Source organism: Notamacropus eugenii, chromosome 4 (genome assembly GCF_028372415.1).
Source record: "Notamacropus eugenii isolate mMacEug1 chromosome 4, mMacEug1.pri_v2, whole genome shotgun sequence".
Taxonomy (NCBI): Eukaryota; Metazoa; Chordata; class Mammalia; order Diprotodontia; family Macropodidae; genus Notamacropus; species Notamacropus eugenii.
The window spans coordinates 318,680,594-318,752,682 of record NC_092875.1 but is presented as its reverse complement, the minus strand read 5'-3'; the positions used below and the strand labels follow the sequence as shown (position 1 = coordinate 318,752,682).

At 37.7% G+C, this 72,089-nt stretch overlaps 1 protein-coding gene across 1 annotated transcript; it reads left to right on the top strand.

Annotated features, from left to right (window-relative positions):
• The first annotated feature begins 39,536 nt into the window (after positions 1–39,536).
• SERPINB2 (serpin family B member 2) lies at positions 39,537–69,136 on the top strand. Its single transcript, XM_072605033.1, has 8 exons — positions 39,537–39,623; positions 51,987–52,163; positions 55,625–55,747; positions 59,966–60,094; positions 61,674–61,791; positions 64,930–65,072; positions 67,650–67,814; positions 68,166–69,136. Exons 2-8 carry the CDS (start codon positions 51,996–51,998, stop codon positions 68,568–68,570), a joined length of 1,251 nt encoding a protein of 416 aa, XP_072461134.1. The 5' UTR covers positions 39,537–39,623; positions 51,987–51,995; the 3' UTR covers positions 68,571–69,136.
• The last annotated feature ends 2,953 nt before the right edge of the window (positions 69,137–72,089 follow it).

The window sequence follows — 72,089 nt, the reverse complement described above, 5'->3', positions numbered from 1 at the left end:
GTCACAGGGTCAAAAGAAGGTAGTACCTATGCATGAAGCACCATTTCCTTTCTTCTCCAATGCTATCTGTCACTAGCTTCTATGATGTCATTGCCTTCTCTGCCATGCCAGGTTGTGTCTCTGCTGCCCTCTGCTGGGTGGCACTGCCCATCTCTGCTGTCCCCTACTATTTCCTCTCTTGCTTGGGCTGCTGCCACCTACCGGACACTAAATGTAATCTTCAACTGTGGTGTTACCTCTTTGTAAGACAACAGAATTGACTTAGATACCCCTTCTTTTTGAATAAAGTTTTTTTCCCAAAGGCTAAACTTCAGCTCACACTTTTCAAGTAAAAAACAAACCCTGGCACATATCCAGTCATCAGATTAGGTAAAAGCAGCTTTTTGCGGTAAGGAGTCTATCAGCTTTCAGAAGTCTTAACCCTAAGGGTTAAATGCTTTTGGAACATAGATGAGTCAACTAGATAATTAGAGTCTGTGGTTATTTAGTCTGTCTTTTGAATTGTTTTCCTTTTGCTGGTAGGATTGAAGTCCCTATCCCACGCTTCTTCTTCCCTGTGGTAGAAATTTGAAGTCATGTGTTTTACTACTGGCTCCTTGCTTGGATTTTATCTCCTGTGAACTTCTGCATGTTTCAGCTGTTATTCTGCTTTCTTTATTGTAGTTAGTATGATGATATTTGCAAGGCACAGGGCAAATATGTTTTTATCAGGCTTTGAAGTACACTTCTTCTCATTCTTATATTTTATAAGTCCTGATCCTGAAGTCCAAATACCTTCCCAGTCCCCATATTTTAAATAAAACAGCGCTACATGAATACTCTAACATTATAAAAAAGCTAACATTATCAATTATTTATAAATATTTATAAACACAAATTTTTAATAAATAAATCCCTAATCAAACCTACTTCCCTTTAACCTTGAAACAATTTTCCTGTTTCAATGAGCTTTATTTTCTTATTCTATTTACATTTTCTTATTTATCTTGTTTTGTCTTATTTCTTAACTCTCTATCCATTTCCCAAATCAATTGTTTCTTTTCTGCATTCAGTTCAGTGCCTTCAATAAACAACAGGGAGCAAAGTTCGAGTGAAGTGCCAAGATTTTTTGGTTTCTTTCCTATGACTTCATAAATACTGATAACATTATTTTGTGTTTGTCCTACCATTTTCATTTCTGCCTATGCGAATCACAGAAATGGGTAGTTACCATTCTTTTTCCTAAATCTTGAGGGAGGTTCTCTGCTGTCTTTGATATATACCCAAGGAAGATAACAGACCTCTCTGTTGTTGTCTTATGTTTACAAATAGATGTCTTATTGCCCCCAAATAGGGAACCACCAGCTATAATTGCTTGTCTTTTAACCTTTCTTGGGTCATCTCTTACCTGATAGCTTCTACGGATCTACTACGTCAATCTTGGGGGACTCCTTTCTTCTCAAGAGCATCCAGCTCCCTCCTCTCCAGGAAGAGCCTCAACTCTTTGAATTTTAATTTTACAATGGTCCTTTCTCTTCCTTTTCTCTTCTGTGCAGCATTCTTCTACTCTCCAGCATTCTAATAAAGATTGTCTTTAATTTTCTCTTCACAGGTTCCCCGTGCTGAAACTTTATTTCTTTTTTCCTTTAGGAACACTTCATTCAATTGGGTAGCACCTGAACAAGTTGTGGTATGTGATCATGATGGAATACTACTGTACTATAAGAAACAATGAACGCATTGATTTTAGAAAAACACGGGTAGACTTGCACAAAATAATGAAAAGTGAGATGAAAATAACCAAGAGAAGTTGTACATAGTAACAGCAATAGTGTTTGAAGAACAACTTTCATCAATTGAGGCATTTAAATATCCAGATTAACTAAAAAGGACCTATGAAGGAAGACACAATCCACATCCAGAAAAAAAACCCGATAAATAGAAGTATGCATAGAATAATTTCTACACACACACACACACACACACACACACACACACACACACACACACACACACACACACACATACAGGTCTAATGGTAGCCATCCCTAGGGTAGTGGGTGGGGAAGGGAAGGAAAAAAAGGAAAAAAAAGAGAAATTCACATGATAACTTATCTATTTAAAAGCAATAGCAAGTTGTACATAACAAATCTGCAATTTCTTGTGCAATCACTTTTTTAAAAAAATCTACATTATAGAAATGTTTGTTTTATACTCCAGAAATTAAAAAAAATATGTATATACATGTATATATGTATATATATATACATATATACACACATACATACATACACACATATATATGGGGCAGTTAGGTGGTGCAGTGGATAGAGCACCAGTGCAGGAGTCAGGAGGACCTGAGTTCAAATCTCACCTCAGGCACTTGACACTCATTAGCTGTGTGACCTTGGCCAAGTCACTTAACCCCAATTGCCTCATCCTGGGTCATCTCCAGTCATCCTAATGAATATCTGGTCACTGGATTCAGATGGCTCTGGAGGAGAAGTGAGGCTGGTGACCTGCACAGCCCTCCTTCACTCAAAACAAAGTCAAGAGCAAGTCATATCGTTATTTCTCTGATGGCGTGGTCTTCTTTGGCAACGAAGGATGAACACACATATATATATGTATATATATTTACTGAAAGGAACACTTCATTTACCCTAACAACATATAGTATGAAGAGGGATTCTTTGAGTCCCTTTACCTTCTGCTCTAGGAAGTACATCAGCTCACACTCACAACACTGATAACAGTCACTGGACAAAGGCAGAAATACAAATATACCATACTATCTTCTATTCACTATGAAGGTCTTGTGAACACACCTTACTTGGTTTTGTTACCAATGTCAAACTTCCTTCCTCGATAGTTCCAAGGCTACATCTGTCTCCTTTTGACCTTGCAACAACCTTCTGTTTCAATCTGCTTTACTCTCTCATTGCTCCATTTACCTTTTCTTATTTACCTTATTTTTTCCTATGCTATCTTCTTCCCTTCCCTCTTGAGTTTCCTGAGGGGTTCAATTTCTGAATCATTTAAGATCCTCCTTAATCTTCCCTATTCCCTTTACGTCCTCTTTCGTTGAGCTTGATCCAATTCCTCTTTCCACCCTGAAGTAGAGTCTGGACTAGCATCTAGGCCTGGAGATCATCCTCCTTCAAATGTTTCTCAATTTCTTCTCCTCAAATTCAAATTCAGACCTATTGTGGAGTCTAAACTCCTTTAAGGTCATTTACCTGATTTTCTTCTCCTCAAAAGCCTACACACACACACACACACACACACACACACACACACACACACACACACACAAAACCTGGATGTGAGCAGAAAAGGGAGAGTAATTCATTCATTCTCTCAACAATAGTGAAAGTGTATAACATAATAGGATGGAAACAGTAGAAATGAAGGACTCTTAAGCTGCAGTTAAAAAGACCAGTAACAGGAATCCAGTCTTACCTTTGACAAGGAAACAAAAGGGACCTTTGAAACATATGCATGTGGTGATGGGAGAAAGGGCTGCCCAGCAGACGGAGCGACAAGTTCATATTAGCTTTGGTGTGGGGGCATAAGGACTTTAGGAAATGGTTTTTAGACTGTTATGTTTTCCAGAACCAAATTCCACCCTAGAAGAGAGGGTAAATAAACCCCTTTGATGGGATCAGTAGCATGAGTAGAGATTCAGAGGTAGGAAATAATGAAATTAGGATGGGTGAGTAGAAATGATAAAGGGAGGGATTCACACGGAAAGCACTTCATCACAATAGATTGCCTTTTTCATGAATTGATATTTCTTTGAGAGACGAACAATAAAAAAGTCATAGCACCAAGGGCTAAAAAATAGGAGGGAAGGACATGATTTGAGATCTACAAATGTAGTAATACAGGAATGAGATAGAGCAGGTAGCTCAACTATTGTCTTCTCAAAGCACTCCCTATCTTTTTATGAGGTGTGCTAACGGAAGAAACATGTAATCCTGCTACCCATGAATAGGAAGATAGACTTCAGAAGAGGTTAGATTTGTTTTGTTGAAACTTGTTATTAAAGTCTTGTAGGTGGAGATTAAAATAAGGAAGCAGACTATGTAAATGAATACTTCTCAGAAAAGAGTGCCAAAAACAAATGTTATTCTAATTGAAGCTGAACAATCGAAGGGGACAAAGAAGATTTTGAATTGCATTCTTATAGGGAGAGGGAAGAAGATGTAAAAAAGTACAATAAATAAGTAAATGAAAAGAAAGAGAAGCCACAATTTAAACAATTTTGGGAAGTTGGAATATATAGCAGTTAAACAGGAATCAATGACAGGAGTATAGGTGAGAACATGTGGGGATAGCTTAGGTTTAATTAGTGCAAACAAAAGTAATCACAGGGATGAAATATTCACTCATAAAAGAATGAAAAGTAGGAGTACAAAACAAGTAAGTGGCTAAAAAAGTATTCATAACACTTCCTTCCCCTGCCAACACTCCTTACCTAGACCATTAAATGACTTTCCAATCCATCTTTCACACAGCTGCTAAAATGATTTTTCTTTGGCAAATATTTGTCCACGGCACTTCCCTAATCAATAAACTCTGATGAATTCCTATTTCCTCTAAGATTAAATACAAATTCCTCTGATTTTTAAAGCCCTCTACACCTGATCCTAGTCTATATTTAGAGCTCTTTATACTTTTTCTCCTTTCCACAGAATGGTCAAGTTAAATTCATCTTCTGTCCATTTCTTAAACTCAACACATCTCCCATCTCTATCCATTTGCACTGGCTGTCCCCCAGCTCTGAAAGGGAAGCTATAGTGGGTACAATGAATAGGGTGTTAGACCTGGAGTCAGGAAAACTCATGTTCGTGATGTTAGAGACATGCTTGACACACAAAAAGGAATCAAGGAAAATTTAGTAAAGTAGAGTTCAGTTTAGCCAAAGCTGACTCCACCCCTCTTCAAGAGGAGGGAGTGCCTTCTATGTTCATTCCCCTTGAATGAACAGGGAACTTCCAAGTAGGGCTACTGGAAGACTACAATTTGTTCAGAACAATGGAAGCTTCTTACACTGTTCCAAATTTTGGACCTCCCGTTACACCGTCCATTGCCACATGACTTCATGTTCTCTTCTCTAATAGGCTTACCCTCAAACATTTCATCAAGCCTGTGCACAAGTTTCTGACCTCTAACCTGACCGTGCTAGGTCACAACTTTGATCACCCAAAGCTGTGGAAACAGAGCTTCTTCCTTGTTTCCCACAATGAGTTCAAATCTGAGCTCCGACTCTTACTAGCTATGTGACCTGGGAAGAGTCACTTAACCCTGTTTGCCTCCGTTTCTTCATCTGTAAAATGAGCTGGAGAAGGAAATGAAAAACCACTTCATTATCTTTGCCAAGAAAACCCCAAATGGGGTCACAAGGAGTCAGACATGACTGAAAATGACAGAGCAACCACAGCAAGATGAAGCCCAAACCCTATCTTTTATATAAAGCCTTTCCTCATCCCCCAACTACTAATGCCTTTCTTTCCTAACTATTATGTATGTACACATACACAGACACAGACACACAGACACAGACACAGACAGACAGACAGACAGACACACACACACACTTATTTCCTGTTAGACTATAAACTCCTTGATAGGGATTATCTCATGTTTTTGTCTTTGTATTACCAGTACCTACCATGTGCAACATCCTTGATCAGGGGTGGGGAGACTGCAGCGTAGAGGTCCCGTGTGACCTTCTCAGTCCTTGGGTGCAGCCTTTTGACTGAATTCTTTTATTAAGGGGATTTGTTCTGTGAAGTTTGGATTCAGTTGAAGGGCTGCACTTGAGGACCTACAGGACCACATGTGACCTTGAGGTCACAGGCTTCCCACCCTTGCCTTTGATAAATGTTAATTGATTGATTAAAGGTACCATAGACCATGAAACAAGTTGTTATCAAATGTAGATGTACCTAATAGCACAGCGTCTAGATTCTTAAAGGAAGGTTAACTGAATTGTAACTAGCATTGCTATTGATAGTATTGTTTCAATGTTTCTCTCTCAAAGTGGGATAAATATACCAGAAAAGTAGACTAAAACGAAAATATAGAACTGAAAAGAACAGCTAGGTGGTGCAGTGGATAGAGCACAGGCCCTGGCGTCAGAAGGACCTGAACTCACATCTGGGAGCAGACAGTTACTGCTGAGTGACCCTGGGCAAGTCACTGAACCCTGATTGCCTCAAAAAAAAAAAAAAAGACTTACAGTCTTCTGAATGAGAATGTTAAAAATTATATACTGTATTTCTAAACGCCTCCTATTCCATAAAGATACACTGTATTCTAGATTGCAAAGGAATTAAAATTGATGTAAAACAGATATGTTAATCCCATCTTTTACAAACCATAGCACAACAAAAATTAAAAACAGTGGAGAACAGTGTTAGAAGCCATGCATTTGAAAATGGAGAAGATGAATTCAAATTCATCCTCTGTTACTCTACCTGTGTGACCTCAGGTAAATTATTTAATCATTTAGGGCTTCAGTTATCTCATATGCAAAATGAGAGCCTTGTCCTCCACCTATGAGGAAATTACATGGCCTCTAACATTTCACTCTACATCTAGGATCTTATCAACATATAGGGAACAGAAACAAAATGTACAGAAAGAAATGGATGCTAAGTAAAGATGTCTTTAAAAAAATAGAGTGAATTCACAAAAACAAAGACATACAAAGATTTCTCAGAAACCAACATATGACATTGTATATATATTGTATATGACAGTTATCAAAAGTGGTAACTGAAAAGGAAATGATTACCTAATATGTGTTTTATATATATATATATATATATATATATATATATATATATATATATATATATATATATATATATATATATATATATAATACCCAAATTAGTAAAATTGAAAGTAAAATTCTTCATCTAATCCTCAAAAGAAAAATTGGCACTGGGGAGATATGATTTCGTTGGCATAGGGCAGACATTCTCGAACTTTTAGATCTCAGGATCCCCTTACACTCTTAAAAATTATTGAAGACCCCAAATAGTTTTGGTTTACGTGAGGTATAGGTATTAACATTGGCCATACTAAAAATTTAAAATGAATAAATTTTAAAATATTATTAATTCATTTAAAGTAACAATACTAAATCTATTACATATTATTATGTGAGTATATTTTTATCCAAAAAATTTCTGAAATTAGTCAGGAAAGTGATGTTATTTTACATATTTTTGCAAATTCTTTGATGTCTAGTTCAATAGAAAACAGCTGAATTTTCTCATTTGCTCTGTATTCAATCTGTTGAGATATGTTGTTTTAGTTGAAGTATACAAAGTAAATCTGGCCTCACACAGATAAATACTTGGAAAAGGAAGGAGTGCTTTAATAAGCAAATAAGGTTTTGATTTTATTATGAAAATAATTTTGACTCTGTGCACTCCTCAAAAGAATCTTGGGGACCCCCAGCAGTCTGAAGACAATACTTTTAAGAACATTTCCAGTTGAGGAAACTGTACTCTACCAGTGCAGGGTAACACTTCTTTACAGCTTATGGTATTAATTGTTTAGCACACCAGGAAGTGAAATGACTTGCCCAAAGTCATAGGTACTATATGTCACAGGCCAGAAGTGAACCTTGGTCTTCTGGGTTTCGAGATATTGTAAGTATTATCTCTTCACTTTATAATTTTGCAACACTTACGTCAAAAATTATTTCAGTGATCTCATGACTTTAGGATCAGAGACCTAGAACTGGCAAAGAACCCAGAGGCAATCTAGTGCTATCTCCTCAATTGTACAGATGAGGAAACTGAGATCCAAGGAGCAAATTGTTCAAGGTCATACAGGTGGTAAATATCCAGAGACAGTTCCTTTTCCCAACACTTAGCAGCATGTAGTAGGCATTTAATAATTACTTATTGACTTTTACATTGTCTCATTTCTCAGCCTCTGGAAGTTTTTCTGTCTCTCCTTAAATTATTCCTTGAGGCTGCTGTAGACCTAACATACAGGAAATATTTGTCTAGATATTTTACCAAAAATAATCCATAAAGATGTTAAGAATTAGGTTTATTCATTATTATAGAAGATTGAAATATAGTGGAATAGATAAATGTCTCAAATATAGCCTAGTTTCTTGAAAAATGTAGTCACTAGAACTTGCAATTGGATTCCTTTTTTCTGTAATATTTATTTTTGGCCAGAATATATTTAGTTTCTTAATGTCTGATTATTTTTTATAAAGAATACGTATCAATCAATATTAAACTAAACCAGCTGAAAATTATTGTAATAGATGAATGTTGCCAGAGGGTGTCACTACATCATCAAGAAAAAAGGAAAAACACTACAATGTATTAAATACCAACCTCATTTTTTACCTAGCCTGAATCACTGGATGGGTACTGCCTCAGTCAAACAGAGACCTGGGAAAGACTTTAGTTAAAAAGGTCAAGGTCTCCCACTGCATCCAGTGCCATTTCCAGTCATCCTGCCACTGGACCCAGATGGCTCTGGATGAGAAAGTGAGGCTGGTGACTTTGCACTTCCCTCCCTCACTTGCAAGTCATGACATCACCTTCCTGATGTCATGGTCCTTCTTGAGAACAAAACAACAAATACCATCATTTTTTAATTCTCTTCCCTCATGATTTGAACAACGATAAATATCTAACTCAAAAGGCAGAGAGTAAAAAATGCTTATCATTGGAATATCATTTGGAATACTCATTTTATTTTCATTTAATTGTGCAATAATATGTGAGACCTACATAATACTTTAAGTAAAATAATCCAGTCTCCTTGCAAAGGCCCAACACTGTAGGCACTGAAAAGTTTGCTAAATTTTCTATCAGGGGCTGATGGCTTCACTTCTCAGAAATGCACTTGGAGCTCTTCAAACCTCATAACTCCTTGGTTTCTACTGGGTTATGAGCTAAGTTCTAATGAAAAATCAGTAAGACTGCAGTGAGGATCTGGATGAAGTTAGAAGTCATTCATCTATAGTAAACCCAGACAATAAGGTTACTTGATTTCTTTCAAAAATTATGGAAAATAGAGGAAATGGTGCAAAGACTTCCACTAAGTGTGAAGTGTTTGTATTTTGGTCATAGTGAACTGACTGTGATCTGTGTTCCTTAGAACTTCACTGATCTTCAGCGAGGAGAAGGTGAAGGAATTTGAAGACTGCTTCTCCACAGGGCAGATTGTTGAGCAAAATGAAGAGTTGGAAACAAAAGTAATGATTCAACAGGAAATAAAAAAGGATTTGAGGTAGCTCGGGGGAGATTTGACCTCTGCCAGGGTAATGGAGAATGGAAAAGTGTTACACAGTGGAGAAAAGGAAAGGAAAATGACCAGCATACAACTGGATCTTAAAAAACAGATGTGAATCTCTTCAGTAAATGCATGTTCTGAGGAGGAAGAAACTGCTTGTCCTTCCAAGAACAGCATAATAGAGACACAAAAGTGAGAAATCATTTAATAAGGGTCTGAGGCAGAATGGAAGAATATTAATATATTGTTGATTCCCTCTTTGAGGATACGGAGGCAGTTAATTGTCAGGTTGAGAACAATCTGTTGTCTTTTGGGGCATAACAGAAAGACATAACAGAATCTCCTAAAACTTATCCACACTGATCAATGGATGAAAGAAAGAATGAATAAATGGCTAATTATGAGAAAATTAATTGAATAACCACAGAATGGAGAGAGGGGAAAATTTGTCTAAGGTTTTTAGAAGAATTTACCAAAGCCCATAATTTCTGGCAAAAATAAGTGACTACAAATTATATTCTTATAGACGGAGCTCCCATGTGTGCCTCAGGGCCATGTATTGAGAGGACTGTCCCTCATATGTAACATGGAGGTGTGTGTATCATAGTGTAGTTTAAAAGGAGGCAGAACGCATCTCTAGTTGCTTTACCCTCCCCCTTCTCCAGGTGAGACTTTAATTCCTGACAGAAGGGTCAATAGGGGGACTGGGGCCAGAGGAGGGAAAGGGGGCACAGGCTAGAATGATAATTATATGGTCCCTTAAATATTGTTAGTCTAGGGGATGTGATTTTGAGGTTCAATCAAAGTTTGGATCAATGTCCCTTATTCGGGGAAAGCAGGACCTCAAATTCTATGTCCAAAGCTTGACCCCTTTCCCACCAAATACCAGTTTCACAATGAACACATAACACTTGGCCAAGAAACCCATTTATCCAAATTAGTAGCAAAACAGAAATCAGAGAAATTATATATATATACATATATATATACATATATATACAGAAAAACCTAGGTTTACGAGTAAACTGGTTTACATATGCTTTGCTGGACAAGGAAAAATTTTTCATAAAATTTGTCCTGCAGGATGAACCAGAAATTCACAGTACAAACACCAAAATTTTGTTGAAAAGCATCACCCAAATAAGACTGTGGCACTGAGAGTCACAAATATTTTTAATGACAAGGCAATGTCACATTTCCATGACATTCTGAAAAAAACATAAAAAATAAGATAGATTCTTAGAAGTGAAAATAAAGAAAAAAATCAATGAGTCAAAACATGAAAGTGATTCTAAAAAATGAAAAATAAGAGAAGGCAGTAGTGTTGGTCTTACTTTTAGTGAAAGTAGCATAAGAAAGAATACCCCCAATGTTGAAATCCCCAATGTTCTCATAGGAGATTCTCCTTCCAAGCAATAACCCTTCCTTCTCCTCCTCCTTCCTCTCCTCTCCCTCACACCAGCTACAACTGTTCTCGAAGACAAAATGCAGGTTAATTTATTTTATTTTCAGTTTATATTGTGTGCTAATCATTGCTATTACATTTCAGGCACATTAGGGACAAAAAAACTTACTTAAAATTATAAATAATTATTTTTACATGAGTATGTTTGGGGATCTGGTACTGATCATCCGACTTTAAGTTACTTCCTATGGGAAAATTCGCTTTGCAATACCAACAAATTGCATGAGGAACAGAATCTCAGAACGAATTAAGTACGTAAACTGAGGTTCTATTGTACATATATGATATCTGAGTGAGGTAACTTAGTTTACCCAAGAGAGAGTATACTAGATCTCACAGAAAGGGGAGTTCCCTAAAGTGACTAATATAGCAAGCTGTGATGCAATGGGATCTGCCCATCCTCTCATGTCTTTCTGAAGTTCCTTCAGCTACCTGAAGTTGGGTTGGCGTCTTTAATCTTTTCTCTGGAAGGTGGAAGTGACCAAAGTCCAACAAGACTCAATGACTTGAAGACAGCTCAAAGAAGTGTGAAGAGCTCCAGCTCTCACGAACTCCACTTTGCTCCTCGTAGAGGCAGAGGACAATGACCACCACCAATAAGGATGAGCTTTGGAAGGGGTGATGTGTATCTCCAAAGTTAGATACTATGGAGAGTAGCCACAAAGAAAAATGCAAAAGAATATGATCTGAGACATAGCAATTCAGAAAAGACAAAATGTAGGAAAGGAGTTGGTAGTAAAACTTATGACCTCAAGTATCTATATATAATTTCCCAATAAATTAAAGTAAACAGGAGTCCCAATACATGAAAAAAACCTCTACCTCTTTGGTATCATTGAACCTTGGTGGGATGACACCCATGACTAGGGTCTGTGTGCATGTGTGCATATACATCCATAGATACATACGTACTCCCACACGTGTGTGTATATATACACATATATTCACATATTTGCATGCACATATATGTATATACATATACATGTCTATATCTTTAACACTACTTCATCTTATCTTTACCACCTTTTACTTATCCTGTTTATCTTGAATAAGGAGTTTATGTGTGTATACACAAATAAACATATGTATATATACACATACACACATATGTATATATACATATATGTGTATTGCAGTATATTCATATGTGTGTATATACATATAGGATGAAGTAGCATTGTATCTTAGGAAGTTGTGCTTATGTGAGAAAATACAGGAGCCAGAGGAGGGAAACATGATAGGGACAACTCTGGTGAAGGTCAAAAGAGGGAGAAACAGAAATATTTTTTGTCACTGAATAGAACACCTCAGCAAAAAGAAGAAATATGCGAAGAGTTTAGGGGAAAGATCATAGCCCCGGCACAGAGGTGTGATATAGGAGTGATGAGGGCTTCAATTATCCTGACATTTTCTGGAGCTCTTGAGCTGCCATAAGCAGAATAACAAATAACTTCTTGACTTGCTTTATTAATATTTTCATTCTTCAAAAAATGGAGGCGATAACAAGGGAGTCAGGGGTACGCCTGAGGAACTGAAGATATCCTTCTCTAATACCACTGATTCAAGTCCCTATTCTGGTCTCTCAAAGACTGCTTTTCTACCTCCTCAGCAGGAAGGAAGAGGAAGACACTTCCACCTCTGCCTCCTCTTCCCACTGATGAATTCCTCCCTATATAACCTTTATTTGAGAAGGTACCTGTGTCAGTCATACACATTCTTAAACCAGTTCAGCTCCTAAATCCCATGACTACTTTTCCACCTTGTCCCATTGCTGCACCCTACCTCTTTCAGCTTGATTTTATGTAGCATCTTGCTAATTAGAATGTAAACTCCTTGAGGGTGAGCTCCAATTTATTTGTATCCCCAGTGCTAAATACATTGCCTAACATATATTAAGTAATTAATGAATGCCTTATCTAATCTCTAATTTTCTCCCTAATATTTACCACCAGTTACAGTTATTATCCACCCACTTTCTCATATCATTCAACCAATTCACTGTGATCAGATTTTACAAAGGGCTATATTGAGAAAACATAGCAAGTACAGAACAGAAAAACTACCTTCTTCAAATACAAAGGCACACTATACTACCTTTCCCTCTTGGTAGTATGGGTTCAAATATAGAACAATTTTTACCAATTCTACCCATCGCTTGAGCCACCAATTTCACTTTCAAATGTGGTATAGCTGATGAATGAGTATAACCAGCACCTTGGTGTCAGTCAATGCCCTGATATGCTGGAACCCAGTTGCTCCATAGGGTTGTGCTGGCAGATTTTATCTAGATTGGAGTGTAGATTCTGCTCACTTTTCCAACCCTCCATAACTCACATCGTTGTTGTCTAGACCAATATCTCATCACCTAAGAGCGTGAACAAACATGAAGAAAGACAAAAACACAAACATGGCCAAGAGCTCACAGGACAAATGTGGGAGATAAAAGCTCCCAGAGCGAGTCTTATGGCAACCTTTGTTTCTTCATTAGAATGCAGCCAGGCAGGAAAGAGAAAACACCCTGGCCATTTGAATGAATTCTCAGTTCCAGTTTGGCAAGCCCTCAAAGGGCTTTTCTTCTTCACATGGACAACCAACAAAGACAATCACCTGCATATGTTATGAAGAACATGTAAGTGGTGATCAATGGATTTTTTTTCTATTTCTACTATCCCTGGGGATTGCCTCAACAAAAAACACACCATGCACAGTCATCAAGTCTGTGTTCATTGGCTACTCTCCTATTACAAATTATACAGAGACGAGGCAGAGTTCCTCAATTACAATTTTGACTTTCTTTTACCTGCAATAGAAAATGACTTTTACCCAGGAAATGACAGAACAAAAATATCTAACAGGGAGTTGGGATTCAAGCAACTAAACATTAACAGAACATCTAGCTATTCTTATTTTTTAAAAAAAATTTACTTTATCTTTTTATTTTAGACTCAAAGTCCAGAAGACAAACACAGAAATAGAGAAAAGAATCAAAATCATATCATGAACTTAAGTATTGGAACTGAAATACAAAGTAAGAAAGAAAAAGAAAGCATGTCATGTGCATGGAAGAACATAAGAGAGGATTCAAATTATGTAAGAATAAATTTTCATTTCAAGAAAGCCTGTATGATAAATATAACACCTCATGTTGAGAATTGTCCATCTTTTCTTTGCTTCCTTGTAAAGTTTTCTTTTCTTCTCTACTGTGCACTTTTTTTACTTTGTTCTTTTTCTCCTCTTCCTTCCTCCCCCTAGAAGGCTACAATTAAGTCTGGATATTTTTCTCTAAAGCTATAGATATATACATACGTATATACATATGTACAGACGTATACTTTTCCAAACAAATTCTTCTCCTGGTCTTTGTTTTTATGTTTGTGCATATCTCTTGTTTCCTATCCCTCCTGCCTCCTCTAGTTTACTTCTACCTGATACCTTGCCCTCCTATTACTTGCCTACCCCACTCCAAAGATCGCTCCCCATCCTCCCATTCCCACAAATCTAAACATCTTCTATACCCGCCTTTTACTTATTGCCTCACTCTCCCCTTTAACAATCCCTCCTTTGCCTCTCCTCCCTCCCTATGCCCCTACAATTTAACTTCTTCTGAATTTAGAAGACTTCTATCTCTTCTAAATTTGTATGTATTATATATATATATATATTATATATATTTATATGTATGTTTGGTTCCCTCTTAAACCTATTCCTAATGAAAGTAGGTTACCAGAAGTACCAGTCCTCCTCCCCCATCTAATGCTTCCGTATCTATTCTACCTCTTGCACTTCATTTGTACAAAACAATTACTCTTTTTAGCTCTTCCTAAATGATTTTACTATTTAAATTCATATCATACTCAGGTTTAACCCCAATCTTTCTTATAAGCTAGTCAATTATTAACAAGAATCTTAGACATATATTTTACATATGTAAAAAGTAAGTAGTCAGGTCTTATGAATCCCTTATAATCAGTTGCTGGTATGCGCCTTATATTTCTCTTGGCTCTTATACGTCGTCTTCTATTAAGTTCAGGTTTTGTTTCTTTAACAAAATCTTGAAAGTCCGAAAGTTGATCAAATGTTCATTTTTTTCATTCAGGATAATGCTTAACGTTGCAGGGTATGATATTTTCGGCCATAGCCCTAGTTCTTTTGTTCTTCTGTAGATCATGTTCCAAGATTTGTGGTCTTTTAATGTCTCTGCTGTTAGGTCTTATGTGATTCTAATTGTGGCGCCATCATATTTAAATTGCTTCAATCTTGATGCTTTCAAAATTTTATCCTTGAGCTGGGGGTTTCAGGATTTCACTGATATTCCTGTGAGTTTTCCTCATAGGATCAATTTTAAATGGTGATCAATGGATTTTTTTTTTCTATTTCTACTTTCCCCTCTTGTTCTAATGCTTCAGGACAATTTTCTTTAATAATTTTTTATATTATTGTATCAAGATTCTTTTTTATCATAACTTTCAGTTAGTCTGATTATTTTTATGTTTTTTCTTCATAATCTTTTCTGCAAATCTGTTGTTTTTTACTTTCTCTTCTATTTTTTTTCATTATTCATGTTTTGTTTAATTATTTCTTGATCTCTTATAATTTCACTGACTTCACTTTGCCCAATTCTAATTTTCAAGGTGTCATTTTCTTCCTTAAGATTCTGGATCTCCTTTTGTATTTGGTTGACTTTCCCTTCATAGTCTTCTTGTTTTTCTTGGATTATTGTTATTTTTCTTCCTCCATCTCTGTCATTTGATTTTTAAAGTCTTTTTAAAGATCCTCTATGAATTTTTTTGGGGCAAGTGACCATTTTGTGTTACTCTTTGGGGGCTTCTTTGCTTCAATATCCTCCTTTGAAGATGAACCCTGGTCTTCTGTATTCCCATAAAAGTTTTCTACGTTTGGATTCTTTCTCCTTTGCCTGTGCACTTTTTGTGGTAATAGTTTAATTTCTGTAATCACCTCTATCTCTGGGGCATGGGGGATGGTGCCTTTTGCCCCAGATCTTCAGTTCTCCTCTCTAGCCTGGAACCAAAGTTAAACCTCCAACCTCCTGTAAGTGCCCACAGCCAGGGACTTTCTGTCCCCCTGCTTCTGCACTCATCAGGCCAGTGGTGTTCCTTCTCGCCCTGCCTCTCTTCACAACAGAGCTGGGTCTGGCGTTCCTTATCAGCAGAGGTTCCATCGATTCCCGAGCTCAGATGCCCAAGTCCCCTCACAATCCCTGGATAAAAATTCCTGTGACTGGGGCCCAGGTAGCCTCTCAGATCAACTAACCCCAGGATTTGTCACTTGTTGTTTAAGCTGTTTGCTAGTTGATGTTAAAACAGACACTAGCCTGGAGGTGTTTACCCCTTCACAGGGACCAAATCTCATCCTGGGATTTTTCTTCTAATCTCAAATAGTCTCTGGAAGACCCTGCTTGTGCTCCTGTTTTTATTTATTTTTACCAGCTGACCTGCACAGCCTTCCTTCACTCAAAACAAAGGCAAGTGCAAGTTATATCGTTATTTCTCTGTTGGCATGGTCTTCTTCAGCAATGAAGGATGAACACACACATTTTTACCAGCACCTTGTTCCCTCTAAGGGGCTATTTTAACTCTTTTGGGGGGCAAAGTCTTGAGAGCTTGGAATTTTCTGACCTACTCCTCCATCTTCCCGTCATCCTCCCACACCTAACTACTCTTGGGGAATTTAAGTCCCTTGGATTAGATGAAGTGTATCCTCTTTGGATGCTGAAAGTATGGGAAGATGCAGTTGTAGAAGCATGATCAAGGATATTTGAAAGGTCATGAAAAGTGTGGGAGTTAACTCACGAGATTGAGGTAGGACAAATATTGCCACATCTTAAAAAAAAGAAACAATGGCATCTACTAATTTTAGACAGCTCTTCTTGACTTGGATTGGTGGGAAAATTTTAGGATGGATTATATTAGAGAGCTGATTAGTTAAGCATCTAGAAAAAAATAGTGATTACAAAGAGCCACCATGGCTTTATCAAGAATAGTTTAGTTTAGTTTAGTTTCATTTTCTTTCCTCTTTTTGGGAAAAGGGCAAGGCAATTTGAGTTAAGTGACTTGCCCAAGGTCACATAGCTAGTAAGTGTCAAGCATCTGACTGGATTTGAACTCAGGTCCTCCTGATTCTAGGGCCAGTGCTGTATTCACTGCACTACCTAGTAGTTTTTCAATAAGGTTAGTAAATTAGTAGATGAGAAGAATGTTATCATTAAGGTTTACATGTACGTTAGCAAAATTTTTGATGAAGTATCTCATATTATTCTGGTGAGAAGGTGAAAAGATTTAGATTAGATGATAATACAGTCAAATAGATTCAGAACTGCTTGAATGACTAGATTCAAAGGGTAATTGTTAATGTTTTAATGTCAGCATGGCAAGAATTCTCAAGTCTGGGGCTATTTAACATTTTTGGATACGAACTTGGATAAAAGGATAGATGGAATGCTCATAAAATTTGCAGATGACACAAAATAGATAGAGAGTACAGCCTGGAGTTAGGAAGACTCATCATTTTGTGTTCAAATCTGACCTCAAACATTTACTAGCTATGTGACCCTATACAAGTCATTTAACCCTGTTTGCCTTAATTTTTTCATCTGTAAAGTGAGCTGGAGAAGGAAAGGTAAACCACTCCACTATCTTTGTCAAGAAAATTCCAGATAGGGTCATGAATAGTTGGACATGACTGAAAAATGACTTAAAATAGTTTGAATGTTCATCAAAATTTGTAGATGACAGTGTTTGGAAGGAACAGTTGACAAGGTAGATGGCAAAGTTGTTATCCAAAAGGTTATTGAGTTAAATCTAATCATATGAAATTCAGTGGGTATAAGGGTTGGCCCTGGCACTTAAAAGGGCCATCTCTTTAACAGAGATTGAAGTAAAGGTGAAGAGATGCAGGATAATGGCAAGGGGTCTTGAGATGCAGAGTAGGGGAGAAGAGGGAGTTCATAGTGAATGGTCCATAAATTCTCAGTAAAGTCCTCCACTAAGTAGAAAGGTGGAGATATAGAATGCTTGACAAGAAAGAAAATAAAAGAGTGTGATAAATAGGCACGTAGGGAAGAGGAAAAATATTTCCTTGTAGTCATAATGGTCTATTTGAGATAATATTACATAAATTTGTAATGGGAACATTTAATATAATTGGGTAATTTCCTTTAGCTGTGTTCAGTAGCACGTGAGTGGGAGTGGAGGAAATGGATGATGGGAGTAACCTAGGGTTGGTATTTTGTAAGACATGAATGGTCAAGGAAGTGATTACACGGTAAAGGAAGTTCATATGCATTCTAAATAATTATAGAGTCAAAAATAGGAAGGGAGAAGAGTGAAACTAGAAGAGGGCTGATGACCTTAGAAAACACTGATAAATGGGAAGAACAGGAGGTCTTGCTAAGGATAAAGAATAGGTTTAGGAGGAATAGAGCACAGTGATATTGAGAGGATTATAATTTATAATCAGAGGAACTGCAGAATTCTTGATGATGGAAGTGGAATAATTTCAAGTGATGGTGAGGTCAATGATGTTGTAATCCCTATGTGTGGTTGAGATAAGAGTTAAGGCAGAGGTCATGGAAGTTGAAAAAGTCAGTGAACTAGGAAGTGAAGGGTTTAGGGGAAAATCATTATGTTTTCTGAAAATTTATGCAAATTTAAGAGAATAAAAAAATGAGTAAAAAAAGAAATGGTATGTAATTAAATCAGTTCCAATATGATCAAGTTAAGTAATTGGTGGTGAAAATTGGAAATAAATGGAGCAATAGATATTGACACTGATTTTTAATAATCCCAAATGGAATTTTAATGTATATAAATCAGTTGACAGTCAAATCTGCCTTAAAAAGCAAACATCTTACCCACTTGTCTAGTAGAGAAATATATCAAATTAGGGTAACACACTTAGAATACAAGCTTATTTCTAAAATCTTATGGTGAAGAATGATGGCAGAATATTAGGGATATTTTCTCATGAAATAGTAAGATTAAAAGAAGATTGGCAAGAAACACCTAAGAAACTATACAAAGTCATCCTGAGAGCATTTAAGGATACTACTACTACTAATAATGTTGATAATAATAATGATGATAATTAACGTTACATAGCATGTTATATGCCAGGTATTTTGTTAAGTACTTGATAAATAGTATCTAATTTGATCCATCTTTTGAGTAAGGTACTATTATTATCGCATTTTACAACTGAAGAAACTGAGTCAACAGAAGATGTGTCTTGTTCAGGGTCACACTAGTAAATGTCTGAGGCTAGATTTGAACTCAAGTCTTCCTGGTTGCTGGTCCAGCTCTCTAGATGGACTGTGCCACCTAGCTGTCGTGAATGAAACTAGAAGGTGAATAATAACAGGTGAGAGATAAAAAAGATGAAATTTGCAAATATTCTCATAAAAACTCTTTTCAACATCAAGAACAGTATTGCTTTACATTAATATTCTTATATCATAATATTAACTATTCTTATAGAAGGAGAGAGAAAACAAACATACAAAAAGTAGCCTGACTAGATAAAGCATGCATAGAGGAGTGATAAAACATTTGAGGGCACTGAGGAGGGATAGATAATTAAGGATTATCTGAAGGAGATATAATGATAATAAAGGAATGAGTAAACCAATCTTGGACTCTAACATTAATAGTAACAGATAACACTGACATAGCACTTATTAGTCTAAAGGACACGAATAAGTGCCTTCTTATATGCCTCCTCTTCTATATGTACAAAATCTTAATGAGAGTCATCTGTAATGAAACAAGGATGCCCTTGATGAGGATAAAAGGAAATAGGCAGACACTAACAAGCAATATTCAATAAATGACCACATTTACCCTTTCACATTTGCTTGAAATATGTGGAGAATATACGATCTGATTGTCCTTATTGTTTGGTGATTATTGAAAATCATTCAATATATTGAAGAAAATACTGTCTTACAGGATCTTTTACAAGGTACCTCCTATTGCTACATCAGCATTAGTAATGATTCCTTAGAAGATATAATAACAGAATTAGTCCTGTTCATTAACTTTCTGATAATCAGAATCAGGAGAAGCAGAAAACAGTGAGAAAAATGGTCCACAGAGGTCTTACCTCTAGGACAGAGGATAAATGGCACAGATTCCTGGGCAAAAAGGAATTTTCTGTAGATAGAGCTCTTCAGGAGTTCCTATTTATGGATTACATTGTGCTCATTACATCAAGCCCATTGTAAAGCCTCCAGAAAAAATATAAATTCTTCAAGGGAGTTTGACCTGTCCATCCACAATGAAAGACCAAGCGGATGAAGAATTTCTATTACTCCAATTTTAACATGCATTTGGATTTAAATCTTCTAAGTTTGTCCATTAGGATGTTTAACTGGGACAGATGGATAATGAATTGTGGACAGAGATGAACAGGAAAAAAGCAGACTGGATTACCTTAAGGAAACTTCAAAGTTCCTTTAATCACGTTCACCTTCTTATGAAAGCAATTTAACCATCTATTAAATTCTAACATTATACTATTGTTGACATGTAGAATGCAATTGTGTCTGTAGAATTTAAAAACTAGTAACCTACAGAAAGCAACAGAAAGACTTACAGTGGAGGTGAACAGGATACAGCATGTAACTCAAAAGGAAAAGAAATAAAGGATGCCATCAAGGAATTGCATGATGGGAAGACTGAGGTATGACAGATGGGACAGCTGTAGTACTCTATGGGAACCTTTCAGCACCAGGAAAAAGCAAGGAATGTGTCCAGATCATTGGACAAACCTTATGGGCTCAACTTATGGGAGAATCTAGACCAGGGCAGAGTTGTGCTGGTGCTAGTTGGTATGGGCTTGAAAGAGCTTACAGTTCAGTTTTCATTGTAAGCATTTATACCTGAGAAATTGTCAAATGCTACAAATCAGGGCTTGATTTATTATTTTGTTGACTGTCTAGGATCAGAAGGTGATGGAAAAAATATTAATAATGTAGATTTAACTTAAAAGCATATTGTATATTATCAAAAGAGTCAGTTATTAAACATTTACCAATACAGCCTTGAACAAAGGTACCATGAAATGGACAGGCAGTGATAGATTACAATCTATATTGCTGGAAGAAACTTCTGATGCATCTAAACATTTTATTAAATACAAGGTAATTTCAGGGATAGACACTAGTAGCTGCAGGAATCAGGAAAGATTTCATGTAAGAAGTGGAGCTGAATTTTGAAAGAAACTAGGTATTTCTGGAGGCAAAGGTGAGTAAGTCAGACACTATAGTTGTTAGATGGAAGACAGAATGTTTTATGTAAAGAATAGCAAGAAGACCACTTTGAAAGGACCATAATGTTCATTAAGACAAGTGATGTATAACAAGACTGGAAAGATAGGGTTGTAAGAAGATTGTGATGGGTTTAAAGGCCAAATATTTGAAAAAAAAATCTCTCATTTGATCCTAGAGGCAATAGGGAGTCCCCAGAGGCTATTAAATTGGAGAAGCAACATGGTCATAAGAATATCATGAGAGGTCAAGTAAGATAAAGATGGAGAAAAGATCATTAAAAGAGACATTGTAGAGGGAAAGAAACTTAAGCTAGGGGGGAATAACAATTAGAATACCAGTGAAAAATAATCTAGGTAAGAAGTATCAAGGTCTGAATGAAGGAGGCAGTTCTGTGAGTGTAGAGAAAGTCATAAATGAGAGAGGTTTTGGGCAGGTAAAATTAGTAAGCTTGGACAGATGAATGAAAGTAAAAAGTGAGGTAGAGTCGAGTCTTAAAGATGACCTGGAAGTTGTAAACCTGGGTGACCTGAAACATAGTAGTAATAGAGGTACAGTATGGTATGACAGAGAATATGTGGCATTTGGAGTCAAAGGCTCTGGGTTTGAGTTCTAGCTTTGCCACTTACTAGATACGTTACCTTGGGCAAGTCATTAACTTCTCTGAGCCTTAATTTTCTCATCTGTAAAAGAATAATCATACCTATAGCTCTTTCCTGAAGATTAATGTGACATATGAAAAATTATTATTGTATGATGGGAAGACTGAAAATACTAAATGTTTGCTATTTCTAGGTCTATGATCCTATAACCTATGACTTCTGATTAAAATGCTTCTGATTCTGGCATCAAACTGTGTGGAACATGGATTGATTGAAATGACTGAGGAAATAAAGGTTTGAACTCTCAAGGTGGTGATTTATTAGGCAATATAAGCTAATTGAATAAGAAATCAGAACCTTAGCTTGACACTGGACCCTGAATATGGGGAGAGACATATTTTTAAGCATTAAAATATAACAACAGACGGGATACAAAACAGGATGTATAATTAGGTAATTGGATTTCTAATTAGAGGCAAGATAGGGGCTTTCCAAGTTGGGAGGAGGAGAACAAACTTACTAATTCCCTGAAATCAGAAAAAAGAAGTGTTCCCCCTCCACCTCCTACCCCTCCAATTTACCCCCTCCCCACATGTCTGTATTCAATTACATTCAATCAAAGGAACATGGACATAGTAACTGATTAACCAGTTCTAGGTCAGTTTTCAAATATGGGTTGCTTGAGATGTACAGTTGTGAGAAAACTGCTTGCACCCATCTTTATCTCTGACTGGATTTCTGGTCAGCATAACTTAGGTCCTTTGTTAAGGGTCTCTAAGAAATAGGTGGAGGTGGTCCAGCTTCCCAGCCATCCAGGAGTAGATTCAAACAATACAGTAAGTTTTCTTACAATTTCCATAACTGAAAAAAGTTTTCTCACAAGATAGAAATCGGACTAGAGCCATGATTGAATAGAAAGGGAGTTAACCTAGATCCAGAATTGAATCACAAGATAGAGTCAGGGTGGGTCACTCAATTCCCACAACTGTTCCAGGGGATTGTGGAGCTACATCTGTAGGTGATCTGAGAGGCTGTTGAGTTCAACAATTTCATTTTATAGGAAAAAAAGAAAAGATCTATTAGTTAAGTAGGGTATAAGCCCTAGAAGGGAAAGGATTGCTTTTATTTCACCAGCATAGTTCCTTGAACAGAATTGGTGATTAATAAATGCTTATTGAACTGAATTGAACCATTATTTAATGAATGCTAAATATGGTCATTATATGCACAGTTATTGCTTCAGCTGGGATTGGAAATCCCTTAGATATCCATATCTAGTTTTAAACTTAGCACATACTAGTATGAGTAATGCCCCCACACCTTTTTAAAAGTATATATATACATGACTATAGATAACCAAAAAATTCAGCGTAAGGTTTTCATCATTCTTTGTCTTCTTGCCTCATCCTGGATACATGACTTTCCTACAGTTTGGAAGATGATTAACCATTAGTGGCCAGCTTATAGGAAGTGCACTTCCTGACCTTCTCACGCAAGCAGCCATTCTTCAGCATGCCATTTAAACTTTAAATTTTACCTCTTTTCATTTGTCAAAGAGCAAGCTTTAGTAACTCTCAGACTTTCAGGATTTATGTTTCATCATTCATTGAACTTTTATTGTTGAATATTAAATCAATAGTTTATTGACCATTTATTGGTATAAAAATAATATAACATGTTATCAGAATAACAATAACAAAATTAATAAATATCAATAGAGATTGCCTATCAGAACCTTCTTGTTTTACAGATGAGGAAACTGAGACCAAAGAGAGGAAGTAACTTGCCCTAGAAAGTAGAAAAGTCAGGATTTGTATCTCAGGCTCTTGATTTTAAATCCATTGTCCTTATACCAACCTCCCTGTTCCACAGCAATACATGTGCTTTTCAATACCTAGGCTAGGTATTGAGGGGAAGGCACGAGTAAAAGATCCATCACTATGCATAATGGATGGACTACAAATTCATGTTATCAGATTTCAACTAGGCCTCACAACCTTATGAAAATTCTTTTATTCTTTTCTGATTGACTCTAAGACAAGGTCTCCATAATTTCATTTGATATTTAGAATATTCAACATATTCTTACCTTTCCTCAAGACTCCTGTCTGATTTGCCAAGTCTTGTTAATTCTACCTACATAAAATCTCTTTGATCAGCCCCGTCTTCTCTTATGAGTATCTAGGTGACACAGTGAATAGAGCACTGGGCATGGAGTCAGGAGGACCTGAATTTAAATCTGGCACTCTGTATATGTGTGACCCTGGACAAGTCACTTAACCTGTTTGCTTTAGTTTCCTCAACAGAACCTGTCTCATAGAGTTGTGACGATTAAATTTGTGAAGTGCTTAGCGCAATGCCTGCCATTCAGTAGGTGCTATATAAATCCTTATTCCTCTTCCTTTCGCCGCCCTTCCTTTACTAGCTCTGTTTCTAGATCACCACTGTAGTCCTCATTGCATCTCTCCTGGATTATTGCAACAGTTTACTAATTAATCCTCTGCCTTTCAGTATTTACATTCCCCATTCCATCCTCCACATAAACTACCCAAATAATTTTCCTAAAGCACATTTGAAAAAAAATCACCCTTCTAAGCAAGAAACTATGGTAATTATATATGTATGTATATATGTATGTATGTGGATAATTTCTATATGTATGAATTTATCATTACTTTTTGAAAATATGGACCATTTGCTATCTATAATCATCTGAAAAAATGCTCTAAATCACTACTGATTAGAGAGATACAAATCAAAACAACTCTGATGTGCTATATCTCACCTATCAGATTGGCTAACATGAAAAGATGGGAAAATGATGAATGTTGGAGAAAATGTGGCAAAGTTGGAACATTGATGCATTGTTGGTGGAGCTATGAGCTGATCCAACCATTCAGGAGAGCAATTTGGAACTAAGCCCAAAGGGCTATAAAAATATGCATACCCTTTGACCCAGTAATACTGCTTTTAGGGCTGTATCCCAAAGAGATCATAAAAATGGGAAAAGGACTCACATGTACAAAAATATTTATAGCAGCTTTCTTTGTGGTGACCAAGAACTGAAAATTGAGGCGTTACCTATCAATTGGGGAATGGCTGAACAAGTTGTGATATATGAATGTAATGGAATACTATTTTGCAATGAGAAATGATAAACAGGAAGGCTTCAGAAAATCCTGGAAAGACTTATATGAACTGATGCTGAGTGAAGGGAGCAGAACCAGAAAAACATTGTACACAATAATAGCCAGGCTGTGATGTTGGATTTTGATAGACCTAGCCCTTCTCAGCAATGCAAGGACCTAAAACAACCCAAAGGACTCATGATGGAAAATGCCATCCACATCCAGAAAAAGAACTATGGAGTCTGAATGTAGAGCAAAGCAAACTATTTTCTTTTCTCTTTGTTTTGTTTTTCTTTCTCATGCTTTTTCCCATTCATTATAATTTTTCTATACAACATGACTAAAGTGAAAATATGTTTAATAGGAATGTATATGTAGAGCTTATATCAGATTGTAGGCCATCTTGGAGAGGGAGGGAGAAAAAATTTAAAACTTATGGAAGTGAATACTGAAAGCTAAAAAGAAATGAACTAAAAAAAAAAGAAAAGAAAAGAAAATATGGACCACTTGCCTTTCTCCAGTCCTACAGCACCTTTACTGCAGGACATGATCTGTATTCTTTTAAAAATCACCAATGATGGCTCAGCAAACATACCATTAGTTCCTTTAGACCCTTGGATATGCTAAATTGATTTCTCCAAGGTCAGATAGATGCTCATATCTCCTCTCAGGGTTTCAAGTCCCTGATAACTTCTTTTTAATATCATTTCAAGTGATAAAATCATATCCATTTTGATGTTCATCCATGAGATAGTGCCAAGGATTTTGGTGGCAAGAGCCTTTTGAACCACTGAATTTTCAGGAGCTATGGGTATAGCACCTTCAGAAGCAGTTGCCAGGCTGTAGGGATGGCTTCCCAGATTGATGGTCTGGAAGTATTGCTATTCCAAAGGCTTTTGGATCCAAATTCCTGGGCTGTCTCCATGAAGGTCTGTGGGGACATGATAGTCAGGGGGGTAGTAGTTAGTTTGATTTGTTTGCACATATCTGTGAGGCCTTCTATCTCTCTCCCAGGGTGCTTTGCTGATTCAGCTAAGCTGGTTTGCCTCATCCGTGTGTAGTAAGTTGGTTGGCAATTGGTGGGGATGGCTGGACTCTTCTTCCCAGGAGTTGTTTCCCTGGATAATGGCTGGGGAGGAGGGGGTAGCCTGGAAGCAGTACTGAAATGTTGCAAAGATGATTACTCTGCTGACTTGCCACATGTTGCAAGAAGTCACGTACTGATGGACATGAATGGTCTTTGTAAATATCTGGCAAATAGAAAAGCCAAGGCTGAAGGAATATGTCTTCCTCTCTTTCCTTAGAAGCAGATAGGGGTCCTGAGGAGGCATGACTATGTGTTTTGGGGTGGCAGTGTAATGTCGAAACCACTAGGCTAAGGGCATCCAAGTATATTTCATGAAGGGAGGGGTGGACATAGGCATGACATGCTCAGAAATGCATATATATATACATATGTATGTACTATGTATGTAAATGTATGTATATATACATATATATGAACTGCACAATTTAAAAATTTATAATATTAGTAAAACCATTCTTTATTCAAATATTGAAGCATTTATGTTAGCAACATGAATGTATGAAAAAGATTAATGAATGCTTATGTTCCATAAACTGTGCCAAGTGATACAAAATGGTAATAGTAATACAAAAGCCATCTAAAAAAATTTCGTCTTTGTTCCTTCAAAAGTACAATGTCAGAGGCCTAGTGCTTGCTATTGATAAACGTGGATCATCAATGCGAATGTCATCATTTTATAGACTAAATTATTCTTGAGAACAGTATATCCGGTCAAGATCCACATTTATTCTGACTCCAGGTTTACCTTACCAATGGAGGCACTCAGCTTTAATTTCAGTGGTTTCAAGGAAAAGAATATTCTTTCACAGAATCAGTTAGATTCAAACATTGTCTAGTTTGGCCACCATACGTGCAAATTAGAGTCATTTAGGACCTTTGTGGTATGCTACCAAACTTCATCAAACTTTCTTTTGGGGGAGTAGTACGAAAAGTATGAAGTGAATTGTACCCTAATGGCCCAGCAGGATACACTGGCCCCATTAGCTGCATGTTGCTGAACCAGCATAGCTGGACTATAGCTGTTCAGTTTCTCTAACATGTCAGAAAAACAGGGATAATTATTGTTTGCTCTTCTTTTCAAGGGAGTGGGACCTGGGATGACCTAGTTATTCCTTCTCTGGAGGTAGAGGAATATGGGACTCCTCTGGAAGTCCTAAAAGGCAGGATCTGAGGGAATTCTGGGGCTGCTAGGTGGCATAACACTGGGCCTTCCTAGAGTCAGAAAGTCCCAAGTTCAAATTGGACTTCAGACACTTACTAGCTATGTGACCCTGGACAAGTCACTTAATTCTGTTTGCCTTGGTTCCTCATCTATAAAATGAACTGGAGAAAGATATGGCAAACCGCTGCAGAATCTTTGCCAAGAAAACTCCAAATGGGGCCACAAAGAGTCAGAGACAACTGAAACTGAACAAGAGGGAATTCAGGGGATAAATATAGGAACAAGCAGAGTCAGACATGAATCTGTGACATGGTAGGGAAGACATGGGGATGAGATATTGAATATTATTTTGTCATTTCCTTGATATTGATGAGCACAGAGGAAGTACTCACTTAATACTTGTTGTCTGATTATCCCAGTGACCATGAGAATGTTGTTTTTATAGCTGCAGGCTTGGGATGGAAGGCCAAGGACAATGGGGCAAGACGGAGGGGTGAAGACCATGGGAATAGGACAGGAAAGTGTTAAAAGCTAATTTATTTAACATAAAATTTTAAAGCTAAAAATGACTTTAGAAATCTTTTAGTCCAGGGATTCTTAACTAGTGTGTGTGTGTGTGTGTGTGTGTGTGTGTGTGTGTGTGTGTGTGTGTGTTTGAGTGTGTGTGTGTGTGTGACAGACTTGTTTGGCAGTTTGGTGAAGTCTATATAGTTTTCAGAACAGTGTTTTTAAATAATTGAATGAAATGCTAAATTTGATCTAGAGGACAGTAAAAATAGAGATGTAACTTTTTCATGTCAGTTTCACAGAACTCATAAAACCTATCCACAGACCCATGTGAACCCCAGTTTAAGAATCTCTGCTGTAGTCTAACCTAAGTCAAAATGAAGAATTACAGCACCTGAGACAGATTCCTTCTGTTGGGTAGTGGGGAAGGCAAGCTTGAGGTATGTACGCCTGTGTCTACTCACAGGTGGTGACCTGAAGATAGAGGCCATGGAATTGAAGAAGCTGAGAAGCCAGGAGAAAGGGGTGTTCAAAGGTAGTAGCAGTTGGGATAAAAAAAGACTGTGAGACTGAATCAAGTATTTAACTTATTGGAGAACATGGACAGCAGACCCGGAGGTTCCCATATGAAAACAATAGCATCTAGAAGGTAAATAAATTCTTGATGAGTTGAATTGAATTGGACAGGATAGACTGAATTTTAAAGGAACTAGAAGTGGCTAGTGAGGGATGCTATCAGAAGCAGAGTCTGACAGTGGCAATGGGAAGCAAGGAATATGGCAATCCCTTTCTTGGCCTTATATGTCAGGGGTTGAGAAGTAGCCAGCCTTGGAGAGGGTACTGAGAGCTGTGGCATCTCAAAGCAGAATGGCAGATTTCAGCGAGAATCAGAAGATGGAAGGAGTATGAAAGGAAAAGATATAAGACAAAGAGCAGTTTAACAGAAGAGGGAGTATTTCCAAAGGACTCAATGGAACAATAGAAACAGACGGCAAAGTTGCCTTAGTGACAGCGCTCTGAGAGCATGTGAACAGCAGAACTGTGGGAAGGGAAAGGCGGCAAGTGGTGGGGCCAGAAGGAGACTGCAGGGTGGTGCAACACACACCACTCTATTCATCCCTGTACTGAGAATGATGTGGGGGAGCATGAATTATGGTGGACTGGACAGAGAGCCAGACTTAACATTCAAGGAATTTTAGGTTCAAATCTGTCTTTTGAGACTGTAGCTGTGTGACTGTGGACGAGGCACTTCACTGAGCCTCAAGAAACTCTCTACAGTGTTAAATTATTCATGAATTGTGTTTTGACAGGTAAAGGGAGTTGCCATTTTGCTGAAATACCAGTCATTGTTGTATAATTTATTATGCTAATGGTTTTAATAATAAACAATCCTTGCATTCCTGGTATAAATCCTAGTTGATTGCAATGAGTAAATTTTGATGTATTCTTTCGTTTGCCAGTATTTTAATTTTTACTTCTGCATTGGTGTTCTTTTCCTGTTTTATTTTGGCAAGTTTATATATCCAAACCATATTCCTCTCATATGCAGAACATCTCTGTATCTGAATTTAATTTATGTAGTTAAGGATTATTCATCCTTTGTATGTTCACTTGTGAATCTGTCTGGCCCTGATTCAATTTTATATGACAGTCCAATAATGGCCTATTTTGTTTTTCTAGAGGTTGGTTTGTTTTGCTTTTTCTATTTTATCTGCTTGAGTGTTTCATATTTTTATAACTATCCAATTTCTTTTAAATTCTTGATTTTATTGTAATATAGTTGTACATAGTAGTGTCTGGAAGTTTTATAGTAAATATATCCAACCCCACCCCACTTCTCATTTCTGATTTTGGCAAAATGACCTCACTTTTCTGCCTCTTTCTTTTGATTAAATTTGCTAATTGCTCATCTATTTTATTGGTCTTTTAAGAATACATTTTAGTTAAATTTATTATTTAAATTGTTCATCTCTACATCTATTTTCTCTCATTAATTTTTCCTCTTAGCTTGCACATTAATGGTAATTCAGAGGTTGGAGAGGTGATCACTATGATGTATCCTCATTCTCCAACAGTTAACACATTCTTTCTAAATGGCTGGTAATGTGGTGAGCACACACTTATCACGGCACTCAAAAAGGAAAACAGAGTCCATCACTTAATGTATGTGTCCAAATTGGATTTATTAAATTTTTTTCTCGCAACTGGCTAGATACCAGGATAATAGAGTTAGAATAGGACTACCTGTGATTAGTGTTCATGTCTCCACACAGCTAGTGAATGCCCTCATCTATGAAGGTCAAGTAGCAGTGAATCTTCAGTACTAGTGAAATCTGAGGATAATTTCTTCTTGCTTAGAAAAATAATTTTTTTCTTCTATTCCAAACATTAAAATGTCTGTTGAAGGCACTTCCATCCTTCCAGTGTGCCAGATTCATAGCCTCAGCATTCTCTGTCTTAGATTTGTCATTCTCCTTCATCCTATGTATCTAATAATTTCTCAGTTCTTGCCATTTCTACTTTGCATCTCCCTCTCTCCACTCATATAGTCCCCACATTAATTCAGGCCTTCGTTGCCTCTCATCCAGATTATGCAACAATCTCCTAACTGGTCCACCTATCTCAAGTCTTATCACTATAATTACAATCCATCCTACACATGACTAGCACTGAAAATTCTGAGTAAAGTTGAGCAAAATATTAAATAAACGAGGTCATTTATAATATGCTGTCAACTGTAATACTATCTAAAGTAATTTTCCTTAAGCACAGATTTGGCTATATAATCCCCCTGTTCAATCAACTCCAGTGGTTTCTGATGGCCTCTGTTCAGATTCTAAAACCCTTTGTCATCTGGACCCAGTTTTCCTTTCCCAGCCTCATTAGATATTAATCCCCTTTCCACTTTGTGATGCAGCTAAACCAGCCTTTTCTTTGTTCCTCACACAGCATTCCATTTCCAGTGTCTCTACCTTTGAATATATCATCCCACACGCTGGAATACCCATCTCCCAGGGGCCTTACCTCCATCTCATAGAGTCCCTCTCAGCCCATGATAAGATTAATTAAAATGTTCTCATGTTTCTTCCCCTTTCCTTCACTTCCCATATACTTCAGACTTCTCCTCGGCTAGTGTCACTGACTATTTATGTACAACTTTAAGCTCCTGGGTTGGGCTTCTTCTCTGAAAAAAGGAGGGGCATGGCCTCCATCAAAATTGTGGCTTACTTCTGTAACCCCCATGAAAGTATTTCCCATTCCCTGAGATTCATGACTACGTTAGTCACAAACTCACCTCGCCCCTCTTGTGGTGGGGTCCTCTCTCCCACCTGAGCCATCGTAGTGGAGGCTTGGTGAAATTGAGAGCATCTGAACACTGGCATGCATGCATTATCCAGAGTTCCCCCAAGTTTCCAGGTGCTTTTTGACATTGGAAGGAATTTCCTTGCATGGCATCTCTCTCCTTGTCTCCAAGAACACTCTAAAGCATCATGACATCTCAACACCACTTGTCACAGAGACAGTACTGAATTCTCTCCTCTTCTGTCTCAATTATATGGCTTCTCTGATGCTCAGTGCAAGAAACGATGAGAGGAACAAATGACCCACGAAACTGGAGAGTTCAAAGTAAATTTACATTTGGCTTTGGAGATAATTCTACTTTTGCTAGTCATTTGCTTTATAGGATATTTTTACAGAACTTAATAATAAAAATGAGTTTGTATTCTCCAGAGTCACACTAATCTTTTGAGCATATTATGGGAATGTACTAGGCCATAGAAAGAAAATGAACTGTAATTTTTTAATGCTTGTAGAGAATTTAAAAGTATACAATGAGCAATTGGCATTTGGTAGGTAGAGGCAACTGAACCCAACATTCTTCCATTGGACCTAAGAGAAATGGTTTGTCTGATAAACACAATTCTACTTAGTAGAACTCTATGATGCTACTCTGGAGCAAACTGTATTATGTTCTGTCTGAGGCAATACCCCATGTGGAAGGGACCCTTCTTCCAGGCGTGAATAGTGGAGGGTGTTGCTCTCCACTTTGGAGCACGTGCAGGTAGTCTATGACTACTTCCTGTGTGGTAACTGAGTAGCAAAGAGGGGTCCTTTGATTAGATGCTGAAGTAGATACAAGGGAGCAAACAAAAACCACTAACTGTCCAAATCGAGTTCCGTTTCCTCCCTGAATCCCACAAAGCTACTTCCTACTCACCTCTTGTTTGGGTCTTCTCTACTTTTGTACAGGACCTTGTGCAATATGGAAAAGTTAGAAGTCCATGTTGGTGTTCAGTGGTTTCAGTCATATCTGACTTTTTGTGACTCCATTTGGGGTTTTCTTGGCAAATATACATACAGGGGTAATCAGCCATTTTCTTCTCTAGCTAATTTTACACATGGGGAAACTGAGGCAGACAGTTAAGTGACTTGCCCAGGGTCACACAGCAAGTAAGTATCAGGTCAGATTTGAATTCAGGTCTGGCACTCTTTCCACTCCACCACCTAGGTGCCCTACAAATCCATACCAGAAAGTTTTGGTAGCCAAGTCAGATGAAACACCCGCAAAGCTCTGCGGAGTTACCTGCAAGAAATAGCTCAGTCATATATGAGGTGCCCTACCCTTCACCACTTCATAACTTCACACATTCAGAAATGAACTTGGTGGACTTTTTAGTGGCTCCAGCTGATAGTATTAGAAGAATCACTCCAAGAAATCTTTCCAAGCCTTTAGTTTGGCTCTTAAAACTATGAGTAAGAAGACTTAATCTGACTGAGCTGGGAGAGGTCGGCAGCAGGAGTACATGACTTACCAACGAGAGTGAGAGTTGGGATAAAGACACGTAGAGATTATGCGAGCTATATTTAGACTGCATTCCATGACTCACTGGCATCCTGATGTCACTGGGAACATGCAGGTTTCTCATAGTCAGATTTTTGGCACACAAGGTCTTCGTGTGAATGCCATAGGCTGTCCCAAAAATCTGATTCATAGAACACTGAATCTTTCTTTCTCCCTCCAAAAAAAACAGGGTGTGGGATCTATGATAATGGTTTGACTTGGCAACAGGATAAATACTACACAGCTGAGGTTTTGACTCTCCCTGACAATGCTGTTTTTACTTGCAAACTTTCACATAGCTGTGAGTGTTCTGGGATAAAATCCTAAAGCAAATAAAACTCAATCAGAGCCATGTCTTCTCATATGACTATCCTGGTTTTCTTCTTTTACCTCCTCTCACTCTTTCAAGAACCCAATACTGCCTCCTCTGTCAAAGCTTCTTCCTCCAAAAAGCTCTGAGATCAGAAGTTTATACCTTATACTGAAATCAATATATCGCACACTCTAGAATTAACATCTTGTAATGTCCTCCAGGAAAATAACTTTTGAAAGTGTCATTGAGTGTATGGGGAAAATATTTGGGGAAGTTTCTTTAATTCCCTACAAAAAACATACTATGTTATATTTGTTAAGTAAAAAATACCATGTAAAAATAAAGAAGCATTAACTCTTATTTACTATATTAGTTAAAGTCCTTAATTAAATAAGGACTCTTTCATTGTGAAATAAATCATTTATGGAACATTTTAACAAGCATTTATTAAAGCCCTACTATATACAAAACAGTATGGGGGGGGGTAGAAAAATGAATGTTATTTTCACTTTCCAATGAGTTCATAGTCCAGTAGAGAAGAAAATGAATGTTCATAAATAATACTAGGATTAAATTTAATAAGGTCATGATAAAGAAATGAAATTCTAGGAATGTTTAGAAGAAAGCAAGATCACTTCCAGCTCAGTGCACTGGAGAAGACTTTTTTTCAGTTAGGTCAAGAAGAATGGATAATTTTTCACCAGGTGAAGATATATATTATATGAGGGTGGGTAGGGGTGAGGGTAGAATTCCATATTGTAGGAGGAGTTTTTTAGCAAAAGCAAAAAAGTGAGAAAGTATGGGACATACACTTTTGAGAAATAACAAATCACATTTGGAGACTGTAGGTTAGTTTGTCAGAACCTTAGGGTAAGCAAAACACTACCGTGTCAGATGGGACCGGAAAGGTTGGTTCAAAGCAGATTGTGGAGGGCTTTGAATGCCAGCTTAAGGTGTTTGGACTTTATCCATCAGCCAAATGGGAACCATTGATTTTTTTGAGTAGGGATGGGTCATATCAGAGTTGTGCATAATGTATATATTCTAGTAGAAATATGTAGGTATGAGGGGAGGAAGGAAAATGTGGGGTAGAGATACCAGCTAGAAGGTTTCCATGGTTATCCATCTAAGATATTGAAGACCTGCCCTGAAATGGAAAGGTGGGAATAGATGCCACAGATATTTTTTGGGATTTAATCAATAGTATTTAGTGAGTAATTGGCTGTAGGGAGGAGAGGCAGAAAAAAATCAAACATGACAGATATTTTGAGCCTCAGTATTCAGTATAAAGTTAGTCCCATTCATAGAAACAAAAAAATCAGGCAGGAGTGACGGGTTTTTTGAGGGGTGGGAGAGAGGGAAGAGGAATGCAGCATGAAAAAATACCATAGGAGTATTAGAATGACTTTCACAACTAAACCCAAAGCACCCACTACTATCAGCTTGAAACCAAGCCAAACCTATTCTCTCTATAGAACTATAGTTTTTAAATGTCACAGCCAGGGACAAAAAATCACCCCCCCCCCCCAAAGTCATATGATTCTGGAAGGTAGGTGGAGTGTTAGTGAACCTTCTTTCTCTTTATTCAAAAGAAAAGTTAAGATTTTAAAAAATGAAGGTAAGAAGGTAAGGGAAAAAATGCATTGAAGCAAAATAAGTATAAGAGGGTTAAAATGTAGAAGATCACAGGTGGAAGACAGTCCTCAAGTTAGCCTCCTCCCCTCACCCTCCCTACCAGGGCTGCACCCCAAAGATCCTCTTTTTAGCCTCACCTCTTGCTATCCCTCACTGACAAGTCTGAGTGAAAGAGTGGGATGGTGTAAGTCCTGTCTGTCACACCTGTGGTAACAACCCCCTTTCCAATCTTTTCCCTCACATATGCTTCAATCCAGTGATCCTGGGCTCCTGGCTTTTCCACAAACAGGATTCTCCTGATTCCATGCATTCCCCTCTGGTTATTCCCCATGCCTGGAATTTTCCCCCTCCCTATCTCTATCTCCTGGCTTCCCTGGCTTCTGTCAACTCTCAGCTAAAATTCCACCTTCTCCAGTAAGCCTTTCCTAATCCTGCTTAATGCCTTATCTCTTATTTATCTCCAGTTTATCTTGTATATAGCTTCTTTGTAGATATTTGTTCGCATGTTGTCTTATTCTTTGGATTGTGCACTTTTTGAGAGATGTGTATCTCCAGGGCTTAACACAGAGTCTACTTAATACACAACTATATTGAAAAGCCTGTTTCCAAAGAACTGTATACACATATACATAAATACATATGTGTGTATAAACATATATCCAAATGTGCATATATATGAGTGTATACATATTTATACATACTATGTATATAGCAATATGATGTATATATATGCATATATATGTGTGTGTGTGTGATTGACAGACACCTTTCCTTTTTTTTTTAACCTCAGCATTAAGTTTTGTCTTCTCCAAGTAGGTGATGGGAGAAGTCTAGCTTCTACTCTTTGACAATTCTTTGCTGGTCCAGAGCAAGTTCCCTCAGTGAGGTACTCTAATTATGGAGATCCATGCAGTTACACTGTTCCATATTCCTCTTGGGGTCTCATGTAGACGAGTGGTTGGGAATAATGGCCATTTGTGCCATTGTCTCTGAGTCTTTTCTTATGTAATTGAACTGTTCAAGTTTCAGGCTCTTTCCAAGAAGCAGAGTGCTTCCTTTACATCTGAAAGACTGTTGTTGTGGATCAGTCACTTCAGTTGTGTAGGACTCTTCTTGACCCCACTGGAGATTTTCTTGGTAAAGATGCAAGAGTGCATTGCGTTTCTTTCTCCAGCTCATTTCACAGATGAGGAAACTGAAGCAAACTGAGGGTTAAGTGACTTGCCCAGGGCCAGTAAGTATCTGAGGTCAGATTTGAACCCAGCAAGATGAGTCTTCCTGTTTTCAGGCCCAGTGGTAAACACTGAGCATTCTACCTAACCCTTGTATATAAAAGGTCTTTTCCTTAATGATTCAATTTCTCTGTTTTCACTTCTTTTGACTTTCAGTTTTGCTGAGGTCTAAAGGAAGCACATTTTTACATTAAAAAAAACTTCACATGGCATTGCCATCCCCTCAAATTCTTTTCCTATAACTCTGCTCTCTTACTATCAAACTCTTAGAAAGTCACCTGCTGCTTCTACTTCCTCACCATACACTCCTCCATCCTTGCAATCTAGCTTCCAAGTTCACTACTGCATTGAAAATCTTAAAGGGCACCAATGTTCCCTTCATTGCTAAATTTATTGTCCTTTTCTCAGTTCTCATTTTCCTTGAACTTTCTTCAGCTTTGCTCACTGTTGACTATCTCTCTCTCCTGGGTACTTTCCCCTTCCTTGATTTCCATGATACTGTTCTCTCCTCTTAACTGTCAAATGGCTCCTTCTCAATCTCCTTTGCCAGTTTCTCTCTGTCATCATCCCCTAAAAGTAAGTGTCCCCCATGGCTATACCATGAGCTCTCCATGATCCCTCCTTTGGTGAACTTATTTGTTCCAAAGGGTCCAAATATCATCTCTATGCAGATGACTCCCAAATCTAGATGTTGAACCTTAATCTCTCTCCTGACCTCCAATCCTGTAATGACAAGCTGCCTATAAAATAGCTCCAACTATACATCACATCAGAATATCTCACCTGCAAACTCAACACATCCAAAATAGAGTATTATCAACTTTCCTCCTAAAACAATAACTCTGCCATACTTCTTTCTGTCAAGCGTCCCGCTATCTTCCAAGTCATCCAGGTTAGTGATCTCAGCGTCAACTGTGACCCTTCTCCCTCCTTCACCCACCTACCCCCATATTCAATCACCTAGTAAATTCTTCCAATTATACTTCTTTAAAATCCCCTTATTTCTACTCAGACAGTCACCAGTCTAGATCAAGCCTCCATTACTCCTTGCTTAACCTACTATAATAACTTCCTAATTATTTTGCCTACTTTCATATTGTCTTATCTTTAATCTATTCTCCACACATTTTCTTTTTTTATATTAATTTTATTTATTTTTAGTGTTTTACAATCACTACCATATAACTTAAGATTTTTTGCCCCCACTTCCCCCCTCCCTCCTCTAGAGATCATATAATTCTATATAGGATCTACACATGCATTCCTATTAAGTACATTTTCACTATAGTCATTCTGTGTAGAAGAACTAAAATGAATGGGAGAAATCATATGACAAACCAAAACATAATACACACACAAAAAAATGATCTGCTACATTCTGTGATTGAGTTCCATAATTCTTTCTCTGGATGTGGAAGGCATTTTGCCTTAGAAGACCACTGGGAATTTTTTTTTAAGTCTTTGCATTGCTACAAAGATCCAAGTCTACCAGAAAAAACTCTCACACCCTGTGGTCGTTGCTGTGTACAAAGTTCTCCTGGTTCTGCTCCTTTTGCTCAGCATCAGATCATATAAATCTTTCCAGGCCTCTCTGAAGTCTTCTTGTTCATCATTTCTTATAGCACAATAGTATTTCATTACATTCATATACCATAATTTATTCAGTCATTCCCCTATTGATGGGCATCCCTTTGATTTCCAGTTTTTGGCCACTACAAAGAGTGCTGCTATAAATACTTTTCTACATGTGGGACCCTTTCCCATTTTTATGATCTCTTGGGGATACAATCCTAGAAGTGATACTGCTGGGTCAAAGTGTATGCAGATTTTTGTAGCCCTTTGGGCATAGTTCCAAACTGCTCTCCAGAATGTTTGGATGAGCTCACAGCTCCAGCAACAATGAATTAGTGTTCCAACTCTTCCACATCCTCTCTAACATTCATCATCTTCCTATTCTGTCATGTTTGCAATCTAATAGGTGTGATGTGGTATCTCAGAGTTGTTTTGATTTGCATCTCTCTAATCAAAAGTGATTTAGAGCATTTTTTCATATGATTACAGATATCTTTAATTTCTTCCTCTGAAAATTGCCTGTTCATATCCTTTGACCATTTGTTGATTGGGGAATGATTCCACACATTTTCAAAAAAACCAAAAGAACCAAAAATGTAAACAGAAAACCCAAAACAAAACCAAAAAGTCTCTCTGTCATCTCCTTGATTTAAAACAAACAAATAAGCAGCCTTTGAGAGGACGAAGTTTCCCACACTGACATTTGAGGCCCTCTGTAATCTAGCTTAAACCTGTTTCTTCAACCTTATCTCACATTACTCCCCTTCATCCATTTGACATTCCAGTAAGACTTTTCCCTGACCTCAGAATTTCTTGTCCTTCATGCAGGTTGACCTGCATGTTTGTAATAAACTCTTTCCTCTTTTTTTGTCACTCAGAATTTTTATCTTCTTTCAAGACTGTAGTTGGGGATCTCTTATTTCGTGGAGCCTTTTCTGATTTGCATCACCTTCCCCGTTTATGCCCCATTTCTTATCAAATTCTCTTACATTTACTCATCAGTGTACAAGTGAATCCTTTAACAAAATGTAAGGTCTCTGAGAGCAGGGACTGTTTGGTTTTTTCTCTTTCTATATTCAGTTCCTACCTAGCACAGTTCATTGCACATAGTAGGTGTTTAATGCTATAATCAAACTGACTTGAATTTATTCATTTAGTCAACAAACATTTTTAAGCACTTCATGTCTATGAGACATTATCCTAGGTAGGGAGTGGGGAGAAGAAGCAAAATAAGATTAGAATCATTTTCCCTTAAGGAATTTGCTAGATTAATTTCCTAAAACACCAGTTCCATAATGACATTCTTGTTCAAGAACATATAGAGTCACCCCAAGTACTAAGCTCCCCCTGGCATTCATGGGTACTAAGTTTTGCTTTACTTATGCAACCTTAACCTCCTATTACTCTAAACATGAGCACACCTTGTTCCAGGCTAATTGGTGTCCATTTTGTCTCAAGCCCTCCATGTTCATTCCTCAATCTGTTTCTTGGCTTTTGAGATATCCCTTCTCTCATGACAATATCAGTCCTGGCCATCCCTTAGTGAAGATAAAAGAAAGCTGGTTTGTAGAACAAAGGTGACCTTGACTAAACTATTGAAACAATGGTGTCCCTAAGCAAAGAAAAATTCTCAAGTTTCCCATTGCTTTTTTGCCATACCAGCTAATTTTGTTTGCTTTAAAATACCTTCAACAATATGTGAACACATATCTAGGGAATTGTGAGTCAAATTTCGAGATGCTAATTTCTGGTTAATATGAGGCGCTTCTTAAGTTTTTCCTTAAGTTATCTAGGACTACAAATTAGCTCTTGAACAGCATGGCTTATTAGTGATTAAAGTCTAGGCTTTAGTGAGGAAAAATAAAAAAGCATTCATGGTCCACCTATATGAGAGGCCAGTGAATGATGTCACTGAAATTCTGCTTGACCTTAGCCATATTTTTAGTTGAGAAGATATAAATTAAACTTAAGAATTAAAATAATTTTACTTGGGTCTTTGGGAATTTCATACAGATAGAACTCAAGAGAAGAAATGAGACAGATTGTCTCCCCTTCTATTTCCAGCTTACAAGGATGGTTGGTTTTTTCCTCCCACCACCACCAATGAGCCCATTGTTTCTAAAAAGCACAGAACAACCAAACGTATTTACTGTGGTATCCCTCTGATAAGGGAGGAGAGGTTGAAAGAGGTGGCCTAGAATGAGAAACTGCTGAAAAGCTGCTGAAAAGTTCCAGCCTCTTTTGATTAACTTGTATAGTTATTGCCAAACTCCAAAGTTTCTGCATGATGTCACTTTCCCAATAGCTTCCTCAAGTTTCTGCTTCTGTACGGATAAGTATTACTATTTCCACTGATGACTTTCTGAGTAAAATGTTGAATCACTCTGAATGATAAAGAAAAAAAAATGGAAAAGCAGCTTGGGAGGGGCAAGAACAGACTATAAAACCAGTCAGTCATCCCTGCATGTAAACTGGAGTAAGCCAGAAAGAAACCCTCGTTGTCAAGAGAACAGCACCTCAATCTCAAGGTAACTTTTCCTGTGACTATTTTTATGGGAAGTAGGATTTCATTTTCCTTATGGTTTCTTACTAGTATTGTTAATATTTTGAAGATAGAAATGTAGGGGAATATTTAATGGGAAATCAAATGACAGTTATAAGGCTTTTGAAAGGAAAAGAAAATATGTTAGTTTGTTATTTTAACAACTTTTAGGGTCAGGTCTTCATGTTTTTTGTGTCATAGATCCTTTTGGCTGTCTGAAGAAACCTATTCTCAAAATATATGACATAAAACAAATAGGATTTCAAAGGGAAAAAACTATATTAAAATGTAATTATCAATTTAAAAAATATCCTAAGTTCACAGACACCAGATTAAGACTTTACCCACTAAATCATCAAGAGCCAGAATAGATTCCTACAAAGTTTTAGATTAAATTTATATTCAAGGTGTTAAATTAATTTCATGGGACAAATTAGGAGCATATCTTGAAATAGTGTCTGTTTGTGGTTCTCTATTTAATGACTATAAATAATAAGAAATGGGAGGGAAAGTGCTAAATCTCAAGTCACAGTGCCCTGCTCAGGCACTTACTGCCTGTGTGGCTTTGCACATGTTATTTAACCTCCCTGGGCCTCAATTTTCCTTTCTGTAAAATTAGAGAGTTGGATTTGACGATATTCAAAACCTTATCTAGATATGAATCTATATTCTTATTAGTGCTACCCAAATAAAACTGTATTTTTTCTTGAGAAGCTATATTCTAGGATAAAGCAACTATGAATAAGGATATTTTTGTTTTTACTTGACTGTTCATCTTTAAGCAAATTTTAATAACTGAAGGTGTTTTGAATAGAGAGAATAGACTTCCGTCAGTAATTTTCATCAGTGAAGCTTCATTAGTTTTAAAATTCCATTATTAATTGATGACCACAATGTGGAGGAATTAGGGAATTTTCTTTACAAATGGTATTGTCAACAAGACTCCCAAATATGTTGATTCATTCAAGGAACTGGATTCATCAAATCAGGGGGACAATATTCTTACTAGTCATCTGATAGGACTGACTGAGCTGACCATTCGCTTCCACACTATGGCTCCATATTAATATACAAATTATTTTCCATCATGTAAAGTACCAAATAGACATATCTGTTTTTCTTTTTTCCTTTTGGGTGTGGATAAGATGTGATGATTATTTGGGAAAAGGTTTATTCAAAAAAACAAGCCTGTTCTTCTTGTTTTCCACTTCTTTATTTTGGTTTCATTCTCCATGTGTTGCTACCCTACAGTAGCAATGGAAACAGAAGCTTTCCCATGACCAATATGGATCTGGGTTAAAGGGAGTGGAGCACTGGGCAGAGTTTGTAGTTTTTAGGGGTTGATCCAATTCTGATATCTGATAGCCTTGCCAAGACCTCAGGGATCTTTCCTCATGGGTGAGAATTGACAGCAACAAGTTCAAGTTATTTGTAGACTATTTCTTCCCATTATTTCCAAGGATAATATTTATTCCATAATAATGTCACTTCCAAAGATAACATTAATTAAGAGTCAACTGTCGTCTAAGAATGGAAGTATTATCATGTATTACATCACTGAGAAATCAACAACAGGCATTTTCTGCTTTGATATCATTTGTTGTCTCTTTATAACTAACATTAGGGTATTAGCATTTAAGCCAATAAGTCCCACAAAAAGCAAACAAAACCTCAACATTCTTGGCTTACAGTGGCAGCAGTGACTTGGACGTGTGGTCCCAACTAAGAAGGCATATGCTTTGTATGAGATTACAAGGGACTTCTGTGTTCAAGTTCCTAAAAGTTTTTAGTTATTAGGTTTCCATGCTATATTTATGTAAAATAAATCTTGGTATTACGAAAATTGAGTTTGAACTTTATCTTATAGTAGGTGGTAGGGTTTATAGCCAAAAAGGACATTAGAGAAGATTCAGTCCAATCCTTTTATTTTATAGATGAGCAAACTGAGGCCCAGAGTAAGTTGTGTGACTTGGCCAAGTTCATTGTTGTTGTTCAGTCATTTCAGTCATGTCTGACTCTTTGTGACCCCATTCATGGTTTTATTGGCAGAGATATGAGTGGTTTCGTTTCCTTCTCTGCTCATTTTACAGATGAGGAACTGAGGCAAATAGGATTAAGTGTTGCCCAGGGTCACACAGCTAGTCAGTGTCTGAGACCAGATTTGAACATCCTGACTCCAGGCTCAGCATTCTATCCACTGTGCCACCTAGCTGCTCTTATCCAATTTCACATGGATATTAAGTTGCAGAGCTGAGATTTGAACCTAGGTCCATTAACCAACTATGGTTTGAAAAGGTTCCGTTCAGTTCGATGCAGCAAGAATGAATTAAGTACCTACTATGGTTTGGGCACTGTGCTAAGGGTTGGAGCAAAAGAGTCAATCTTCAACCACAAGGATTATACCTGAAGAAAAAACAGCATGAACCCTGAGAAGTACAAAGTACAAAATAAATATATGGTTATTTGGAGAGGGATGAGCACTAACAAGGAAGAAAATCAGGAAAGGCCTCTTGCAGGAAGTGTCTCTTCAATTGAACCTTGAAGGAAGCCAGAGTTTCCAAGAGTTGGAGTTGAGGAGAGAACATTGCAAGAATGGCAGTGAAGGGATGAGGGTGGGGCAGAGAGAAGAACAGACTGTGCAAAAGCACATATGTAGGAGATCAAATGCCCCACCTAGAGTAGGGAAGAATTTCATTCATTCATTCAATATTCATTCCATAAACATTTATTAAGCAACTACTATATGTCAGGCACTGTGCCAAGTGCTGGGGATACAAAAAAAAAGGTGAAAGATAATTCCTGCCCTCAAAGAACTTATAATGTAATGGACTTGAGTTCAAACGTGACCTCAGTCACTTAGTAGCTATGTGTGCAAGTCTGTTTGCCTCAGTTTCCTTAAATGAAAAATGGGGCTTCCAGAGTTGTTTTGAGGATCAAAACAGATAATATTTACAAAGCATAATTCCTGGCACATAGTTGATGCTATATACATATTTTCGCTTCCTGTATGGGAATCCCACTCTACAGGTGTACTATTTTGTGTAGAATGTAGAGCACATGAGTAATCATCCTAGAAAGACAGATTGGACTCAGGCTGAGAAAGTCTTTAAACACGAAACAGAGGCACTTGTATTTCATCCTCTAAGCTATAGGGAGCCACTGAAGCTTCATGAGAAGAGAAGTGACATAATAAAACTCGTGCATTAGCAATATCACTTGGGCAGCTGAGTGAGGATGAGATAGGGAGCAGGGAGGCTGGATACAGCAGAGATCAGGTATGAAGCTTTTTCAATAGTCCAAGTGAGAGGTGCTGAGGGCCTGAATTAGAATAGTAGTGGTAGAAGTATAGAGAAGAGGACGGAAGTACAAGACATGGAGATAAAATCCAGTAGGTTTGGCAATTGAAGTCGCATGCAGGATGGATGAGAGGGAAGAGTCAAGGTAGACTCTTGGTTTTCAATGACTGAAATGAGTTGAAAGATGATGGTGTCCTGGAAGGAAATAGTGATATTATGAGGAAGAGTGGTTTTAGGGGAAAACACCAGTTCTATTTTGGACTTGTTGAGTTTGAGAATATGTCCCATGTCCCATGTCCCATGCCCTAACCCCTCCATTTCTCTAGGCAAAATGTCCTCATCTCCTTGCACAACTTCTCATTAGGATTGACGTCAAGTTCCTACCCCATCTTGGCCACCATCTTTGGACATAGTTCAACTTCTCAATCCCCCTCATAAAGTGTGGCCACCAAACTAGGAATGATCTTGGACAAATCCCTTAACTTCCCAGTTTCCTCATACATAAAATGAAGGCATTATATAGATGACCTCTAATATTTCTTCTAGTTGTACATCCATGATCATAGTATGGGGAAGAGTGGAAGGGAATAAACATTTATATAATGCCTACTATGTGCCAGGCATTTATCAATATTGTCTCATTTGGTCATCATTTGTTAACCTTGTAAGATAGGTGTTTTTATTATCCCCATTTTACGGTTGAGGAAACTGAGACAAACAGATGTTAAATGACTTGCCTGGGGTCACATAGACAGATTTGAATTCAGGTCTTTCTGCTCCAGACTCAGCAATACTCATCACCACCTAGCTGCTTAGGGATTCATGTAGGGTATCTACCAAGAGTGGAGCTGAATGGAAATATTTTCTTCTTCATTATAAACATTAAACTTTTATTATGTGGTTTAGGTCTGGATAAACTTTTGAGGCTGCCTCCTAATATACTGAGCTTGATATCCAATGACACTTTCAAATCCTGTTATAATTGACTTGGGGAGAATAAATTTTAGGGGGAACCTTGAGTAATAGATGTAACAGGGTCAGGTTTGAGAACTGGGGTCTTTCATGGACTGCAAACTCAGTGAATCAATGGTGCTACACAGCAGCTAAAAAACCCCCACTGGTTTTAAGCTTCATTGAAATTTCAGAAATTAAAAGCTGATAATGCCTCCATACTTTGACTTAGATGTCATCTGTAGTATTATACTTAATTCAGGGTGCTATGTTAGATAGGTAGGTGTCACACGTGGATAGAACACTGGGTCTGGATTCTGGAGGATCTAAATTCAAATCCAGTCTCACTTAAGTTGTGTGACACTAAACAAGAGATTTAACCATGTTTGCCTTAGTTTCCTCATCTGTAAAATAAGGTGAAGAAAGGAATGGCAAACCACTCCAGTACTTTTGCCAAGAACACCTCAAATGAGAATTAGAAATGACTGAAGTGACTCAACAATAACACATTTCAGGCAAGACTTGGACAAGCTGTATGGTACCCAGAGGAAAAAGAAAGGTATGGTGAGAGAGTAGAAACCATTCCATCTAGAGGTCTGACTGAAAGAATTTAGGATTTTTAGTCTGAAGAAATGAAGAATGGCGATAATGGGGAGGGGACAGGCTATTCCTCAGGTATGTGAAGGTCTGTACTGTAGAAAAAAGGGTTACATTTGTTCTGTTGGCTCTAGAAGGTCCAAAAGAGAACAATCAGTGAGGACTGAATCATGGACACAGATTTTGGATCGATACAACGAAAAACTCCTGATAACAAGAGTCATCTCAAAGTGGAATAGGGCAGTGGCAGGAAGAAGGAAAAGAGGAAATCAGCATTTATAAAATGCCTGCTAGGTGCCGGGAACTGTCCTAAGCACTTTACTATGATCTCATTGGATGCTCACAATAACCCCAAGAGGCGAAGGCTTTTATGACCCCCATTTTAAAAGTGAAAAAAGTGAAAAAAACGGAGGCAGAGAGAAGTTAGTGTCTTGCCCAAGGTCACACAGCTAATCAATTTCTGAGGTCAAATCTGGACTCAGATCTTCCTGACTCAAGGCTCAGTGTTTCCCCTTTTTCAAGTGGGGCCGGTGTGACCCCTTGTCTGGGTTATTAATTAGCAAGTATCTATATAATACTTTAAGGTTTACAACACACTTTACAAATGTTGTCTCATTATATTCTCACAAACAACCCTGGCAAGGAGAGGCTTTGTTCCCAGTTTACAAATGGGAAAACTGAGGGGGGCAGTTTACATAACTTCCTGGGGGCCACAAAGCTAGCAAGTACCTAAGACAGGATTTAAATTCAGGTTTATTTCTTTCATGATCAGTGCTTTTTCTTTCGTACCACGTATCTGCTTTAAAGACTAATGTGGAACAGATTCTGTAAAGGTAACAACTAGACTAAGTGACCCCTAAGGTCCCTTCCAACTCAGATTCTATGATTCTGTCCCTACCTCTATAAAAGGAGCATAGCCCTTGCTCCAAAAATAATACTGTGAACATGGTTTATAAGAAATTCTTTTTAAATAGAGATTTTACTTGACTTGTGTATTGTGTCTGACTCTTCATGATCCCATTTGGGGTTTTATTGGTAGAAATGCTGGAGTGGTTTGCCATTTTCTTCTCCAGGTCATTTTACAGATGGGGAAACGGAGGCAAACAGAGTTAAGTGAGTTACCCAGGATCACATGTTTAGCAAGTGTCTGAAGCCAGATTTAAACTCAGGTCTTCCTGACTCCAGGTCCAGCACTCCGTACCTAGTTGCCTTTTACTTGACCTGAATATAGTTCTTTGTGAGTTCAAATACTATTTTCCCTGTCAGTTTGACTCCCAAAGCAAAAAAAAAAAAAAAAAAATCAAACATTACCATAAAGTATATATGTTTTTTAAAAAAAGGCCAAAATGAGCCCTTGAAATTAAATAAAATTTAAGAGTTCCTTACTCTGGAATGGACCAACTAAGAACTTTACAAAAATTAAATTCTTAATAAATCTAATTGTTTCTGGTGTGCAAAACTTCTCCATTAGTCACTGGAAGCTCCGGAAGTTTATCTTATCACACTGTTTGCTATACAGTGATCCACCTCCATAGAAACCTATTTCTATGTTGCCCTGCAATATACTCACACATAGACTTCTACATGGGCCTGAAAAATTACTTTACCTTTGAATAAAGTAATTCTTGAATATTTAAGATTATATTTCACACAAGATAGGGTAAGAAATTCCTTTTATATTGGTTTTCAATTTTTAAAAAATTGAATGGGATTCTATTTTTAAATGGGTATAGGGGCATCATGACAGCTATTCTGTTTGTGACAGTAGCCTTAATTGCAGTTAGTCTTCATGAGAATTTGTAAGAGCCAAGGATGGATAATTATGTAGGTGGAATAGACAGACATCTACATGGTGGCAATGGAAGGGCAATTGGAGATATGACTTCCCCCAAAACGGCTCCCCCACTCACCTCTGAAATTCCAAAATTGAAGAGCCAATCTTTTCAATATTAAAAAATAACCTCTTTGAAAATGTTACAACACATGCTTATGAATTAGATTATTCATGACTGTGGAAGCTGGTTGAGAGTAGGGCACCATGAAGGAATTGGCATTTTGGTGGGATAGTAAGGAGGGAGGAATTACAAAGAAGGGCACTTTTTGAAGAGTACTGGCCAGGATAATGTGCTGTGGGAGGACAATGGCACCCTGAGGGACAGGGAATAGAATAAGGGAAAAGAGAGATGGAGAAAAGGGAAGTGGGCAGGCACTGAAGATAAAGTCTATTTCATGTTTTGGTCAAGGGTAACTTTGAGACGAGGATATTTGGACTAATTAGTAAGGAGGAATACTGATGGTATGCCATCTTTATTAATTAATGGGAAATAGAAACGTGCACAAAGAAGTATTTAAAGAATCACAAAATTGAAATGAACCTCAGTTGTCTTCTAGTACAAGGTCACATCCAATGGGTAATTGGTTCTCTTTGAGAATGAAGGGCCAATAACAAAAACAGTGAGATCTAGCCTCTGTTGAACTCCTCATTCAAGAGAGTCCCGATGAGGGAACAACTCTCCTTATGAGGATTTTATTTCTTATTTAAAATAAGAAATAACTTCCCATGTCGGGAATTAAAAGAAAGAGATCAGAGAGAGATTAATTACTGATTACAGAGAAGAGTGACAGAGATAATCTGTTAGAGAAGGTATAGGGATGGGAACTAGACCTATGATTTCCTTGGTAAAAAGTACTCCTGGAGAAGGAAATTCCCTCCACCAATCCTGGTCAGCACTTTCTCTGAAACTTAGAGTCTCAGAGATGCCTACAACACTGAGAAATGCTCACAGCCTGGGCATATTTTTGTTGTTACGGTTTGTTCTTCATTCTCAAAGAGGACCATGATGAAAGAAGGTGATACATGACTTGCAAGAGGATTGGATTAAGTGAGAGAGGTCTGTGCAAAGTTACCAGCCTCACTTGCATCGAGGTCTGCCTGGATTCATGGCCAGCTTTTCAGCTTTTTTTGCCTCAGTTTCCTTATGTGTAAAATGGGCTGGAGAAGTAAATGGCAAACCATTCCAGTATCTTTGCCAAGAAAATCCCAAAAAGGATCTCAGAAAGTTGAACTAGTATAATAGGCCATGTTGCCTCCTAGCAAAGAGTTTAAACGATGACAATCCACTTGTATTTATTGCTCGAAAGTTTACATCACATTTTCTCCACAGTAATCCCATTTTATTGACCTGGAAGTAGGCTTAGGAGGTTAAGGTCACAGTCACACACCTAGCAACTGGCAGCACTGGGAAATTTGCAAAACCTGCATCCCTGGGGCATTTATTCCCCACACCTCACCCAAGCTCTGTGAAACTTGTCACTGGAGAAATATTTCTTTTGGAAAGATCAGTGTCTATTTCACTTGGTGTATTTATGTCCTTTAGTAATTGTAGGGTGGCTTTTTAAAAAAAATCATTGCGTAAGACTCTTATGCCATGTAGATGGCCTAGGTATGTTCACCAGCCAACATAGAGGCATGTGGAAACATTCAGCCACACCTTGAGGCACAGACACACCCGAGGTTTGTCTGTGTCAGTTGATGAATGAATTGCCTGTCATATTTGTTCGTTTGCTAAGTGTGAGTAGGTAGGTTTATATCATATAGTCACTGGATATACTACATAGGGCTGTCCTTGGGGTACATGCTGTGGAACTAGGCTATAGCTAAAACAAAGTGAGAAAGAAAACCTTTTCAGTACTTCCAAGGCTTAGCTCATGGATGACACGTATTGTGGAGTTGGTTCAGTCATGTCTGTGTGACCGCATTTGGGGCTTTCTTGGCAGAGATACTAGAATGGTTTGCCATTGCCTTCTCTAGTTCATTTTATAGAAGAAGAAACTGAAGAAAACGGGGTTAAGTGTCACACAGTTAGAAGTTGTCTAAGGCTGGATTTGAACTCAGAAAAATGAGTCTTCCTTGACTACAGGCCCAACACCTTATCTACTGTGCCACCTAGCTGTGAAGCCAAGAGAGAGGGGGGCTAAAGGATCAATGCAGAAAGGAACATCCTATATTATTAGAAGAGAATAAAGTATAAGTATTTTATATATACACATAATACACTGTATGTGAGATGTGTTGCATCTCTCTAATAAATAGTGATTTAGAAAATTTTTTCATATGACTATAGATAGCTTTAATTTCTTCCTCTGAAAAGTACCTGTTCATATCCTTTGACCATTTATCAATTAGGGAATGACTTATATTCTTATAAATTTGACACAGTTCTCTATATATTTTAGAAATGAAATGGGAAAAGGATCCACATGTACAAAAATATTTTACGTATGTCCTACCTCTTACGAGGCCTTTCTTGATTCTCCAGTTCCTAATATACCTTGCTCCCAATTTTTTTGTATGTGTGTATATGTAAGTATAGATAAATCTCCAAGTATGTGTTTATGGATCTCTCTCTCTGTTTCTGTCATTCTCTTTCTCTCTCCCTTTAACTCTTCTTTTCCCTATACCTCTTCCTTTCTTTCTCCTCCCCTTGTGTATTCACACACACACACACACGCACACACACACACACACACACACACGGGAGGAAAGGGAAAGCAAGGAGGTAAAGGGAAAGAGGAGAAAGGAAGGCTTTCCATAAAGACACATACTTGTAAAACTTCCATTTGATTTATCATTTGGACTCAACTGAAAAATCTTCCTAGATGCTATGAAGATGAGTGCCTTGCAGCCATATTCCATAGTTGCCCATATAAGATCAAAGATTTAGAACTAGAAAGGGGACCTAGAAGTCACAGAGTCCAACCCCCTCACTTTCCAGGTAAGGAAATTGAGTCTCAGAGAGGTTAAGTGACCCATCCCAAATCACCCACTAAGAGGCAGAGACCAAGCACCTCTGATTTCAAACACAACACTCTTCCCAAAGATCTTTCTTCTGGCCTAGTCTGTACCTCACTGAAGAGCGCTCAGTCTGACATGGAAGCAAACTCAGAGAACGAGTCTGAGAAAATATTGAAGTGGATGAAGGGTCAGTCAAGTTTGGGAGCAGGTTTGACTCAGTGACAAAAGGAGAGGCAGCGGTGAAGGCTAAGATCTGAAATGAGTGAATGGGGATCAAGGGGAGACCAGATGCAAGCAGTCAGTACCTGTAGTCAAGACTAAGCTAATATATTAACAATAAGAATGACAATTAATATACAGCACTTTAAAGTGTGAAAAGTATTTTGCACGTGCTATCTCAGATGATCCTTGCAACAACTCAATGATGTAGGTGCTGTCGTTTATCTCCATTTTGCAATGAAAAAATGCCAACGTAAGAGGTTAAGTAACTTGTCTAGGGTGACACAGCTAGTAAATGTCTGAGGGAGTGTTTGAACTCAGTCCTTCCTGGCTCCAAGTCCTGTGTTCTGTTGTATCACTTGCCTGGTAAACTAGGATAAGACATAATTCCAAGACAAGTGGAAAGAAAATGAAAACATTGAGTTTGAATTTGAAGGTGAAACACAGGAAATTAGAGTTATCTATAAAGCCATGAAGTGCTGAGTTCATGTCCCACCTACTGGCTATATGACCCTAGGCAAGTCAACTTGACTTCTCTCTCTAAGACGATCAGTTGCAGAGAAGGAGTTAGCTTGTTTGACTTCCACTGCTGAAGGGCATTTCCTCCCAAAATCAATGAAATCATAAGTTCAGTCCTTAAATTCTTTGAAAGTGAAAGGTACATTAAGAGGAGAGAGTATTATGTATCTGAAACAAACTCCATGAAATTTCATAATGATGAAGAAATTGTATATGTAAGCATTTTTAAAGAAATTATATATTAAGAAATGCTTTGTAATTGTAATGGAGTGTGATTATTATCATCGGCCTGATCAGAGCATTTTCTAAGTAAAACATTAAATACCTGTTAACTAAATAATCCTGTGAAATGGAGGACATGTGTTCCTCAGGGTTTCCTCTTCATGGAGGATGATGAGTAAGGGCCATCTGGACTCATATTGCATCATTATCTGTATGCTGTGTAGATGGGGATCCTTGTGTGAACACCAAGTCATGAGGGGTGATGGGGAGGATGCAGGTGTCAGGGAAGCCACCTTGTCCAACACTCTCATGTTTACTTCCACATCTGGCGATGGATGTGTGTTTTTCCAGGTTCCCTCAATTTACAAACTGCTTCAGTTCTACTTCAGCTGTTCACATCCTACTTATTGGCCATGCCACTCACCTGATCAAGAAATGTTGGTGGCCCTCCAGTGCTACTAGGAGAAAATACCAAATCTGTTGAGCATTTAAAGCCCTTCCCTATCTGACTGCAGCTTCTCTTTCTAGTTCCATCACACATGGCTTACCCTCAAGTACTGTCAACACTATTACAATCTGGTCAGCCAGACTTTATTTTCTGATTCTCATGATTGAAATGCCTTCACTCCTCACCTTAGTCTCTTGGAACCCTGAACTCCCTTCAGGGAGTTCAAATTCTAGGAGACCTCTCTTGAATCTCCCATTCCTAATGCACCCTGGCCCAATTTTTTTCTTCCAATTTATTTTGTATATATTTTGTACCTTCTTTTTTATTTTTTATTTTGTACATACACACTCTATGAATGAAAATCCTGATGTTATAAAGAGTGGTTTTTAGTAATATTTCTTTAATACTTGAACCCATTGAAAAACCATATGGTACACTGTCAAAAGTACTCAATTCAGTCAGAGGACCTGATTCCAAATCCCAATGCCACTAGTAATTCACCTGAGTGAATTTTTAAGTTTCTCAATGGCAAAAATTTTGTTTTCCTTTTGTTATTGTATCTCTGGCACTTAGCACAGTACCTGGCTTATAGTAGGCTCTTAATGAATATTTGTCAAATGCAAAGCAGCACATTGCTCACCCTTCCAAGCAATGCTGCCTCTTCTGATCCTAATGGAGCATAGGTGATGCATGTCCAATTTAGACAATCTTACCCAGGAACTGCCTAGGGTGGGATGGGAAAAGTCCCGGTTTTGGAATCAGAGGACCATTCTTTATAGGCTAACTATCATTCACAGTCAGAGTTTTCATGTATACACTCGACATGTGTGCATCTAAGTAAATACAGGATTTATATAAAGAAAATAGGAAGTAATTTGGAGGTGATAGATTGGTAACTGGGAGGAATCAGGAAAGGCCTCTTATAGGACATAGCACTTGAACTGAAGGGAGCTCAGGGTTCAAAGAAGAGAGATTAATTCAACCAGGGGATCAGCAAATAGGCCAGTTGGACTGGATTCCAGAGTGCAAGGAGGGGAGTCATGTGTAATGAACCTGGAAAGAGAAGTTGGAGTCAGATAGGATCCAAATCCTGGCTTGGCTAGTATGGACTACCATTGTGACTTCATTTCATTTCTCTGGAACTCAATTTTCTAACCTGTCAAATTGGGGGGCTGAACTAACTGAACTTCAAAGCCCCTTACAGTGCTAATCCTATGGCCACACCAATGGTGAAGATGGCACCATGACCCTGTGAAATTACCTCTGAAATTTTCTTTTTTTTTTTTCTCATTTCCTTCCCAGGTTGAAACAATGGAGAACATGCAACCAGCAAACACAGAATTTGCCCTCAACTTTTTCAAGCATCTAAATCAAACAAATAATAATCAGAATGTCTTCTTTTGCCCTTGGAGCATTTCATCTACACTAGCCATGGTCTATATGGGTGCTGAGGGTAACACAGCAGACCAGATGGCAGAGGTAGGTTTGACTTTCATTGTTTTCTCATAGCTATAAAAAATGGTCCGTATTCAAAGACAAAGCCATTATCACCTTGCAAGATGGTTAGACTAAATGAAATAAAGCCAGTGATCATAAAATACCAATAAAGTAGAATGGTATCGTTACTTTGTCTACTATTACAAATATTCAGCTATATCCAGGGATGTGCTGGGGCCAGCTTGAACGTGCTTGTGAGAGTTAGTTGTTAAATTTTCAGCGTGTGTTTATACCTCAGGTTTTGGCAGACACCGTAAATCAGGGCTTGATTTCTTGTTTTGTTGATTTTATGTACATATGGTGAAGGAAAAAATTTTATAATGCAGATTAAATTTTAAAAGTGTGTTGTGTGTAATTTTTTTTCAAAGAACTAATTATCAAACATTTACCAGCACATCCCTAACTATAGCCATGTGCCCTGAAACATGTTAACTAAGACAAGAAGAGTCTGACTTTGCATAGTTAACCCATGGATCTTTTTTAAATTTAATTAAATATTTCAACTAATGTGAGATCCATTGAGAAACAGAATACTAGCATCAAGAATGCACTATTAGGAGTCAGAGGACCTGATTTCAAACCCTAGCACTGTTGTTTATATTCCTCTTCTCTGGTCTTCAGTTGCCTCCTATCTAAAATGAAGTGGTTGAAATACATGGCATATAGGGTCTCTTCCAGTTCTAAATCTATGCTCCTCTGATCTCCTCAGTTCAGGTACTCCATCCAAAGCAGCATGCAATGATGATGAAAGGCATTTCATCTGTGTCTTTTCATCCTGTTGCTTGGGTCTATTAATATAATAATATTTTCTATTTCATAGTGCTCTATTTTGGGTAAATTTCTTTTATTATCTGTTAATGTTATTCTGTAGTGAAAAGTGCCCAAGATGTTGAGTCAGGAGACTGGGTACCAACTCTGCCCCTAATGATGAGACCATAGGCAAGTCAAAATCTCCCTGGACCTAAGCTTCCTCATTGTTAAAAGTAGCTAGTATACAGATTTCTCAAAGATTCCTCTTTGACTCCATTTTTTTCACCCTTTTTGTCACCTTAAGAAGCAGGAAGAGAATGCAGCTTTATATCCACTTTACTGATAAAGAAACTAGGGTGAACCCTAGGCAAATTTCTGACATAATTTTGTTTCAAGCTCATTGTTTCTTGCGGGTTGGACGCAGCCTTATGTAGCAAACTCTGCCTATGCTCAGAGAACAGGGGCATGATCAGCTTAACTATGCCATACCGTAGGACATGGTTTGAATGACTTGGACAAGTTTAGAATCAACACTACTGTTTTCTGGATTTGTGACCCAAGAATAAACATTACTTCATTAGTTTTTCGGCCATTTTTTAGTCATGTCTGACTCTTCATTACCCCATTTGGGTTACCTAATTAACATATTAAATAATTACAGACACACCATGAAACTTAACTATTTCACTCTTTCAACTGAAGAAACAGATTTTCCAGCTATACCAAGTATGTTTCCAATTCAGCCCTGCTTCTCTCCTAGAATACACAGTGCTCCTGGAAAAGAAAAATTTCCCCAATATGCAGTGACTCATTTAGAATGGACCCTACTTTTCTACTTATGTTGAAACTTAATCTTTCTTCATGTTTGCTCTAGGTTAAATACCAGGAATTGCACAAAATCACTTGCACAATGTCCCTATACCACTAACATTTTGTAATGTGTCTTCCCTTTGCCCTTAACAAAAATGAGGAAATTCAACAGAAAATAATGTAGGCTTAAGTAACATGAGGGTCTTCATTTTCAATGTGAAAATCAGTCAGAGTAAAATATGCACAATTTTAAAATCTTGAAAAAATATTATTGCTACCTTTTTTTAACCATTCATTTTTTTCCCCTTAACCTCTGTCACACACAAGTGAGTTCTTCCCATAGTGTCAGATGGGTAAACTATTTTGTTTGCTTAAATTTTTTTTGGTGAGTTGGTGTACCCTTCTCTACATTCATAGCTGCCATCTTTCTATCTGAGAAAAAAAAGTGAATCTCCCTCTTAGGTCTCTAGGACCCATATTGTTCATTATGATTTACCAGTGTTTGCATGCTTTCAGTGTGTTCATTTACAGTATTGTATTCGTGTATGATGTGTCTCATAGTTAGTCAGTGATGGTAAAAAGGTTTTGAGATCTTTGGAACAAACTTTGAGAGAATGGCATTTTTTAATTTCCAGCAAAGAGTTATTTTTACATTTGAACATTATTGGTCTCATTTATTCCTTGCAAAAGAGAAAAAGTGAGTTACTGTAAAAACCCACTGCATATACAACTTTATGGATATGGTGGAGGAAGAGAAGGGGGCAAGAAAAGTCTGTTCTACTCTTAGGTCTCTTCTGAGGCCAGGGACCAGCTCAGCTATGGAGAATTTCTTATTCTTACTATTCTTCTGATCATCCAGGTGCTTTTCTTAATCTACTTTCTATTTCTTTCCAAGAGAATTCTGATTGCAGTCAGGAAGCAGTAGCTTTTCAGGGGGAGTGTTTCTTTTATTGAACCAGGAAAAGGACCCCAAGAGGAAGGGAACAGGACCAGCCCCACTATAAAAAATAGTGGGCCAAAGTCTATAAAGTATAATTTGAGGGCAAGGGGGTGCTAGAAAATGTTTAACAACCATCTCTCCAGGGAAAAGAAAAAGTATACACAACACATTTTTAAGTTTAATTTGCATTATTGATATTTTTCCCTCATTTCCTTAAGTTTAAATGATTAGCCAAACAATAAACCAAGCCCAAATTTGTAGTGTTTGCTGATTTCTGTGGTGTAAATGCTTACGCTGAAAACTAAATAATTGTCTCTCCCCTGTTGAAGTTGACTCCAGCACATTCTTGTTGGAAGTCCCTCAAATGTCTTCCCCTGACATGAAAAAACTCCATGCCCCTGTCTTCTAGAGGTTGGGAATTCTCATTATTGGAGTCACTAATGTGTTGGACAACTAAAGAAAGCCTCACAAAGTCCCTGGGTTAAAATATCAGTCATTTATTCATTTTACCAACGAAGAAATTTTTCAAATCGGTTCACTTCCTTCCTACCAGGAAGAACGTCAAGACGTGAATTTCACTGGATAGTTTGCGAATGCTGAGGGTTCAAGCGCATCAGTGATGCCTGAGTGAGAGGGGGGTGAGGGTTGGAGTGTGGCTGGTCAGAAAGAGCAAACTTCTAGGGACCAGACAACTGGTTTAGGCTCAGAGGAGGCAGCTTTAAACATAAGCTTCGCCTACTTTTCTCAGGTTCTCCCAGGAGTACAAAAGAAAAATGGGTGTTAGATGTCTGTGACTATTTTCCTAATACAACATTAGGTTTAAAAAGATAGGAGTAAACACTAAGTTATAGAGAAGGATAATATTAAGCAGAGTCTTTTAGGAAGTAATACATAATGTGCTTACTTTTCTCTGGATCCATCTCCCTTCTAATTCTGATCCCAGGTACTTCAGTTCAATAAGGACGGAGGAGATGAGGTTGACATTCCTCAGGCCACACATAAGGATACAGACTGTGGAATGATGCAGCAGATCCAGAAGAAACACTATCCTCTGGCCATTCAGAAGGTACCTCCTGTTGTAGCCATCTCCCCTCTGGTTTGTCTCTTCCACTCTAATTCTCCATTTTCTTTCCCCTGATTCTTCTTCTTCTTTCCTCTTGCTTACCATTTCCCTCCCCCACCTATATCCCATCCATCCATTGGCACAAAAGGACCACAGAAAATGCTGGAATGAAGAAACCTTACTCATCATGTGGTCCAATGTCCTCATTTTATAGATGGGAAAACAAAGGCTCTAAGAAGTAAAGTAGGATATAAGGAAGTGGTGTGGTATAATAAAAAAGAGAATTAGATTTGGGGTTAGAGGACCTGAATTTACTTTCCATTTTTGACACTTATTACCCAGCTGTAATTTGGGACTATAAAATGGAGGGAACAAAATTATGATACCTGCCTCTGTGAGGTTGTCTTATGGATCAAATGTGACAATGTAAGCAGCAAACCATAAAGGTGAGAGAAACTGTGGTTTAGTGCATAGAGAGCTGCCTGAGAGCCAGAAAGATGGGGTTTCAAGTCCTTCCTCTGACACGTAGTGGTTGCATGACCCTGAGCAAGTCATTTAACCTCTTAAGAATTCTGGGCAATTTAGAGGCAGCTAGGTGGTACAGTGGTTAGAGCATCAACCCTGGAGTCAGGAGAACCTGAATTCAAATATGACCTCAGACACTCACTAGCTGTGTGACCCTGGGCAAGTCACTCAACCCCAATTACCTTCAAAAAAAATTAAAAAAAAGAGTTCAAGGCAACTTTCCAGAATGATAAACTTAGAAGAAGATATTAATCTACATTAGTGGAAAGTTTTCTCATCTAGGAATTTACTATACTGACGAAAATCCTAGCAACAATCCTTATGTTCAAGTAGCATATGTCATATGGCCTTACCTGACTTGCTCAGGACACACAGCAACTTCATAGCAGTTTCAGGACTCCTGTCAGTTTCTGTAATTAACAAATGCATAAAAGCTCCAGGAGGACAGGCATTCTGTTTTTTCCTATGTTTGTATCTCCCACAGTCCTCAGAATATTGTTTTGCATATAATAAGCATTTAATATATGTTCAATACAATTACAGATAGACAAGCAGAACTTTGGTACCATTACCTCAAGGGTTGTGTGTTTTTGTGGTATACGAAACTTAACAGACATTATTTTGTAATACAAGGTTCAAATTAGGAAATGAAATGCTCATGTACTTGCTGAATTACATCTAAAATGTTGCCTTTTGTTTAAAAGAGGAAAGGCCAATGAAGATTTTTAGTCCCATGTCCAATGACATTTCAATGAAGCACTTTAATGCATGTATGCCTAAAGGTAGCCCATTCTTTGGAAAGAAAAAAAAGGCCAAGAGAGAACATCTCATATTTCATTGAATGTGATTCATCTTGGATTCATAGTAAGTTGGAACTGGAAGAGTCTTTCAATCTAAATAATATAAATGAAGATCATCTGATCCTCATTTTATAGATGAAGCACCAGAAGCCTGGAAAGGCTGGATCACAATGCTAGTTTGTGGGACAGCCTGGGTTAAAACCCATGTGTGTCTCTCGATTCCTCTAGATTTTTCTACTGTGGTCTTAGGATCATAGGCTTTCAAAACTGGTAGACCATAGAGCTCATATAGTCCAAACCTCTCATTTCAGAGATGACACTGAGGGACAAGTGGTGAAAGGGCTTTTACAGGGTCGCATAGGCAACAAGTGGCATGGCCAGGAGCCAGACCCAGATCACAATCCAGTACTCTTTCCAATCCAATATTCCACAGCCTCCCAGTCAGATGAAGTGGCTTACTTTGAAAACAATGGCTAGAAGGAGACAAGTGCTACCATCAGCAATTGAAAACCAAAAAACAAAAAAAAATCTTTTGGGAGAGTAAAAAGCTGGAACTACTAATATACTTTGATAGTGAGGTCTCTGTGGGTCCAAGAGTGTTTTGGGACTCAGGGATGGTAAAAAGAGGTTGAGGGCCATACAAAGTCTAGAAAGTCAGGGTGCCTTGGACATGGAGGGGAGGAAAGAGGTCCTCTTTGCATAAAATGCCCTTGTTTTCTGAATCTTGTGTCCTAGAACCAGAGACTTAGAGCAGGAAGGAGTCTTTGAGATCTGCCAGTCTCATCCCCTCATTTTATAGATCAGGAAATTGAGGCCCAGTGAGAATAAATATCTTTTCCAAGATCACATGGGTAATATTTAATCAGGCAGTTAACATATTAAATGCCTGTTTATATGCCATAAAGAAATATACGAAGAAAGGCAACAGATATTTCCTGCATTACTATGCTATAAGAAATGATGAGCATAATGCCATCAGAAAAACCTGGAAAGACTTATATGAACTGACGCAATGCTAAGTAAGCAGAACCAGGAAAACACTGTACACAGTAACAACAATATTGCATGATGATCAACTGTGAATGAGTTAGCTATTCTAAACAACACAATAATCCAAGATAATTCCAAAGGTCTCATGATGAAAAATGTTATCCAGCTTCAGAGAAAGAACTGATGGAGTCTGAATGCAGATCAAAGCATACTATTTTTCACTTTTGGTACTTTTTAAATGTTTTCCCCCTTTGGGTCTATGTCTTCTTTCACTGCATGATGAATATAGTAATATGTTTTACGTGCTTGAATATGTATAACCTATGTCAAATTGCTCACTTTCTGGGGGAAGTGCTAAGGGAAGGAAAGAGAAAATTTGAAATTCAAAATCTTATAAAGGAATTTATGTTTAGAATTGTCTTTACATATAACTGGGGAAAATGAAATATTAAATAAAAAGATATTCCCTGCTTTTGAGGACATCATAACCTAATTGGTGAGACACCTCACAAACAACTATATGCAAACAAGCTATAATACAGGATAAATTGGAAACAATCCACATAAAAGAAGGTACTCTAAATAAGAGGAAAAGGATCAGATAGAAGGAGGGATTTTAGTAAGTGTAGAGTTCAGGTATTCTATGCAAAGGCAGCATCTCCAATTCCCTCTTATGTTTTCTATGTCAGTATTTTGGCTCCAATGCTTGGTCTTGGCTAGACAGATGAGGCACAAGGACAAGGTGGAAGAGTTTGCTCCTGTTAGCATTTTGATGAATATGACCAGCTCCAGTGGGTCTCCTTAGGAATCCTTACCCATCATCACCTTTCTGAGAGCCCTGACATGTTGCTGCTGAACCATTTCTGGGAACTCCAGGCTGCTTGAGGCAGCAGAGGATGCTTTGTGATGCATTCCTTCAGGCAGTGGGGAGAAGCCTAGATTTGGAATCAGAGGACCTGCAATCCAATCCCAATTTTGCAATTTACCATCTGTGCAGCATTAAGCAAGTCACTTCCCCTCTATGGGCTTCAGGTTCCTCATCTTCAAAACAAAGTGCTTTGGATGAAAAGACCTCAAAAGGAGGCAGTGTGTGATAGTGGAAAAAGCACTGATTCTGGAGTCAAAGAAACAGTTCATATCCTGCCTCTGCATAACACTGGGCAAATTGCAACTTCCCTGGACCTAAATGTCCTCAGTTATCAAATAAGAAGGCAGAGAAGATGGTCTCTAAGGTCCCCGCTGGCTCTAGATCTGTAATCTTTTGTAGCTTTAAATGTGATTAAGAAAGAAAGAGAAGAAAGAAAGGAAGAAAGAAAGATATTAATACCCTAGAATTTTCTGTGATTGCCACAGAACTGGTGAAAGGGGTCCCACCTCCCATAGGCTGTGATTGGAGCATCAATCCTATTTATTTATAGAGACCCCAAGCTGAGACCTGTAATTTATAAGGCAACTCTTTGGTATTCTGTGAGGCAGATCTCCTGTACTCAGTGTTTGTTTAATTGGAACTGGATCCCAACAGAAGAGGAAAAAGCTTGCTTAGGCTATCTAGCTATTCAATAGGGTATAGCTTCAAGGTACTTAGAGGCTCCCAAGGGATATAAATAATCTATGTGGTTTTGAAACAGTCCTAATTTTTATTTTCATGGGTGTCCTCTGCCCTTATTGCATCTGACTCAAGGTTTGTCCTGCATTATACAGTAAGGTCCCAAACCATAACTTCAATGAGCATATTTTCAAACTTTATTTCACTATATCATAATCTTGCCAAAATATACTAAGGGAAGATATCTCTGAAAAATAAATTAACATAAACTTTTCTGTTCAACTCAAGAAAAGTCATGGAGTCACTGAAAAGAATTTCTTCTTTCTTTTTCCTCTTTTTCTTCATTCTTTGTTTTTAAAGGCCCAAGCTGGAAATAATACCCATTCCTCCTTCAAGGCTCTCGGTGCTGCTATCAACCAACCTTCAGATAATTATCTTCTTGAAAGTGCCAATAAGCTCTTTGGAGAGAGGTCTTCAGGATTCAAGGAAGTAAGTGAAGCCTATCCAACAGAAATGTCTAGTCACCTGGACATAGAAAAGGGAAGGGAAAAAAACAGGACTATATGAGATGTGTTTTAGGGGAAATTAATACTTGTGGCCTCCAAAAATTTTGTTCTAGTCATGAGTTTGTCTGAGAAACTTTCAACCTATTTGATTCAGTGTTTTCTACAGTCTTTCATTCAACTGTAGGGTTAAACTAACACAGATATATAAAATAATTTTCCAACTTTTTATATTTGAGTATTTCTAGATTATGCTAGGCAGTGTAAAATAATGGGCAAAGAACTAATCTTAAAGCCCAGAAGACCTAGGTTCAATATCTGTTTCTGATACATAAGGGCTGTGGAATCTTGGACAGATCACTTAACTTTAAAATATTACTTTCTAAGTCTACACCTTGTAGGGAAGGTGCTAACCTGCTTTGGTAGAGGGTATTTCCTTACTGGTGAGTTGCCTATAAGAGTGAAATCACAGGTTCAGTCCCCATCCTATGCATCTAAGAATGGGTAAAGTCAGCAGAGTTTCCTTTTATATTTTATGTATCATACTGTTATTTTCATTTCTGTATTTTGGTATGAAAATATAAAAATCATCAAATTATGAAAAACATGAAAAAGCCTTTTGGATTACTAAATTCATTACATACAAATAATAGTTTTTGTAACCATGCCATCTACTGACTAATGTCCTGACAGACATACTTAGATGTAATTTATTTGGAATGTCTTTGTTTTTGTTAGCCTTGTAAGAGCCTTTTACTGATATCAGTTCTAAGAAATAAACTCTGACATTCTCATGCCTTTAATCGTAATAAACATGAGTAAAGAAAGCATAGCTTTCTCAACCTTTTTAGGAGGTGACCAGAGCTGCCCAAGGTTCTCTAAGGCTGTCTTCTCCCCAAGCCCCCATGATCCCCTTGGCAATGGCAGCTGGTAACCTGTGCCCAAATTACTTCTTCTCCTGACTGTAGTCATTACACATGGCAAATAGTAAGAGATCCAGAAGGGCATTGTTCTTGCTTAGCTCTCCCACGCATAATCTCCCTTCCCCTCTATAATGCTGAGAATCCAAGGCAGAAAATCAAGAAAAGCAGCTAGTACAGTGCTAGTGCAGAGAGACCGTATATACTAGCTGTGTGACCCTAGGCGATTCATTTGCCTCCTTTTTTGACTCTGTTTCTTTAATTGTAAAATGGAGATAATAATAGCAACTACCTTCCAACTTTGTTGGGACCATCAAAGTAGATAATCTATGTAAAAGTGCTTAGCACAGTGCCTCAACTATATGAATACTGGTGTGGTTGCGGTTACAGTCAAAAACAGTGGATGAGGAGGGGGAAAGAGGAAGGAGACATTTAGATTTCTAGGGGAAAGATCTCTGCAGCCAGCTTCCCAGAATGCTACCTGGTTTCATGCGGTCTTTGCCATCCTCACTTCTAACCAACCTTAGCAGACATTTGTGGCATAATTCTCAAAGCTCCTAACCTAACAGGTTCAGGATTTGCAGTTATATTTCTGGCCTAATCAGGTAAAAATTGTATAAACCCTGAGATGTTCTTACTTTTAAGGAATACCTGAAGCGTTGCAAGGAATATTATTCTGCAGAACCACAACTTGCTAACTTTAGAGAAGATGCAAATGAAGCTAGAAAGGAGATCAATTCCTGGGTTGAAACTCAGACAAAAGGTAGGAAAATTCTCATAGTAACGTCTTTCCAGGTAAAAAACTACAACTCATTGACATTTTTATACATCTGAAGTTGGCTCTCACCCCTTTGACATTTAATTTAGTTCAACAGACTTCCCTCAGTAAAATGTAAATTTCTTTAGAGCCAGGGGAGTTTGGGTTTTTTGCCTCTACGCAAGCATGATGCCCTGCTCTTAACAGGGGCTTAATAGGAAGGAAGGAAATAAGCATTTATTAAGCACCTACTGTTGTGCCAGGCACTGTGTTAAGTGCTGCTATACCACTTTGACAACTGTAAAAAGCCTGCTTTTATAATTTAGATGTGGTTGAATTTAGAAAGTAAACGTTTAGCAAGCAAGAATTGTTTTGTTCTTTGTATGTGTTTTCCTGATCCCCGGCATAGTACCGGTATATAGCAGGACTTTAATGAATGATCAGTTGATTGGCTGAACTGAAAAACAAAGACCAACTCCATATTTGTTTCTTTTGGTAAATATTGTAGTATAAATTTTTTATTCAAAGTAGTAGTCCTTAAACATTTTCATTTCAGGATACCTTTAATCTTTTGAAAAGCCCAAAGAGCTTTTATTTATGTAAGTTATATCTATCAATATTTACTACATTGAAATGGAAATTGATACATTTCAAGTATTCTTTTATTAGTTCATTTAAAATTATAATAAACCTATTGTATGTTAACATAAACAACACATTTGTTTTTTTAAATCTATTTTTGAAAACAAAAAATAATCAGTGAGAAAAGCAGAGTTTTGCATACTTTTGAAAATCACTTTTAAGTGTGGCTTAAAAAGAAACACTTATTGTTGTTAAGTTATATGAAAGGTACTGGAGCGCTTTGTAATTTCCTTCTGCAGCTCATTTGATAATGAGGAAACTGAGGCAAACAGCATTAAGTGATTTGCACCAGGTCACACAGCTAGTGTCTGAGATCACATTTGAACTAGAGCCTTCCTGACTGCAGGCCCAGTACTCTATCCACTGTACCACCTAGCTGCCCCAAAAGAAACACAGCTGCACCCCAAATTTACTTCTGCATTTAAACTGTTATAACATGTTTGGGTTGAAGCATAAGAAGAAAATGTGGCCCACACAGACATGTAGATAGAAAAAGGAGGAGTGTTTTAATATAATAAAATATTAGTATTATTATGAAAATAGTTTTGATCCTGTGAAACAAATTCTAAAATGACTATTTGTGTGCTTTTGGAATTTGCAAAGGACTGGGATTATTTAGCTTGGAAAAAGAAATGCTAAAAGGTGAATTCAAAGTTTTCATACATGGCCTGCTGATGACCATCATGATCATCACCATTTTCCATTTCCACCAGCTAGAACAAGGGAAATAAACGGCTTAAATCACATCTTGAGTGACTTAGGTGAAATATGAAGAAGGGAAATTACAAAAATAAGTTTAGAGACATTTAAAAAATTTCCTCCCTTATTAGGTATTAACTCCTTGATTAGGTGATTCATAATTAGTCATCTAATCATTTATATTGGTGAGTTATATCTTATTTATTCCATTATAATCCCACTTCCACTGCCCTAATCCAGGTCTTTGTCAGTTTATGACTAATGATCTATCTCTGCCATTGGTGCCAAGAGGTCAGTTTTGGGAGGTAAAGAATGTGCTCTTGAAGGAATTCTCACTTCCTCCTTTCTAGATACCCTGTTTCAACAACAAAAATGTGGGGATACAACCTTCATTGCAGTTAAAGTTGCCTTTCCAAATTGAATGGAGAAACAAAACCTTAAAATACCTTTTTTTCTCACTTTTTCTGGGATTTAACAAACTAAAAAACCAAACCAAACCTGGAGAACATCTTTGATTTCAAGGGTTGAGAGAAGGGTACTGTGAAAAGCTTTGCAAAATTTAAACAGTCTCTTTGAATTTGAATTGAATACTCAAGAGAACACAGCTAATTTATCTTCCATTTTCATGTTGCAAAAATTTAGCATCTAACAATTACTTAGAAAGACAAGGCTAGGGGCTAGAATTATACACCAGAAGCTCACCATCCTTTACAAACTAACAGACAACAAATCCCTGCACTACAAATGCAAGCCCTTAGATTCCTTTGATAATTTAACTAGATGCCCTGGAACTAGGACATCATTACACACAAAGCTGTTGCCCATAATTGCCCAGGCATAACACTGATCCATAAAAATGTAGGAACAATTTGTCATCCCCAATATGCAGAATTTCCAAACTATATGGAGTAAAACTCTTTCAAATCATAAAGACCTAGCAAAAGAAAAGAAAACGAGGATAAAAAGAATACAGCACGTCAGTCACCCTCTTAATCCTACCATTGGAATTATCTTTTGTTTTCAATGAGCCTGAATAAGATGAGTGTGTATGCTAATACTCTTATTTTATTACAAAAGACAGTAACGTTCATGATAGTTCCTAAAACATTAAATACAAAATAATAATGGCAAAAGAATGACTTGTCTTAGAACAGTTCAGGGTTTAGAGGTGCTGAGATCCTGAAATAGCGACACACAAGTCCAACCTTGAATGAATTTGACCCAAACCTTCTTTCAGCCAAAAACAAGGTTTATTAGAACACTGATAGAAGGTAGGAGTGATTCTAAAAAATTCTGCCATATGGGCTAGACTCTTAGAGAATCTGAGCATTAGCCAGATTCTTAAGGAATGTGAGCACTGGCCAGCCTCTTGAGGAATCTGAGCAATGGCCAGACTCTTGAAGAATCTGAGCATTTGTGATGCTTGTATTGACAAGCAGGCTGAACTGAATCTGAGCATTTTAATGGAGGCAAGATGGATCTTATATACAGAAATCTGTGGGAACAGAGAAGGGGTCTAGATGGAATTGAGGGAGTGGTGGTCTAGGGTGGGACTAGATGCAGACAATGAAAGGGCAATTAATTAACTGGAAAGGCCTGATTGCACCAGGCAAACACCAGGGACCTGGGCTACAGGGTTTTTCCTTTTGGGGGTCCAGATCCCAAAGACATAGTCTTTTCCTTTTGGGGGTTTAGATCCCATCCCCATCAAAACCATTTCCATCTGAACTATAGGAAAAGAGATAAGAAGAATGAGATGATGATTATTATGATAATTCATTAAATGTATATCCTTCTCTACAGGTAAAATTCCAGATCTGTTACCTGAGGGGTCTGTGAATGATGAGACCAGGTTGGTCCTGGTAAATGCTGTTTACTTCAAAGGAAAATGGAAAACTCCATTCCAGAGTAAAGCAAAGAGACCACAACCTTTTCGAGTGACCTTGGTATGAGAAAATATGATAAGTTTTCACATCACATTATTATAACCTACAGATTGGAAAATGGAGTAAGGCAGATGGAGAACAACCCAATTATTCCCTAGTTGTACAATATTGGCTTCTCGTTGATTCTCCTTGACTTTATTCATGTTTCCCCAACCCCCCTATCCCTGAATTAAATCCCCCTTCCCCATCTTGGACTGTTGAAATCCCCTAATCCCTGTCCTTCAAGGATCAGTTAGGTGCCATATCTTCCTTAAAGCTGTTCATGATCCTTCCAACTTGAAGCAATCTCTCCTTCGAGAATTTAGCTTGACCTCTCTTGCGCACTTTTCACAAAACTTGGAGACAGAAGTGGCCTTTGACATCATCTAGTTCATTCTACAAATTTGATACCTTCTGACATGTGTTGTAGATATTTGTATATGCATCTCCCTGCTCCTATAGAAAGATTATAACTGCCTTGAAGTCAGGGTGGTATCCATTAAAAGCAAAAGAAAATAAAACAAAATGCACTTCTAGTACTTTTTATATAGGCAATTAATTATGTCTATTGAATTGATTTTAATTTCAATCTTCCAAGTGTTATACAGTAGTTGGTTGTTGTTCTTCATTCTCAAAGACCAAAATGACATCACCATGATAAAGTCAAGTTTTAGTGTGTCCGACTGTAGCTGATCAGATCAACATGAGCTCAGGATGCTCTACCACAGATAGTCCATGTGAACATTTGGGAAGTATCCACATAGGAGCATCCTATGTTTCCTTTGTTCTGTCTCATTTCTGCTTTGCTCAGAGAGCACAGCACCCTTTCTGATGTGAGCATGCCAAGCTGAGCGGTCCTGTGCCATGTTGCACAATCACATCCAAAGTTCTTGAGAGAGACTTTGAAAGTGTCCTTGTAGTGCTTCTTCTGACCACCATGTGATTGCCTGCCACATGCAAGTTCTCCATAAAATAGTCTTTTTGGTAAATGCACATTTTGCATTAGAGTATTGAATTGATTTTAATTTCAATCTTCCAAGTGTTATACAGTAAAAGTCTACCATCATACTAAGTATTGGTAATAAATGAGACATTTTCTTTGTTCTATGAAAGCAGAAATTTGTCCCTTCTTAAACCTGGGAGTCTTCATATAACCTGCCTATTTACCAACTCTAATTGATTACCTCTAGTTAGACCATCTCTTGACATCTGTAATAACGTGGTTCATTTACACGTCAGTCCAATTTCACATTCTTTTTTATTGGTTTTTTTTTAATGGACACATTTTGGTTTGACACAACAAATACTACTCAATAAACACCCAGAAAAATTCCCCCAGAAAGAACTCACTTCATCATTATGACTAACAGTGTATGTCACTTTTAATTTTTCTAGTTCTCTGTACACAGAAAGGCAAGATATGCCTTTTGACCTCAGTCATTTGATATCCCCACATTGTCACATGTTTTTGACTGGAGCTTTGTTGTATCATTATATTGTCTTCATCTACATAGCTGTAGTCTTTGTTAATATGTTCTTTTGACTCTGTTTTTCTCACATTTTACAATTCTTTACAACTTCTGCAGAATTTCAAGTAAAATAATATTTTATTATAACTACAATAATCATTCCACAATTTTTTCTATTTTTTTTTGTCATTACAAATAATGCTGCTGTGAACATTTTGATTTTCCCATGGGTCTTTTCTTACTGCCATTAGCCTTCCTCAAAATATGAACCCAGTTTTGAGATTATTAGGTCAAATTACATGAACAATTAAATAACTTTTGTTGCATAGTTCAATTTTTTCTCCAGAATACTTAGACTAATTCATAGCTTCACCAGTAATGAATTAGCATAAGTGTCTTTTCACAGTCCCTCCAACATTGAATTTTTCTATTTTTGCCAACTTGGTGGGTATAAAGTGACACCTCAAAGTTGCATTTATTTGAATACACCTCATATGACCATTGGTAATTTGAAAATTTTCTTTCAAAACTTATTCAATAGCTGGCATTTATATAGCACTTTAAGGTTTACAGAGCATTTAAAAAATATCTTATTTTATCTTTATAGTAACCTGGGAATGTAGAGGTTCTTATTACATTTTGATGGTAGGTATTTCTAGGGGAAAGGAAAGAAAAAAATGCATGATAACTTTATTATATATTTAAAAGGAATAGAACGCTCTGTACAATAGATTTGCAATTTCATGTGCAATCATCTTTTTTATGGAAACATTTGCTTTATCCCCCAAATTAAAAAATAATATAATCTTTTTTTTAAAAAAGAGATACTGAAGTGACCAGAAGCTAAATAACTTGTATAGAGTCACACAACTGATAAGTGTATGGCCTAAGGCCAAATTTGAACTTGATTTTCCTGATTCCAAGTCTAGCACTCTGTCTTCTATGACACCTGACTACTTCTCTATGGAAGAACATCTCTTAACTCTATAAGCTTGTATGAAGTCCCTACAGATTCTGACATCAGTCAGACTTTCATCAGAGAAGTGTAAGGAAAAGATGTTTAATATTATCAAGTGTTTCATTTATATGCCAATTCTCAAACATCCTGTTTCTCTTTGCTGTACATTAGACTGAGCGTAAACCTGTAGAGATGATGCACTTACAAGCCAAGTTGCATGTTGGCTACATAAAGGAGCTGAAGGCTCAGATTCTGGAACTCCCATATGCTGGCGATGTCAGCATGTTTGTCCTGCTTCCTGATGAGATTGCTGACTCTTCCACTGGCTTGGAATTGGTAAGGAAATTAAGACTTTAATCATTAGTGGCTGATGCCAAAAGTACTTTTCATAAGATGGTCACTTCTATTTTTAGAAAATGTGTGCATAGAGATATATAAACCATGCTATGTGAAATTAATTTAAACTGAAACTCTTATCCAAAACATTAAATAAAATGCCTTGAAAAATGCTACAAATTCCATTGTCCTGCAAATATTTTTACAAGGCTATATTAAATCTCATTTTCATTCCTATGATGACTAGGCTAAAATCATTTCAAGTAGAAGAGAAACATGTTTTTATTACTGGAATTAAATGACTTTAAAAAACCTTATTGATATGCCTTGTGTTTATTTTTATTTCTGCAGCTAGAAAAAGAAATAACCTACAAAAAACTTAATGAGTGGATCAAAAAAGCCACAATGGAGAGTAATGATATTCACGTTTTCCTGCCCAAGTTCAAGTTGGAAAAGAATTACGAACTCAAGTCCATCCTGCAGAGCATGGGAATGAAAGATGCCTTTAGCAGAAGTGAAGCCAATTTTTCAGGCATATCGGAGAGAAATGATCTCTTTCTGTCCCAAGTGTTCCACCAAGCTGCAGTAGATGTCAATGAAGAGGGAACGGAGGCAGCTGCTGGCACCGGGGGTGTCATGACGGGAAGAACTGGCTATATGGGACTGCAGTTTGTGGCAGATCATCCTTTCCTTTTCTTTATCAGGCATAACAAAACCAATACTATCCTTTTCTTTGGCAGATTCTGCTCCCCCTAAAATAGAAACATTCTGTCTTTGCACAGGATCTTACACCATGAGCAGCAAACCTCAAAACTGTTATCTAGCAGTCCAAAAGCCCAGAGGCTCTTCATCATGTTCCTGTTTCTCTGGGCAAGTTTTGTAGATTAGAAATGATTAATTGCTCTAGTTGCTTTAATACAAGTGGAAAGAATAATTTGCACACTTGAACTGGATGAGCATTGACTTGACTGTCCACTGTAAGCTTATTGTAGACTATAGATTTGTCGTTATTTATTATTTTATAATATGATATTTTATAAATATTAACTGCCACTTACCTGAGTATAAAACTAATGAAGCCACAGTCTGCCAATAGGAAAACTGGCTTGCTAATAATGTATTCAGTCATTATTTTCTGCTATTAATGGTTGGAAAATATCCTCCTTCATCAACTCAATTAGCATAGCTAAAATATATAAAGAAAATCCTTTTGAAGGAAAATTAAACTATATGTTAATATATATTATATAGATTTCTAATATCAGCACAAAGATGTAATTGAAATGGCAAACAAATATAAATAAACAATGTCAATAAAGCTATTGTTTGTTGTATTTCCATTAGACCCATGGGCATTAAGAATGTACTTTTTTTTCAAGTAGGTAAGCCACAAGCATTTATTAAATCCTTACTATATACCAAGTATAGGTATCTGGTGACTCAGTGGATAGAACAATGGGCCTGGAGCCAGGAAGACCCTGGTTCAAATTCAGTCTCAGTCAGTTCCTAGTTATTTGACCCTGGGCAAATCACTCAACCTCAGATTGCCTGACAAAATGGATCCAATGGTTCCATTGGAGAAGGATATGACAAACCGCTCCAGTGTCTTTGCCAAGAAAACTCCAAATGGGGACATCAAGGCTCAGAAGAACAACAACAAAATGTGCTAATCATTGTGCTAAGTAGTAAGTTTATAATAAACAAACAAAAAAGAAAGGTGATCCCTGCCTTCAGGGAGCAAACATTCTAATAGGGAAAGGGAATAAGCATTTATATTAGTACTTACTATGTGCCAGGCACTCTGCTAAATGTTTTTTTACAAATACTGTCATATTTGATTCTCACAATAACTTTTTAAGAAAGGTGATATTTTATCTCCATTTTAAAGCTAAGGAAACTGGGCAAATAGATTAAGTAACTTGCCCAGGGTCATATAGCTACTAAGAATCTGAGTCCATATTTGAACTCAGGTCTTCCTGCCTCCAGGCCCAGTGCTCTATCCACTGGACCACCACTTGCCTAAGGGAGACAACATGAATAAAATTATGTATATTCAAGACAGATATAACAAATGGCAAGTGATCTCAGGGCCAAGGCATGAGAATTTTGGAAAAAACAAGGATGACTCTTAGGGAGTGTAGGGATTTAATCTGTCTTGAAGACAGTCAAAGAAGCTAGAAAGTTAAGATGAGGAGGGTGATCATTAAAGACAGAGTTGAAAGATGGAGTGTTCTGTATGAGGGGTAGCACTAGGTGACAGTGCCCTTGACAAGGACAGGGAAACTGGGAAGAGAACAGGGCTCAGCAAGAAAGATAGAGTTCTGTTTTGGACAAGCTGAGTTTGGGATATCTAGTTGCAGATATCTGATAAGCTATCGATAATAGCATAAGAGATTGGAGAATCATCTGAATAATGATGATAATTGAATTTATGTGAGTTATGAGATCACCAAATAAAACAGTATAGAGGGAGAAGTGAAGGGGACTCAGTACAAAGCCTTTGTGTGTGTGTGTGTGTGTGTGTGTGTGTGTGTGTGTGTGTGTGTGTGCAGACGCGTGCGAGTGTGCACGTGGGCATTCACTTAGTAGGCATGTCTAGGAGAAAAATCAAGCAAAGGAGACTGAAAAGGAGTAGTTGGCCAGGTTGGAAAAGAACTTGTAGAAAAGCAGTGTCACAAAAACCTTGTGGGGAGAAAGTACTCAGGAGAAGACAGTGATTGACATTGTCAAAGGCTTCCAGGTCCAGGCAAAATTACTAGGAGAAATTTGAAAAGGAAAAGGACACATTCACCTGAGGAGGAGGCATGGAGGTCAGAAAAGGTGATCATATTTTTCCACTTTAATGGTCCCGTGGCTATGAGATCTGGAACTGGATTGTCTCTGATGAACTGAAAATTAGTATCAAAAAGAAGCTTATGATGATTGTGACTTAACTACAATCATTTAACAAATAAGTACCTACTAAGTGTCAGGCACTGTGCTAAGCTGTAGGGATACAAAAAGAGACAAAAGACACACTACAATGTAATGAGATAACTGCATAATGGTGGGGGGAGGGGGCAACTTTAGCTATGGCTTAATGGAAGAAATGGCATATAAGAAATGAAGAGGAGAGAAGGGAGAGTGAGACAGAATCCTGGCTCCTTCCATCCTATTATGTGGGTTATTTGCCTGATCTTCAATGTTCAGTGGGAAGAGGAGTGGCACTTTTCACTTATGATTAACAAACTCCCACCTAATCATACCATCCCAGAATCAATGATTCTGAACCCCTGTAGGTCATCATATAAACCCCATTCCCCATCCCATACTACCCAATTCCTCACTCCCATCCCTCTTAACTCACCCACAACAAAGTCCCAACCAAATTCAAGTGACCCCTTCCACTGTGCCCTCTGGAATTCCTGCTTCATAGGCAATGAACTTGAATTGTCTTAAATCTGTTCCTTTCCCATTCATTCCATCTTCTTTCACAAAAACTAGCCTTCCCCCTAGTAGCACAACCTCCCTGATCAGCCTTTCCAGGGCTGTTTGCACTTTAATTCATTCCCCTTGATACACTGGTCAAAGTGAGAGAGTTGGAATACTCCTGGATTCTCACTGTCACTTCCAGCCCTCCCTCCCCCATATGATTATCAATCTTGCTTTGAGGAGGACTCATCCTTTGAGGACCATACAATTCATGTCTACTCCCCCAATCAAAATCTCACTAGTTAATGTCTATAGACAATAGAACACTCTCCTTCCTTCCTCCCTCCCTCCCTCCCTCCCTCCCTTCCTTCCTACCTTCCTTCCTCCTTCCTTCTCCCTCACTCAAAACAAAGTCAAGTTTAAGTCACGTCATCATTTCTCTGATGTCATGGTCCTCTTCAAAAATGAAGGACAAACACAACCTGTGAGTAGACTGAGCTGCCTAAACGGGGACCTAGGTAGCTGGGTAACTCATCTCATCCTTTCAACCTAGCCATCTCCCTTTCTTTCAGTTAATTTGGGTTACATTGGTTAGATTCCTCCCCTGTCGCCTCCCCTCCCCTCCCCTCTCCTCTCTTCTGCTCTCCTCTCCTCTCCTCTCTTCTTTCTTTCTTATCTCTCCTAAAACCTTTGAGACCCAGTGCACTCTGAAGTCCATGGATTGAACAATGGGTCCCTGTCCAACATCAACTCAATGGCTGTTTTTGGACACTTCAGGGCTTAGAGTGAATGTCAATAGTAACAGTTTCTCTTCTAAGCAACAACCCTGAGGCTCCTGTATCTCCCAGAGTGATTTATCGATTT

What these genes read in the sequence shown, in the direction of transcription:
- SERPINB2 (XM_072605033.1), top strand. Translation starts at nt 51,996, where the DNA reads ATGGAGAACATGCAACCAGCAAACACAGAATTTGCCCTCAACTTTTTC. An exon ending in ATCCTCTGGCCATTCAGAAG is followed by an intron (nt 55,748 to 59,965) that starts GTACCTCCTGTT and finishes TTGTTTTTAAAG; the next exon opens with GCCCAAGCTGGAAATAATAC. An exon ending in GGTCTTCAGGATTCAAGGAA is followed by an intron (nt 60,095 to 61,673) that starts GTAAGTGAAGCC and finishes CTTACTTTTAAG; the next exon opens with GAATACCTGAAGCGTTGCAA.